We start from the raw sequence: 72,089 nt of genomic DNA, 5'->3' as shown, positions 1-72,089 counted from the left end.
CTTGTACTACCTTTTAGTGCAATAAAGTAGTGTTACTTTGGAGTATATCGTACCCCTATTATATGTTGGGTCTGACACCCCTAAGAAATTGGCATCCTTGCCGGGGACACGGTGTTACTAATTGTTTATGCCTAGATCTTTTCGTACAGATACGCCATTGCCAATTGATTCAGAGATAGAAAGGACTGTAAAGAAGTTAAGGAAGCAAGCCAAGCTTCGTAAGAGGCAGCCGGTTTCCGTTACTTCCTCATCATCTACTCCCCCAGTCATCAACATTTGGGAGGACATACCCCTCTCAAGTGTATCAGCCTCAGAAACAGAAAGCCCATCAATCTCACCACAACCAACCTCACCCATAAATACCACTCCACCCTTTTCACCTATTTATAATAGTCTAAACACTTCACCTGTACAAAAACCACCCGTTTCTCAAGCCATGGCACACAACCTTGGAGGGAATCAAGATCCTCCAAACCCACCACCCTAACAAACTCTCCGTCAATGGTCAAGATAAGAGGTGACTCAACAACCTCTTTGTATCACATACCCAGTTGCCACCAACTTGGAACTCAAATCCGGGCTCATTCACTTACTCCCAACATTTAGGGGCCTAGAAAATGAAGATCCTCACAAGTTTCTTACCGAGTTCCATGTAGTATGTGTGGGTATGAAACCATGCAATGTCACGGAGGATTAGATCAAGCTTAGGGCGTTCCCCTTCGCAGTGCAATCATCACAGTCCTTCGGATGATGACCTCATGATGTATGTTGAAGAAGAGGAATCGAGTGGCTCTCAGCACTCAACCTCTAACCCAAAGGAGAAGAAGAAGAAAAAAAAGATGGTTGTCTCAAGAAAATAATTCCTCAATCTTCAATCCAAGGTTGACCAAATTCTGGCTGCAGTCAAGTCTACCTAACCGCAGTCTAAAGACAATTCGGTGCTACGGTCCTTGATCGAAATGATTGAACGACTGGAAGCAAGGGAACGATTGGCTGCTGAGAGAATTTCTCTCAAGGTTGAAATGGGAATTAGGTCCCTTGATAACAACCGTCAAGCGGATCACAAGGAATTTATGGCTGCTGCAGAGCGCCTCATATCTGAGGTATCCACAATCAAAGACAACCTGCAGGTAGCCATTTCGGATCAATCTACTCTGTCACAAAAACTGATAGCTGAGACTCACACTGCATATGAGTCCACTATCTCAGTCATCCATGCAACCATCAACAAACTCCAACGCTCCTTATCATCAAACTTCCATGGCCCCGAAATCCTCCAACTCAAAAAGGAGATTCATAGGCTGCTTGTTAGGTGTAATTTGTGCACCTTTTTGCACACCTTTTAGTCCCATTTCATGCATCTATATAGCATAATTGTCCTTCATTTGCCTTGAATTTAATCACATTTTATGTTAGTCTCTAGAACAACCTTATTTGCACATTTTCATGTCTTTTTCAGGTAAACGGAGGTTGGAATGCGCTTTGAGAAGTGTCGGGAAGCATTGGTGAAGATTTCGGGATGATCGGGCGAAGAACGAAAAAGTTGGAAAATCAAGTTTGGATTCGAAGTCAGAGGGGAACACGGGGCGTGTTGGTTTTACACTAAAAAGTGGGCACGGGCGTGTTTGACCAAAATGGGAGCTGTTAACCATGCTGAACACGGGGCGTGTCAGTTTAGTGCAAATCAACACGGGGCGTGTTGCTGAACACGACCCGTGTCGGTTTAACCTATTTTAACACGGGCCGTGTTCGACCCAAAAACCAACTTTTGGCAGTTTTTCCTATCTTTCATATTACGGGTTGAGAGTCATTTTTACAAATACACAAGATATCAGAGCACCATTGGAGAGGAGAATTCGAAGGTTTTTGCAAGGGTTTGTCCGTTAATCATTTGGAAACATTAATTCTTGTTTTTGTAAGTTGTAATTACACTTAATTTCATCTTTTAGACTTGTGATCTTGTTCTAGCCATGTGTGGCTAGAACCCCTAACTTCTCCAATTTCATGTTTTGACTTCTTGGTATTGACTTCAATCATATGACATGATGTTTGTTCTTAATTTCTATCTAATGAATTTGATTTTGCTTCAATCGAATGTTTGATTCTAATTATGATTCTTATTGGCCATTTGAATTAGGGTTAGGTCATTCAAGTTATCTCTTTTACAAAATCCGTAATTGTTTTGTTAAATTGAACAAGTAACAAGCATTAAATTGATCTCTATTGAATGAATTTAGTGTAAATCTTATTCATACACTTTTACACTCCCGAGCTTATGAGGAGTATTGGCTGTTGTTGGAAACATTCACATAAAGCTTCATGCAATCTTATAATCTAATTCTAAGAGCTTGTTTAGATTAGGTTAATAAGGTTAGGGTTAATCAAAGAGCTTGTTTTGGTTAATTAATGTGGTGAATGGGAAGTGTTAGAGCTTATTAGCACTTTCAAGTACCAACTTAGATAGAATTGAATGAATATTGTGTCACCTTTGAGTCACATTGCTGAATTGTCATACATGGAGTTGGAGTCCTTACAAAATCTGAACTTAATTCATTCGTCTAGTTGTCTACTCGTGTTTTAAAATTTTTTGTTTAGTCATTGCATTCTAAACCCCCCTTATTACCGTTGGTGACCATATTACCTTGCGCAAAGAGGTATAGACTAATTATCCCGTGTCTCTGTGGATCGACCCTGCTTGCCTTGTACTACCTTTTAGTGCAATAAAGTAGTGTTACTTTGGAGTATATCGTACCCCTATTATATGTTGGGTCTGACACCCCTAACAAATTGGCATCCTTGCCGGGGACACGGTGTTACTAATTGTTTATGCCTAGATCTTTTCGTACAGATACGCCATTGCCAATTGATTCAGAGATAGAAAGGACTGTAAAGAAGTTAAGGAAGCAAGCCAAGCTTCGTAAGAGGCAACCGGTTTCCGTTACTTCCTCATCATCTACTCCCCCAGTCATCAACATTTGGGAGGACATACCCCTCTCAAGTGTATCAGCCTCAGAAACAGAAAGCCCATCAATCTCACCACAACCAACCTCACCCATAAATACCACTCCACCCTTTTCACCTATTTATAATAGTCTAAACACTTCACCTGTACAAAAACCACCCGTTTCTCAAGCCATGGCACACAACCTTGGAGGGAATCAAGATCCTCCAAACCCACCACCCTAACAAACTCTCCGTCAATGGTCAAGATAAGAGGTGACTCAACAACCTCTTTGTATCACATACCCAGTTGCCACCAACTTGGAACTCAAATCCGGGCTCATTCACTTACTCCCAACATTTAGGGGCCTAGAAAATGAAGATCCTCACAAGTTTCTTACCGAGTTCCATGTAGTATGTGTGGGTATGAAACCATGCAATGTCACGGAGGATTAGATCAAGCTTAGGGCGTTCCCCTTCGCAGTGCAATCATCACAGTCCTTCGGATGATGACCTCATGATGTATGTTGAAGAAGAGGAATCGAGTGGCTCTCAGCACTCAACCTCTAACCCAAAGGAGAAGAAGAAGAAAAAAAAGATGGTTGTCTCAAGAAAATAATTCCTCAATCTTCAATCCAAGGTTGACCAAATTCTGGCTGCAGTCAAGTCTACCTAACCGCAGTCTAAAGACAATTCGGTGCTACGGTCCTTGATCGAAATGATTGAACGACTGGAAGCAAGGGAACGATTGGCTGCTGAGAGAATTTCTCTCAAGGTTGAAATGGGAATTAGGTCCCTTGATAACAACCGTCAAGCGGATCACAAGGAATTTATGGCTGCTGCAGAGCGCCTCATATCTGAGGTATCCGCAATCAAAGACAACCTGCAGGTAGCCATTTCGGATCAATCTACTCTGTCACAAAAACTGATAGCTGAGACTCACACTGCATATGAGTCCACTATCTCAGTCATCCATGCAACCATCAACAAACTCCAACGCTCCTTATCATCAAACTTCCATGGCCCCGAAATCCTCCAACTCAAAAAGGAGATTCATAGGCTGCTTGTTAGGTGTAATTTGTGCACCTTTTTGCACACCTTTTAGTCCCATTTCATGCATCTATATAGCATAATTGTCCTTCATTTGCCTTGAATTTAATCACATTTTATGTTAGTCTCTAGAACAACCTTATTTGCACATTTTCATGTCTTTTTCAGGTAAACGGAGGTTGGAATGCGCTTTGAGAAGTGTCGGGAAGCATTGGTGAAGATTTCGGGATGATCGGGCGAAGAACGAAAAAGTTGGAAAATCAAGTTTGGATTCGAAGTCAGAGGGGAACACGGGGCGTGTTGGTTTTACACTAAAAAGTGGGCACGGGCGTGTTTGACCAAAATGGGAGCTGTTAACCATGCTGAACACGGGGCGTGTCAGTTTAGTGCAAATCAACACGGGGCGTGTTGCTGAACACGACCCGTGTCGGTTTAACCTATTTTAACACGGGCCGTGTTCGACCCAAAAACCAACTTTTGGCAGTTTTTCCTATCTTTCATATTACGGGTTGAGAGTCATTTTTACAAATACACAAGATATCAGAGCACCATTGGAGAGGAGAATTCGAAGGTTTTTGCAAGGGTTTGTCCGTTAATCATTTGGAAACATTAATTCTTGTTTTTGTAAGTTGTAATTACACTTAATTTCATCTTTTAGACTTGTGATCTTGTTCTAGCCATGTGTGGCTAGAACCCCTAACTTCTCCAATTTCATGTTTTGACTTCTTGGTATTGACTTCAATCATATGACATGATGTTTGTTCTTAATTTCTATCTAATGAATTTGATTTTGCTTCAATCGAATGTTTGATTCTAATTATGATTCTTATTGGCCATTTGAATTAGGGTTAGGTCATTCAAGTTATCTCTTTTACAAAATCCGTAATTGTTTTGTTAAATTGAACAAGTAACAAGCATTAAATTGATCTCTATTGAATGAATTTAGTGTAAATCTTATTCATACACTTTTACACTCCCGAGCTTATGAGGAGTATTGGCTGTTGTTGGAAACATTCACATAAAGCTTCATGCAATCTTATAATCTAATTCTAAGAGCTTGTTTAGATTAGGTTAATAAGGTTAGGGTTAATCAAAGAGCTTGTTTTGGTTAATTAATGTGGTGAATGGGAAGTGTTAGAGCTTATTAGCACTTTCAAGTACCAACTTAGATAGAATTGAATGAATATTGTGTCACCTTTGAGTCACATTGCTGAATTGTCATACATGGAGTTGGAGTCCTTACAAAATCTGAACTTAATTCATTCGTCTAGTTGTCTACTCGTGTTTTAAAATTTTTTGTTTAGTCATTGCATTCTAAACCCCCCTTATTACCGTTGGTGACCATATTACCTTGCGCAAAGAGGTATAGACTAATTATCCCGTGTCTCTGTGGATCGACCCTGCTTGCCTTGTACTACCTTTTAGTGCAATAAAGTAGTGTTACTTTGGAGTATATCGTACCCCTATTATATGTTGGGTCTGACACCCCTAACAAATTGGCATCCTTGCCGGGGACACGGTGTTACTAATTGTTTATGCCTAGATCTTTTCGTACAGATACGCCATTGCCAATTGATTCAGAGATAGAAAGGACTGTAAAGAAGTTAAGGAAGCAAGCCAAGCTTCGTAAGAGGCAGCCGGTTTCCGTTACTTCCTCATCATCTACTCCCCCAGTCATCAACATTTGGGAGGACATACCCCTCTCAAGTGTATCAGCCTCAGAAACAGAAAGCCCATCAATCTCACCACAACCAACCTCACCCATAAATACCACTCCACCCTTTTCACCTATTTATAATAGTCTAAACACTTCACCTGTACAAAAACCACCCGTTTCTCAAGCCATGGCACACAACCTTGGAGGGAATCAAGATCCTCCAAACCCACCACCCTAACAAACTCTCCGTCAATGGTCAAGATAAGAGGTGACTCAACAACCTCTTTGTATCACATACCCAGTTGCCACCAACTTGGAACTCAAATCCGGGCTCATTCACTTACTCCCAACATTTAGGGGCCTAGAAAATGAAGATCCTCACAAGTTTCTTACCGAGTTCCATGTAGTATGTGTGGGTATGAAACCATGCAATGTCACGGAGGATTAGATCAAGCTTAGGGCGTTCCCCTTCGCAGTGCAATCATCACAGTCCTTCGGATGATGACCTCATGATGTATGTTGAAGAAGAGGAATCGAGTGGCTCTCAGCACTCAACCTCTAACCCAAAGGAGAAGAAGAAGAAAAAAAAGATGGTTGTCTCAAGAAAATAATTCCTCAATCTTCAATCCAAGGTTGACCAAATTCTAGCTGCAGTCAAGTCTACCTAACCGCAGTCTAAAGACAATTCGGTGCTACGGTCCTTGATCGAAATGATTGAACGACTGGAAGCAAGGGAACGATTGGCTGCTGAGAGAATTTCTCTCAAGGTTGAAATGGGAATTAGGTCCCTTGATAACAACCGTCAAGCGGATCACAAGGAATTTATGGCTGCTGCAGAGCGCCTCATATCTGAGGTATCCGCAATCAAAGACAACCTGCAGGTAGCCATTTCGGATCAATCTACTCTGTCACAAAAACTGATAGCTGAGACTCACACTGCATATGAGTCCACTATCTCAGTCATCCATGCAACCATCAACAAACTCCAACGCTCCTTATCATCAAACTTCCATGGCCCCGAAATCCTCCAACTCAAAAAGGAGATTCATAGGCTGCTTGTTAGGTGTAATTTGTGCACCTTTTTGCACACCTTTTAGTCCCATTTCATGCATCTATATAGCATAATTGTCCTTCATTTGCCTTGAATTTAATCACATTTTATGTTAGTCTCTAGAACAACCTTATTTGCACATTTTCATGTCTTTTTCAGGTAAACGGAGGTTGGAATGCGCTTTGAGAAGTGTCGGGAAGCATTGGTGAAGATTTCGGGATGATCGGGCGAAGAACGAAAAAGTTGGAAAATCAAGTTTGGATTCGAAGTCAGAGGGGAACACGGGGCGTGTTGGTTTTACACTAAAAAGTGGGCACGGGCGTGTTTGACCAAAATGGGAGCTGTTAACCATGCTGAACACGGGGCGTGTCAGTTTAGTGCAAATCAACACGGGGCGTGTTGCTGAACACGACCCGTGTCGGTTTAACCTATTTTAACACGGGCCGTGTTCGACCCAAAAACCAACTTTTGGCAGTTTTTCCTATCTTTCATATTACGGGTTGAGAGTCATTTTTACAAATACACAAGATATCAGAGCACCATTGGAGAGGAGAATTCGAAGGTTTTTGCAAGGGTTTGTCCGTTAATCATTTGGAAACATTAATTCTTGTTTTTGTAAGTTGTAATTACACTTAATTTCATCTTTTAGACTTGTGATCTTGTTCTAGCCATGTGTGGCTAGAACCCCTAACTTCTCCAATTTCATGTTTTGACTTCTTGGTATTGACTTCAATCATATGACATGATGTTTGTTCTTAATTTCTATCTAATGAATTTGATTTTGCTTCAATCGAATGTTTGATTCTAATTATGATTCTTATTGGCCATTTGAATTAGGGTTAGGTCATTCAAGTTATCTCTTTTACAAAATCCGTAATTGTTTTGTTAAATTGAACAAGTAACAAGCATTAAATTGATCTCTATTGAATGAATTTAGTGTAAATCTTATTCATACACTTTTACACTCCCGAGCTTATGAGGAGTATTGGCTGTTGTTGGAAACATTCACATAAAGCTTCATGCAATCTTATAATCTAATTCTAAGAGCTTGTTTAGATTAGGTTAATAAGGTTAGGGTTAATCAAAGAGCTTGTTTTGGTTAATTAATGTGGTGAATGGGAAGTGTTAGAGCTTATTAGCACTTTCAAGTACCAACTTAGATAGAATTGAATGAATATTGTGTCACCTTTGAGTCACATTGCTGAATTGTCATACATGGAGTTGGAGTCCTTACAAAATCTGAACTTAATTCATTCGTCTAGTTGTCTACTCGTGTTTTAAAATTTTTTGTTTAGTCATTGCATTCTAAACCCCCCTTATTACCGTTGGTGACCATATTACCTTGCGCAAAGAGGTATAGACTAATTATCCCGTGTCTCTGTGGATCGACCCTGCTTGCCTTGTACTACCTTTTAGTGCAATAAAGTAGTGTTACTTTGGAGTATATCGTACCCCTATTATATGTTGGGTCTGACACCCCTAACAAATTGGCATCCTTGCCGGGGACACGGTGTTACTAATTGTTTATGCCTAGATCTTTTCGTACAGATACGCCATTGCCAATTGATTCAGAGATAGAAAGGACTGTAAAGAAGTTAAGGAAGCAAGCCAAGCTTCGTAAGAGGCAGCCGGTTTCCGTTACTTCCTCATCATCTACTCCCCCAGTCATCAACATTTGGGAGGACATACCCCTCTCAAGTGTATCAGCCTCAGAAACAGAAAGCCTATCAATCTCACCACAACCAACCTCACCCATAAATACCACTCCACCCTTTTCACCTATTTATAATAGTCTAAACACTTCACCTGTACAAAAACCACCCGTTTCTCAAGCCATGGCACACAACCTTGGAGGGAATCAAGATCCTCCAAACCCACCACCCTAACAAACTCTCCGTCAATGGTCAAGATAAGAGGTGACTCAACAACCTCTTTGTATCACATACCCAGTTGCCACCAACTTGGAACTCAAATCCGGGCTCATTCACTTACTCCCAACATTTAGGGGCCTAGAAAATGAAGATCCTCACAAGTTTCTTACCGAGTTCCATGTAGTATGTGTGGGTATGAAACCATGCAATGTCACGGAGGATTAGATCAAGCTTAGGGCGTTCCCCTTCGCAGTGCAATCATCACAGTCCTTCGGATGATGACCTCATGATGTATGTTGAAGAAGAGGAATCGAGTGGCTCTCAGCACTCAACCTCTAACCCAAAGGAGAAGAAGAAGAAAAAAAAGATGGTTGTCTCAAGAAAATAATTCCTCAATCTTCAATCCAAGGTTGACCAAATTCTAGCTGCAGTCAAGTCTACCTAACCGCAGTCTAAAGACAATTCGGTGCTACGGTCCTTGATCGAAATGATTGAACGACTGGAAGCAAGGGAACGATTGGCTGCTGAGAGAATTTCTCTCAAGGTTGAAATGGGAATTAGGTCCCTTGATAACAACCGTCAAGCGGATCACAAGGAATTTATGGCTGCTGCAGAGCGCCTCATATCTGAGGTATCCGCAATCAAAGACAACCTGCAGGTAGCCATTTCGGATCAATCTACTCTGTCACAAAAACTGATAGCTGAGACTCACACTGCATATGAGTCCACTATCTCAGTCATCCATGCAACCATCAACAAACTCCAACGCTCCTTATCATCAAACTTCCATGGCCCCGAAATCCTCCAACTCAAAAAGGAGATTCATAGGCTGCTTGTTAGGTGTAATTTGTGCACCTTTTTGCACACCTTTTAGTCCCATTTCATGCATCTATATAGCATAATTGTCCTTCATTTGCCTTGAATTTAATCACATTTTATGTTAGTCTCTAGAACAACCTTATTTGCACATTTTCATGTCTTTTTCAGGTAAACGGAGGTTGGAATGCGCTTTGAGAAGTGTCGGGAAGCATTGGTGAAGATTTCGGGATGATCGGGCGAAGAACGAAAAAGTTGGAAAATCAAGTTTGGATTCGAAGTCAGAGGGGAACACGGGGCGTGTTGGTTTTACACTAAAAAGTGGGCACGGGCGTGTTTGACCAAAATGGGAGCTGTTAACCATGCTGAACACGGGGCGTGTCAGTTTAGTGCAAATCAACACGGGGCGTGTTGCTGAACACGACCCGTGTCGGTTTAACCTATTTTAACACGGGCCGTGTTCGACCCAAAAACCAACTTTTGGCAGTTTTTCCTATCTTTCATATTACGGGTTGAGAGTCATTTTTACAAATACACAAGATATCAGAGCACCATTGGAGAGGAGAATTCGAAGGTTTTTGCAAGGGTTTGTCCGTTAATCATTTGGAAACATTAATTCTTGTTTTTGTAAGTTGTAATTACACTTAATTTCATCTTTTAGACTTGTGATCTTGTTCTAGCCATGTGTGGCTAGAACCCCTAACTTCTCCAATTTCATGTTTTGACTTCTTGGTATTGACTTCAATCATATGACATGATGTTTGTTCTTAATTTCTATCTAATGAATTTGATTTTGCTTCAATCGAATGTTTGATTCTAATTATGATTCTTATTGGCCATTTGAATTAGGGTTAGGTCATTCAAGTTATCTCTTTTACAAAATCCGTAATTGTTTTGTTAAATTGAACAAGTAACAAGCATTAAATTGATCTCTATTGAATGAATTTAGTGTAAATCTTATTCATACACTTTTACACTCCCGAGCTTATGAGGAGTATTGGCTGTTGTTGGAAACATTCACATAAAGCTTCATGCAATCTTATAATCTAATTCTAAGAGCTTGTTTAGATTAGGTTAATAAGGTTAGGGTTAATCAAAGAGCTTGTTTTGGTTAATTAATGTGGTGAATGGGAAGTGTTAGAGCTTATTAGCACTTTCAAGTACCAACTTAGATAGAATTGAATGAATATTGTGTCACCTTTGAGTCACATTGCTGAATTGTCATACATGGAGTTGGAGTCCTTACAAAATCTGAACTTAATTCATTCGTCTAGTTGTCTACTCGTGTTTTAAAATTTTTTGTTTAGTCATTGCATTCTAAACCCCCCTTATTACCGTTGGTGACCATATTACCTTGCGCAAAGAGGTATAGACTAATTATCCCGTGTCTCTGTGGATCGACCCTGCTTGCCTTGTACTACCTTTTAGTGCAATAAAGTAGTGTTACTTTGGAGTATATCGTACCCCTATTATATGTTGGGTCTGACACCCCTAACAAATTGGCATCCTTGCCGGGGACACGGTGTTACTAATTGTTTATGCCTAGATCTTTTCGTACAGATACGCCATTGCCAATTGATTCAGAGATAGAAAGGACTGTAAAGAAGTTAAGGAAGCAAGCCAAGCTTCGTAAGAGGCAGCCGGTTTCCGTTACTTCCTCATCATCTACTCCCCCAGTCATCAACATTTGGGAGGACATACCCCTCTCAAGTGTATCAGCCTCAGAAACAGAAAGCCCATCAATCTCACCACAACCAACCTCACCCATAAATACCACTCCACCCTTTTCACCTATTTATAATAGTCTAAACACTTCACCTGTACAAAAACCACCCGTTTCTCAAGCCATGGCACACAACCTTGGAGGGAATCAAGATCCTCCAAACCCACCACCCTAACAAACTCTCCGTCAATGGTCAAGATAAGAGGTGACTCAACAACCTCTTTGTATCACATACCCAGTTGCCACCAACTTGGAACTCAAATCCGGGCTCATTCACTTACTCCCAACATTTAGGGGCCTAGAAAATGAAGATCCTCACAAGTTTCTTACCGAGTTCCATGTAGTATGTGTGGGTATGAAACCATGCAATGTCACGGAGGATTAGATCAAGCTTAGGGCGTTCCCCTTCGCAGTGCAATCATCACAGTCCTTCGGATGATGACCTCATGATGTATGTTGAAGAAGAGGAATCGAGTGGCTCTCAGCACTCAACCTCTAACCCAAAGGAGAAGAAGAAGAAAAAAAAGATGGTTGTCTCAAGAAAATAATTCCTCAATCTTCAATCCAAGGTTGACCAAATTCTGGCTGCAGTCAAGTCTACCTAACCGCAGTCTAAAGACAATTCGGTGCTACGGTCCTTGATCGAAATGATTGAACGACTGGAAGCAAGGGAACGATTGGCTGCTGAGAGAATTTCTCTCAAGGTTGAAATGGGAATTAGGTCCCTTGATAACAACCGTCAAGCGGATCACAAGGAATTTATGGCTGCTGCAGAGCGCCTCATATCTGAGGTATCTGCAATCAAAGACAACCTGCAGGTAGCCATTTCGGATCAATCTACTCTGTCACAAAAACTGATAGCTGAGACTCACACTGCATATGAGTCCACTATCTCAGTCATCCATGCAACCATCAACAAACTCCAACGCTCCTTATCATCAAACTTCCATGGCCCCGAAATCCTCCAACTCAAAAAGGAGATTCATAGGCTGCTTGTTAGGTGTAATTTGTGCACCTTTTTGCACACCTTTTAGTCCCATTTCATGCATCTATATAGCATAATTGTCCTTCATTTGCCTTGAATTTAATCACATTTTATGTTAGTCTCTAGAACAACCTTATTTGCACATTTTCATGTCTTTTTCAGGTAAACGGAGGTTGGAATGCGCTTTGAGAAGTGTCGGGAAGCATTGGTGAAGATTTCGGGATGATCGGGCGAAGAACGAAAAAGTTGGAAAATCAAGTTTGGATTCGAAGTCAGAGGGGAACACGGGGCGTGTTGGTTTTACACTAAAAAGTGGGCACGGGCGTGTTTGACCAAAATGGGAGCTGTTAACCATGCTGAACACGGGGCGTGTCAGTTTAGTGCAAATCAACACGGGGCGTGTTGCTGAACACGACCCGTGTCGGTTTAACCTATTTTAACACGGGCCGTGTTCGACCCAAAAACCAACTTTTGGCAGTTTTTCCTATCTTTCATATTACGGGTTGAGAGTCATTTTTACAAATACACAAGATATCAGAGCACCATTGGAGAGGAGAATTCGAAGGTTTTTGCAAGGGTTTGTCCGTTAATCATTTGGAAACATTAATTCTTGTTTTTGTAAGTTGTAATTACACTTAATTTCATCTTTTAGACTTGTGATCTTGTTCTAGCCATGTGTGGCTAGAACCCCTAACTTCTCCAATTTCATGTTTTGACTTCTTGGTATTGACTTCAATCATATGACATGATGTTTGTTCTTAATTTCTATCTAATGAATTTGATTTTGCTTCAATCGAATGTTTGATTCTAATTATGATTCTTATTGGCCATTTGAATTAGGGTTAGGTCATTCAAGTTATCTCTTTTACAAAATCCGTAATTGTTTTGTTAAATTGAACAAGTAACAAGCATTAAATTGATCTCTATTGAATGAATTTAGTGTAAATCTTATTCATACACTTTTACACTCCCGAGCTTATGAGGAGTATTGGCTGTTGTTGGAAACATTCACATAAAGCTTCATGCAATCTTATAATCTAATTCTAAGAGCTTGTTTAGATTAGGTTAATAAGGTTAGGGTTAATCAAAGAGCTTGTTTTGGTTAATTAATGTGGTGAATGGGAAGTGTTAGAGCTTATTAGCACTTTCAAGTACCAACTTAGATAGAATTGAATGAATATTGTGTCACCTTTGAGTCACATTGCTGAATTGTCATACATGGAGTTGGAGTCCTTACAAAATCTGAACTTAATTCATTCGTCTAGTTGTCTACTCGTGTTTTAAAATTTTTTGTTTAGTCATTGCATTCTAAACCCCCCTTATTACCGTTGGTGACCATATTACCTTGCGCAAAGAGGTATAGACTAATTATCCCGTGTCTCTGTGGATCGACCCTGCTTGCCTTGTACTACCTTTTAGTGCAATAAAGTAGTGTTACTTTGGAGTATATCGTACCCCTATTATATGTTGGGTCTGACACCCCTAACAAATTGGCATCCTTGCCGGGGACACGGTGTTACTAATTGTTTATGCCTAGATCTTTTCGTACAGATACGCCATTGCCAATTGATTCAGAGATAGAAAGGACTGTAAAGAAGTTAAGGAAGCAAGCCAAGCTTCGTAAGAGGCAGCCGGTTTCCGTTACTTCCTCATCATCTACTCCCCCAGTCATCAACATTTGGGAGGACATACCCCTCTCAAGTGTATCAGCCTCAGAAACAGAAAGCCCATCAATCTCACCACAACCAACCTCACCCATAAATACCACTCCACCCTTTTCACCTATTTATAATAGTCTAAACACTTCACCTGTACAAAAACCACCCGTTTCTCAAGCCATGGCACACAACCTTGGAGGGAATCAAGATCCTCCAAACCCACCACCCTAACACACTCTCCGTCAATGGTCAAGATAAGAGGTGACTCAACAACCTCTTTGTATCACATACCCAGTTGCCACCAACTTGGAACTCAAATCCGGGCTCATTCACTTACTCCCAACATTTAGGGGCCTAGAAAATGAAGATCCTCACAAGTTTCTTACCGAGTTCCATGTAGTATGTGTGGGTATGAAACCATACAATGTCACGGAGGATTAGATCAAGCTTAGGGCGTTCCCCTTCGCAGTGCAAGACGCCGCCAAAGACTGGCTCTATGACCGCCCACCGGGGACGGTGACTATGTGGGTAGACCTTGCGAGGTTGTTCTTGGACAAGTATTTTCCCGAAATGAAAGCTTCAGCCCTACGGAGGGAAATTATCGGAATTAAGCAACACAAAAGAGAAGCTTTCCACACATACTGGGAAAGATTTAAGAAACTTTGCGCCCGTTGTCCAAAGCATGGGATCACCGAGTATCAGCTCCTACAGTATTTCATTGAAGGTATGACCCCCATGGAAAGAAGACTTCTCAATGCCTCTAGTGGCGGATCTTTGTCCGATAAGACCCCAACTGAGATCCGAAATCTAATCAAGAACATGGCTGAAGATTCCAAACATTCAAGCCATGACGAAGAATGGTATACGGATGCAGAAAAACCACCCGCTTCTCAAGCCATGGCACACAACCTTGGAGGGAATCAAGATCCTCCAAACCCACCACCCTAACAAACTCTCCGTCAATGGTCAAGATAAGAGGTGACTCAACAACCTCTTTGTATCACATACCCAGTTGCCACCAACTTGGAACTCAAATCCGGGCTCATTCACTTACTCCCAACATTTAGGGGCCTAGAAAATGAAGATCCTCACAAGTTTCTTACCGAGTTCCATGTAGTATGTGTGGGTATGAAACCATACAATGTCATGGAGGATTAGATCAAGCTTAGGGCGTTCCCCTTCGCAGTGCAAGACGCCGCCAAAGACTGGCTCTATGACCTCCCACCGGGGACGGTGACTATGTGGGTAGACCTTGTGAGGTTGTTCTTGGACAAGTATTTTCCCGAAATGAAAGCTTCATCCCTACGGAGGGAAATTATCGGAATTAAGCAACACAAAAGAGAAGCTTTCCACACATACTGGGAAAGATTTAAGAAACTTTACGCCCGTTGTCCAAAGCATGGGATCACCGAGTATCAGCTCCTACAATATTTCATTGAAGGTATGACCCCCATGGAAAAAAGACTTCTCAATGCCTCTAGTGGCGGATCTTTGCCCGATAAGACCCCAACTGAGATCCGAAATCTAATCAAGAACATGGCTGAAGATTCCAAACATTCAAGCCATGATGAAGAATGGTATACGGATGCACCCCGGGGTGTAAAAGAAGTTCAAACTCCTCAGATTGAAGCTCAATTGTCTGAGCTCACAAAAGTAGTCATGATGTTGGCCAAAGACAATGGTGTGCAGCCCACACCCCGCCCATGCGGTATTTGTACCCAAGTGGGGCATCCAACCAATATGTGCCCACAACTCCAAGAGGAAGATTATGAAGAAGCGAAAGTCATGGGAGGCTATTCTGGGGCAAATCAGAGAGGTTATGAGCAACCAAGAGGTGATCAGCGATGGAACAATAATCAAGGGTGGGGAGGCAATCAACAAGGGAATTATCAGCAGAATCAATCGCATCAATATCAACCAAGACCACGATTTCCTCAAAATCAACAACGACCACCCTTCCAACCTCAAAATTACCAACCAAGGCACCCACAACAACCCCCTCCACAAGCAAGTTCTTCAAGTATGTCACTAGAAGATATTGTCAAAAGTCTTGCCACAAGCACTCAAAGCTTTCAACAAGAAACCAAGGCAAGCATAAAACACTTGGAGCAACAAGTATCACAACTTGCTCAATCCGTAAGTAAGATGGAGTCGCAAGGCAAGCTACCCTCTCAAACGGAGAAGAACCCAAAACACAATGCGTGTGCAATTACTCTAAGAGGTAAGAAAATCTATGAAAGTCCAAGGATGCCGGATGAAGAAGAAGAAGAGAAAGAGATTGAGGTGGAAGAAGCTGTCAAAGAAGAGGAAAGGAAGAGTACTCCAAAGTACAAGAAGCTAATAGAATACGAAGTGAAAGTCACACCAGCTCCATTTCCTTCAAGGCTAGCAAGCACCAAAAGAGAAAGGGAAGATGACGAAATCATGGCCATGTTTCGAAAGGTTGAAATCAATATCCCTCTTTTAGATGCCATTACACAGATTCCTAGATATGCTAAGTTCCTTAAGGAACTTTACACATCTAAGAAAAAGCTTAAAGGAAATCAAACTGTGAAGGTTGGTGAAAATGTCTCAGCCATGTTACAAAAGCGACTACCAAAAAAATGCAAGGACCCGGGTGTTTTCACAGTTCATTGCAAAATGGGTAACCTTTTTGTACCACGTGCCATGCTTGATCTTGGAGCATCAATTAATGTCTTACCCTATTCAAGTTATAAGACAATAGGAATTGGACCTTTATCAAAAACCGAAGTTATCATTCAACTTGCTGACCGGTCTTTGGTACACCCGAAAGGTGTATTGGAGGACGTGTTAGTCCAAGTTAATGAGCTTGTTTTTCCCGCTGACTTTTATGTTTTAGACATGGGTGATGAAAACACCCCACAATCGAGCTCCATCCTTTTGGGGAGACCTTTTATGAGTACCGCAAAAACAAAAATAGATGTAGCCAATGGTACTTTGTTAATGGAGTTCGATGGTGAGGTGATTAACTTTAATAACTTTGAAGCCATGCGTTATCCTAGCGATTTTCATTCTTTAAACTTCATAGATGTTATTGATTCATGTACTAATGATTGCTTTGAGATGTCAAGCCAAGATGTGCTAACCACCATCTTGAGCAAACACTTTGATGAGACAGGGATTAAGGATTTGGCTGACAAGTACAAATTGGAGGATGAATTGATTGAAGTAATCGATTCCTTGGAGAAAGCACAACCCATGAGGGTTGAAGCACCCCGCATGAAGCTAAAAAGTTCCAATCCAAAACTTCTCCCATCCATAGTACAACCACCGACTCTTGAGTTGAAGGCTCTTCCCGACCATCTCAAGTATGCCTACTTGGAGAGGAAGAGACATTACTGGTGATAATTTCGACCAAGCTGGCACGAGAAGAAGAAAAAGAGTTGGTTGGAATTTTGAAAAAATACAAGGAGGCTATTGGTTGGACCATTATGGATATAAAAGGGTTGAGCCCATCATTATGCATGCACAAAATACTGATGGAAGAGGACTTCAAGCCAACCCGTGAAGCCCAAAGGAGGTTGAATCCACCTATGATGGAGGTGGTTAAAAAGGAGATCATGAAGCTCTTGGATGCAGGTGTAATCTACCCCATTTCTGATAGTAAGTGGGTAAGTCCTGTGCAAGTTGTCCCGAAAAAAGCCGGAGTCACCGTTGTCAAAAACTCGAGGGGGAATTGGTACCCACTCGTGTGCAAAACGGGTGGAGAGTTTGTATCGATTATAGGAAGTTGAATGCTTCCACCCGCAAAGACCACTTCCCTTTGCCATTCATCGATCAGATGTTAGAACGATTGGCCAGGAAATCCCACTATTGCTGCCTTGATGGTTTCTCTGGTTTTCATCAAATTCCGGTTGCTCCGGAAGACAAAGAGAAAACCACATTCACATGTCCCTTTGGCACCTTTGCGTATAAACGCATGCCCTTCGGCTTGTGCAATGCACCCGCAACCTTCCAAAGATGTATGGTGAGCATATTTTCAGAATATGTCGAAAATATCATATAGGTTTTCATGGACAATTTTACTGTTTATGGAAATTCTTTTAATGAATGTTTGCAAAATCTCACCAAAATCTTACAAAGGTGCATTGACACGAACTTACTTCTTAATTATGAAAAATGCCATTTTATGGTTGACAAGGACTTGATACTTGGACATGTGGTGTCCCAAAAAGGTTTAGAAGTTGACAAGGCCAAAACAAATGTTATTAAGAGCTTACCATACCCGACAAATGTTTGGGAAGTACGTTCTTTTCTTGGCCATGCAGGTTTTCATCGGCGGTTTATAAAGGATTTTTCCCAGATCACGGTGCCGATGTGTCAACTTCTATAAAAGGAGGCCGATTTTGAGTTTGGTGATGAATGTAAGAAGGCATTTGATCGTTTGAAAGACTTGTTGACATCCGCCCCCATTATTTAACCGCCAAATTGGGATCTTCCATTCGAGATCATGTGCGATGCTAGCAATACCGTGGTTGGGGCGGTTTTGGGACAAAAGGTTAACCGCGCACATCATGTCATCTACTATGCATCAAAGACCCTTGATAGTGCACAAGGAAACTACACCACAACGGAGAAAGAGTTGCTTGCTAATGTCTTTGCTCTAGAGAAGTTCTGACAATACCTCCTTGGAACTAAAGTGATCATATATTCGGACCATGCAGCCATAAAGCACTTGCTTACAAAGAAAGATTCGAAACCGAGGTTAATACGGTGGATGTTGCTTTTGCAAGAGTTCGATATTGAGATCAAAGACAAGAGTGGATCATCTAAGTCGCATTGTATCGCCCGAAGATGGTATACCAATCTGTGACACATTTCCAGATGAGCATCTATTTGCAGCCAAAGAAGCACCATGGTATGCAGATATCGTCAATTACTTGGTCACAAGTCAATTTCCCCCAGATTCATCCTGTTGGCAAAGAGACAAAATTAAGAAGGAAGCCAAACGATACATATGGAACAAGCCTTACCTTTGGAATTACTGTGCGGACGAAGTAATTCGCAGGTGGGTTGAGTAAAGAGAGGTACAATATATCCTTAATTTTTGCCATTCTTATGCTTGTGGTGGTCACTTTGGACCCCAAATGACAGCTAGGAAAGTTTTAGATAGTGGATTCTTTTGGCCTTCTATTTTCCATGATTCCTATGTGCTTTGTGCACATTGTGAAAAGTGCCAAAAATCCGGATCTTTAAGCTCTAGGAATCAAATGCCCCTTACCCCTATTCTAGTATGTGAGATTTTTGATGTATGGGGTATTGACTTTATGGGACCATTTCCGCCCTCTTTTGGTTGTTCTTATATTTTGTTAGCAGTGGACTATGTGTCCAAATGAGTGGAGGCTAAGACCACCCGTACTAATGATTCCAAAGTTGTGGTCGATTTCCTTAAGGTACAGATTTTCTCACGGTTTGGCACACCAAAGGCGCTCATAAGTGACCGCGGGACCCATTTCTGCAATCGGATGCTAGAAGCTGTTTTGAAGAGATATGGAGTGACACACAAAGTCTCAACAGCTTATCATCCCCAAACCAATGGACAAGCAGAAGTCTCAAACAGGCAAATCAAAAGCATCTTGGAGAAAACGGTCAACCCAAACCACAAAGATTGGAGCTTAAGGCTAGATGATGCCTTATGGGCATACCGTACCGCGTTTAAAACTCCCATTGGTATGTCCCCATATAGGCTTGTGTTTGGTAAAGCATGCCATCTTCCAGTTGAGCTTGAGCATAAAGCTTTTTGGGCGGTAAAGAAATTCAACATGAGTGAAGATGAGGTGGGAAATAAAAGGAAACTTGATATCCAAGAGCTAGAGGAGATTCGGAATGATGCATATGAAAGCAACATGATCTATAAGGAGAAAACAAAAGCATACCATGACAGGGCGATCTCCCGAAAGACTTTTATACAAGGAAAAAAGGTGTTGCTTTACCACTCAATATTCAAGCTAATTTCAGGAAATTTGAGATCGAGATGGGTTGGTCCTTTCGTGGTCACAAGGGTATTTGACCATGGTGCGGTTGAAATCACGAGCAAGCAAATGGGTAAAACATTCAAAGTCAATGGTCACAGGCTGAAGCCATTTTATGAAGGATTTGAGGTGAAGAATGAAGAGGTTGACGAGTTGGAGAACCCCACATACCAAGACTGAAGCACACTTAGGGGAAAAGTCGAGCCAACGACTTAAAACAAGGGCGGCTAACCGGGAGGCAACCCGGGGGTAGTTCTGTCATTTATTTAAAAACAATTTCCATTTCTTTGATTTTTTGGTTTTCAATGTTCCAAATGCATTTAAACATGATTTAAAATCACCAAACAGACCTAGGAATGCAAAAGTATTTCATTTCAAAGAGAGGGAAATTCTCAAGTTCAAAAAGTGGGAATTAGCATCCAGGGACCAACACGGGTCGTGTCCCGTTTAGCCTTAATGGAACATGGTCCGTGTTCATGTAAAAAATGACCCAAATTCTTCCAGAGACCAACACGGGTCGTGTTGGTTTTGGCCTATAATCAACAAGGGTTGTGTCCATGCAAAAAGCACCCCCAATTCCTCCAGATCATAACACGGGTCGTGTTCGTCCTTAACTCAACATAAAACCCCCCCAACACGGGGCATGTCTATTAAGCCTGTGGAGACACGGGTCGTGTCCGCGCAACAGTTCTGGTTCTTTTTTTAAAGAAAAAAAATCGGGACTTGACCTCATTTATCCCCACTTTCACTTCCTAACAGCCCCTCTCTCCCAACAAAAAACCTTAGGTCCGATTTTCATCAAAACCTTTCAATTTCTTCTAGATTTTGGCTTTCATCTACAAAAAGGTTTGATTTTCATCATCTACACTTCATCTTCTCCATCTTAAACACCATTTTTTTGCATTTTAATGGTGGATTTGGGGGTTTTGACAAACCCTAGATCCGAAAATCTCATGTGATTTTGGTGTTTTAGTGTCTTAATCTTAAAAAGGGAAATCTTGGGGAGGTTAAGGAAGATCTTTTCCATCAAGAACAACACAATCCGACACACGGTTCGGTAAATTCCTCCCAACTCTTAACTTTTGGATTTTGTGTTCTTGAGTCAAATTACTTGAAATTTTGGTCTATTTGAACTTGATTCTTAGTAGGAAATCTTTGAAAACCAAATTTCCCGCAAAATTTTGGTGGCCAAATTCGAAGTTGATTGGACCCATCAACAGTTGACTTTTTGACATATTGACCTACTGACTTTTAATTTGTCCCAAAACTTGACTATGGAAGCTGCATCTTCCAAAAGAACAAGACAAACCAAATCATCCGCCTGCCGTCGGAAGTCTAGGACCCCATGACCTCCATGTAGATCCCCATCACCTCCACCTAGGTCCCCAACACCCCCAGCCGACCCGTCTCATTGTGGTGTCATATGTCTTGGCCCAATTCAACAGGGCAAACTTGAGTCATTCCTTAAACGGGGTCATGCCATCCAAAAATTCGTGCATGTTCCATCCCTAAAAGAGTTGCATGTTTACAATCAAGTCAAAACCCTGTTTCGCAACATAGGGTGGCACGGCTTGTTGAGGGTCCATGAATTGAGCTATAAAGTCCCAACAGCTGAGTTTCTATCCTTAGTTTATTTGGACCATGGGATCCTCTCCTTCCGTCTAATGAATCAAGACTATGAGATCTCTTTGGATCAAATCAATGCCATTGTGGGGGCCCCAACGGAAAACACATTTGGCCCCACTGACCCAATTTAAGGATACTTTGACTTGACATGGTGGACCCAACTCAACTAATTACACCCATATGTCTCTAGCGCTGCTAAAGCCTCATCACTTATCCATCCCGTGATGAAGGTAGCCAATAGAATCATTGCTTCGCTCATCGCCCCTAGAGAGGAGTGAAGCACCATCAACGCGCTAGAACTCAAAATCCTCTATGTAATGACCCATCCCGAGAATAACCTCATTCCTCATTATGGTCAGTTTCTGTACCACAAACTCATCCGCCTGAGCACATCCCGATTGGGAAAGATTGTTTGTGGGGGTATTGTCAGCATGCTCGCCAAGAGTGCCCAAATCCGAGCCCCATACCCCGGTCTCCATCAGCCACTGCCGGGTGAGCCTTATCTCGCCACTACTGTCCTTGAGTCCATGCGACTCTTCTGTTCGGCAGGCGATGGCACATACCATTGGACCATGGGTCAAAATCATGATCCAAAGCTCCTCATCACACCAGAAAATAAAGGCATTCTTGATTTCCGAAATCCCATTCACATGACCGATTGGCAAATCATTCCATACATCTTCCCCCACGCATAATCCACCGAGGTAGATGAGAAAAGTGAAGAAAACGAGGAAGATGGTGATGATGATCATGATGAAGAGGAGGAGGAGCCCTACCATGCTTCTCCCACTGTTGGTGCCAGCTCATCCCATTTTGCTGCACCCCCGTCTTATCATCAGCAGTATATGGATGAATTCCAGTAAATCCATACCCGCCTCGACACCTACCAACAAGATATTGCAAGCTTGACCCAAAATTTTTCCACCTTCACCACTCAGTACGCTCGGGATCAAGAGTGTCAATGCAAACATGAGGATGACTTCTGGGCTTGGACCCGAAACCCTAGCTACTATCCTCTTCCTCTACCTCCGTTCTAGGTTGTTCCACCCTCTCCAAGCATCGGGGACGATGCTTATCTTTAAGCTTGGGGAGGGGTAGACTTGTATATTAGGTTCATTCATACTCATGCATGCATTTTCTTATTTTCAAAATTTTTATTTCATTTTCCAAAAATTTTATTTTATTTTCTCTTATTTTCTCCTTTCTATTTATTTTCTTATTTTCATTTTCCTTGCATTCTGCATTTGTTCTAATATATATATATATATATATATATATATATATATATATATATATATATATATATACATACGAGATGATGACACTCTTTACATACAATTGCTCCATGAAGTGGGAAATCGAGAAATCAAATGAAAGAATTCCAAGGCGACCGGATAGTTACCGGAATCGTAGAATCAGCTGTCATAACTAGGAGACCCAAACACCGTAATTCGAGACCCCAGCCTTAGATAATAAAAAAAATGAAATATTGAAACGTTTTTGTGGGTGGTAATAACAGCTTTGGGATGATTTGCTTCTGAATGTTTAAAAAGAATCTTTATCGGCAACTCTGAACCCACAAAACACGTACCTATCTGTTGACACGCGTTACCCTCACGGTAACAGAGAGGTTAAGTATCAGATCCACACAGTCAAGAAAGAAGAAAGGGTACAACTGTCATATCCAGTACCCCAATTAGAAAGCTAAGTGCCAAAATGAAGAAACTTTCAGAAATTCAAAAGTTGATTGAAGAATTCAAAGTTCAAAATGAAGATACAAATCCAAGTTCAATCAAAATCAAAAGCCGCCTCAAAGTCAAGTCTGGCGAATGAAGAACTGTGTGACATGATACTAGTGGCTCTCAAAAAAGTGAAAGCATAGGAGCTGGGCCCCTTCGGGTGGGCTCACTGTTTCAACAAAAGTTGATTCGCTGTGACGGGTTCTTAAGGATTCGTCGATTCTGATTCTTGACTATCTAGTCTTAAGGACATGAGATCCCGAACTGTGTTATTTTTGCTCGCAAAAGCTAATTAAGGTATGAAGTTTAAATAAAAATATGGTTGGATTATTGGATTACACTGTTTCATGGTCTTCCTCACTTTGGGAGTCTGTGATATGTGGAAGGTAGCAGGATGGTCGCCTAGGTATTAATGATCGGAGCCCCATTGATGTAAATTCTGATCGTATATGTCCATCTTTATAAAAATAAATCAAAAAATATTACTTGTGTTCTTAAATTTTTTTTCTTTGGTTCATCTTTGTTCCTTAAGTATCTTTTGTACATATGTTTCTTTTTCATGGTCTTCATTTCATGCATTCATTCTTAGCTTTTAGGATCTTTATATCCCTATCTGTTCTATATTTCTTTTTGCCATCTAGAAATCGTCCTGTTTGTCCGGTTCTTGTTCTTTCTTGAGGACAAGAAAGGTCTAAGCTTGGGGAGATTTGTTAGGTGTAATTTGTGCACCTTTTTGCACACCTTTTAGTCCCATTTCATGCATCTATTTAGCATAATTGTCCTTCATTTGTCTTGAATTTAATAACATTTTATGTTAGTCTCTAGAACAACCTTATTTGCACATTTTCATGTCTTTTTCAGGTAAACCGGAGGTTGGAACGCGCTTTGAGAAGTGTCGGGAAGCATTGGTGAAGATTTCGGGATGATCGGGCGAAGAACGAAAAAATTGGAAAAATCAAGTTTGGATTGGGAGTCAGAGGGGAACACGGGGCGTGTTGAATTTACACTAAAAAGTGGGTACGGGCGTGTTTGACCAAAATGGGAGCTGTTAACCACGCTGAACACGGAGCGTGTCAGTTTAGTGCAAATCTAAACTTAATTCATTCGTCTAGTTGTCTACTCGTGTTTTAAATTTGTTTGTTTAGTCATTGCATTCTAAACCCCCCTTATTACTGTTGGTGACCATAGTACCTTACGCAAAGAGGTATAGACTAATTATCCCGTGTCTTTGTGGATCGACCCTGCTTGCCTTGTACCACCTGTTAGTGCAATAAAGTAGTGTTACTTTGGAGTATATCATACCCATATTATTTGTTGGGTCTGACACCCCTAACACTGCTCTTTAACACCTCCATTCCTGACAATCAGCAACTGGCTGAGGTTCTCAAAGCTCATTTCCAAGAGGTGTGTGCTAAAGTCGATGGCCTCAAACAATGGCTTGAGGAGTCTCCGACTCTAAACTCCTCAAGAGGGGGAAGTGAAGAAGTCTATCGAGAAGAAGATTATGAAGAAGATCATCATTCCAATAGTGCTTCTCAGAAAATCCCTTCACCGCAACCCTTACCGCAACATCAATCTCCTCCACATCAATCTCCTCCACCGCAACAAAAAATATGTAATACCCTGTTTATTTATTAGATGAATAAATAAATTAATGAACAAATGGTAGCCCTAAAATAAATAATTCCATATCAAAGGATGGTCTCGAGGAGCTAATTGTCACAAGTTTAGAAGATGGAGGTTAAATGTGTAAAATCCGGACTTAAATTGTAAGTATTAATGAAGGCGGGGGCTAAATGGTAAATTACGGACTCCATTTGTAAAGAATTTTGAAGGTTGGGGTTAAAAGGGTAACATATGGATTTTATTTGAGAATAAATTGTAAAGGAGGGGCTGAATGGTAACTATGTGACTAAATATGAAAGAAATTATGTGAGCAGGGGTGAGAAGTATAAATTATGGACTTCCTGTGAAAAGAATCATATGGGGAGGGACCATTTATGACATTATGGGGTGAAGTTTGAGTGGGTGTTGGGTATATAGCTCTCGATAAACCCTAACCCTAGCAAGAGGACACAGCTGCCACTTTTCCCCCCACCCTTATTCCACCCTCGCCGACGCTGCAACCGCTCCACCTTCCGATCAGTCCACATCCACCAAGCGACACCCGACTTCCTCCAGTTCCGATCGCTCGAAGCTCCCTTCAACCGTGGTCGTTAGCCGACGGTCGTGCCACTGCAACGCTGTTACCACTCCATCGCCGGTGACGATGAAGACCACCAACAAGCGTCCCTTTCGCCGTCGCTACGGCTGCCGTTTGCAACCACCTCACTCCCTGGACATCTTCTTCTGATGTATCACCTTGTGAAGACGAAGCTGTCGGTTGCCGCCACATGATTCCGACTGTGGCTTCGTTGGTGCGTGTCTCCGTTGGTTTCATGTCGGAGTGTTCGTCCTAGTTGCATTTCGGAGCCATGTGTATGCTCCTTGTTGGCCAAAAGGCGTGGGAACCACCATGGCAGCCCGCCATGGTGGACATTACCGTGCTGCCGCCATTCCTTCCAACTTCCGACGTCGCTGCCATCGTGGAATAGCTCCTACCGCCGTCGTGAGCCACTAGGCGGGTGGCTGGACCCTTGAGCAAACCATGAATCATGTGATGTGTGTGTAGAGCTGAAGCTTTCGGAAATGGAATCACCACCACCATAGGGTGGTGGCTACTGCCATGCGCCACCGCCAACCACCATTAGGTGGCTATGTGTGTGTGATTAGCTTAGTGGGTGTGTATGTGTTAATTGATTATTTTTTTTGTATGACGTAACTAGAAATCAGAATAATGAAATGAAACTCTAACCACCACCGGCCGCCATGTCGGGTGGCGGTGTGCTTGTTTTGTGAGACGACTCGATTGGGGATGCTTGAAACCCTAATGGGCCTTGTTAGCCTAACGGGCCCAATGAAGCCAAATGGGCTTGGTAAAAACCCTAATGAGTCTAATGGACTCTAATTGACCCAATAAAACCCTAATGGGCTTGATGATATTCTAGTGGGCTTGATAGGCCCAATAAAGCCCTAATTGACCTAAAAGCCCAACAAATTAATAATGGGCTAGTATTTAAGTTGGAAAGTCCTAATGCCAATAAAACCTTAATTTAGGAAATTAATCGGGACACACGGGAATTATTTAATAACTGGAGATATTAAATAATAATCATTGGAAAGATTAATCTAAGCAATATTGGACTTAATGGATTAAGTCCATAAAGGATTATGTCCTTAATGGGTTAAGTAGGAAACTTAACCCTAATCATCATTTTATGTGAAACCCTAATTTCACTTGGGTACATTATTGGGCCTAAATGATTGAGATAATAATGGACCATCCAAGAGCAAACAATTGAACTAGAATAATTTAATGGGCCTAGGGTAAGGCCCATGTAAGGGGTTTAGGCCCAATATGGAAAATTGGGCCATAGATGGGCCGTAGTTTGTGCCTTTATGATTATGTGATATTGGGCCATTAGAATGTTGAATGTTGGACTGGACTAAATGGTTGGGCCTTACGGTAAGACCATGTAAGGGTTTGGGCCCAATTTGGAAAATTGGGCCATATGTTGGGCTTTGAGTCCTAGTCGACTTTGGGCCTATGAATTGGGCCGTAGGCTTAAATAAGCCAAGATAGGGGTAATGTAGTAATTACCCAAAGCATGTACTTATGGTTATGTAGTGGAACCCAATTATTAATTGGGTAATGTTTTGATATTGACAGACCGGGAATCTGTCATCCAACAGCTGGGGTTAAGTCTGCGGGACGTCAGCAGTGTGGGGTTGAGTCTTCAGGACTTCAATAGTGCAAGGTGAGTTACCTTCCAGTAGCGGTGGGTCTACGGCCACAATGCCGGCCCACCTGTAGGAGTTGTTGTTAGATGATTGTCTTTGTGATAATTGTCTATGTTTGCTACTACCTGTTATGTTTATGTGCTAGCATGATATGATGTTATGTGATAGTGGTAGTAGGGGGTGAAATAGTCCCCGGTTACCGGTCGATAGGGTCGAAGGGGTAGATTAGTACCCAACTATGCTAGAAAGATTATGATATACGTGATATGATATTATGTGGTAGTAGTAGGGGGTGAAATAGTCCCCAATTACCGGTCGACAGGACCGAAGGGGTAGGCCAGCACCCATATATGCTAGGCAGTATGTGACTTATGTGTTTATGCTATGCTTTTATGTGGTAGTGTTAGGGGGTGAAATAGTCCTCGGTTACTAGTTGAAAGATACCGAAGGGGAGGCCAGCACCCAGATATGCTAGGCAGTATCCGGTCGAGAGGACCGAAGGGGAGCCCAACACCCAGGTATGCTATGGAGTATCCGGTCGAGAGGACTGAAGGGGAGGCTAGCACCCATATATGCTAGGCAGTATCTGGTTGAGAGGACCGAAGGGGTAGGTCGGGCACCCAGATATGCCTGACAGTATATGTATGTTATATGATTGTATGGTATGTGGTATGATGGGGGAACTCACTAAGCTTTGTGCTTACGGTTATAGTTTTTGTTTCAGGTACTCGTTTTCAAAGGAAAGGAGTCGGCTTGATCGCAGCGCATCACACTATGTTTTCCGCACATGAGATCTTTGGGATTACACTCTGATATGGTTTTATGATAATATGTTTTGATTATTGACACTTTGGTTTTGACATGAGATGTTAATATGAATGTTTTTATACTGATGGTTTTATACAATAATGTATTTAAAAATAAAATTTTTGGCCTTGAATTTTGGGATGTTACAAAATCGTTCCTTCCCCTGAACGACCTGAAACTCCCCCACACTTCAAGAATCTTGCTGAGTATATGTCATCTCCAAGCTCAAATGACTCCCCCGTCACTAAACAGAAGAAAGCTGACTGGAAAGCAGCTAAACTTGCAGAGCTTATATGAAGAGAATGCGGTTTTGACACTGTGATGGATGAATCCTTGATAAATTCTTGGATCAATCCCCACCGCAGACTTCAAGATGAAGACTACAAATCATACCTCACGTATGTTGAACCTCCTTCGGATGGCTACTGGGATGCTCCTATCTCCCCAAATGCTAAATACTTCACAGTATTTGAGCAGTTTGACTGCAACCTTCCTGATCACAAGAGACTGACAATGGAGTTCAAGAGACTTAACCGTTTCTATGCAAAGCATGCCTCTCCCATTGAGAAGATATGGTCCAACGACAGACCATCAGCAGTCAAGAGCTTCAAACCCCGCAAATTCATGAAGGTTGACTTTGTGCAATACACACTCACTAGAAGGAATCAGGACTATGTCCACACCCAAGCTAACTTCCCCTGCATGAACCCAGAAGAAGTTTTCCTGATAGTAAAGGTGTTCCAGAACAAGTGTGAAAACCATCCGAAGATGAAGATAGCACTTGAAAGGGCAAGTACTTATCTGAAGGAAACTGTTTGTGACTTCGCAAAGATCGATGCAGATATCCACCCACATTGCCAAAAAGCTTGATCTACCTCCTCTTGATCCCGCACCGATGCCAACTGAAGGTTATGAAGAAAGATCCCTTGGTGCAACAAACTTTCCTGAACTTGGAGTCATCTTCAAAAGGAAGACTGATCAAGTCAAGTACTTCATTTCCATGGCCTCCATGAATCGCCTCACAAAGAAACAACTTGAAATCTTTGGAACCGCAGAGTAAAAATCAAAACATACAACTGCTGAAGTCAAGTTCGAGATTTTAAGGAGGATCACTTGGTTGGAAAATGTCAGAAAGTTTTGGTGGATCCTGATCAAGTTTCTTAAACTTGATAAGTAAAGAAAATTAGAGGTCACTTAGGGGGAAATTGTTGATACATGAAGTGACCCTCTTAATTTTGCCTACCGCAGTCTACAAGCATCCGCAGTCAAGCTTCCTCAGCAGTCACATCTGAAGTCGTCTAAGCTACTGCATTCTTCTTTTTGTACTTAGTCTATTTTTATCTATCTTTCTGTAATACTCTCTATTGTCCAGTACGCCTTACATGGCTACTCTTAGAGAGTGAATCACTTGTATTTCTTGAGTCTCTATAAATAGAGCTCACACTTTATCAATCAATACAGATCTCACTTCACTCATCTCTAAATCTGAATTATCTTCAAGTTATCCTACGCATCCCATATCTTTCTTACTCTCTAAAATCCTCTCGAGCACAACTGATTAATACTTCTCTTTGGAGCAAGTCATTCGTGACTTTATCACTAAGATTGATCTCACTCACTAACTTGGTTTGAATGCATTCCATGTTATGAATCAACTTATGTTTTTGCTTGATATATCACCTGCTGTCATTTATGTTTCTTTACATTTCCGCAACTAACTATCTAACTATCTAATATATTAATTTATTATTGTTGAGCTCTTAGATCCTTTGAGATTAACTAATTCCGCAACTATACTTGTTCTAACGTTTGTTCAAGTGTGTCTCAAGTTTTTCTCTCAACAAATGCCTCATATCAACCTTCGTCAAACCCCCGCGTATTAGTCTCCTCCTACTTCGGTGGCAATTTGTTACCATTATCTTCCCTCACCTTCACATGTATTCAATCTTCTTCTTCACAAGCCATTCAGACGGACATATTTATTATATCTTCTTATTGAGAACCTAATCAGAAGACACATAAAGGGTTTTGTATTTGGGGGAAAGGGTTTCCACTTTAGATGTCATTTTGATTCGAACAGTCGCTTCGATTTTGTAATTTACTATGTATAAACTTTTAGTTCGACAAGTTTTCTTGATTCACCTACGTTACTAACCTTGGATTATTACATTTTTTCCGTTCAATTAATTAGGTTACATTCAATAGCAATATAGCAGCCCCAATGGGCATCGACTGTAGGTAAATGATTTTCATCTGATTTGAGGAAATAAGAAAGTGACGGTGGTGGTTCTTGGTCCTGTGGTGGCAATTTCGTCAGAGGGAGCATTGTCGGTTGTCGACAAGGCCGAACAAATGGGAGGGAGAAGCAGGGATTGTTCGTCGGTCGGCTTCGCAAACCAGTGTGTTCTCCTGGGTTCCACGGTTTGAAGGGAAGAACGCGATGGGGTAGGGCATCAACGAGGGACGATTGGATCCGAAGAGATGGAGAGCAAGAAGAAGCAACTAAGACATCAATTGTGATTGGTTCATTAGGCGTAATAAGAGAGAATATGGTTTCCATTTTTGACCAATTCAATTTTGAGATGAGTCACGTTAGCTTCACATCCGATATTTAAGGGATAAGAATCACATTCGATATTTAAGAGATAAGAATAAACAAACTTGAATTTCAAAATGAGATACACATAATCAATCTTATCTTAAATTTAAAAATTTAAAATATGATCTTTGAATTTTTAGTCAAATGCTAAATTTTAAGTCGTACAAGCCCTTAGGTACTGTTTACAATCGTTTTAAGCATTGAGTAACCTTAGATATTGGTTTGGTCAATATTAGAAAAAGTCAAAATAATAATCACAGTTTATTGACTAAGTCTCATGTACCCTTACCTTTCCTGTATTTTTGGTTATCTAATCCACTAAAAATTACCAAAGCTTCCTATCCTATAATTCTTGAAACCGTAAATCCGTGATCATCCAAAACCCTAATATCTAAAATTCATTCTTTTGCTCGGTTACTACAGAAGAAAAATAATCATTGTTCTTTGTGAATTTGATTGGTTGTATGTGTGTGTCTTTTGCATACATAAGCCGCAACAGGTATGTGTTATTTGTGAATTCACATAATTTGTATGTGTGTTTCTATTTTTTGGCCAATACATAAACTCACCCTCAATATCTCTCGGATCCTGTAGGAAAAAAAAACATAGCAGGTATGTTTAATGGTGTTTGTGACTGTATGTGACTATGTGATCCTGTGTTTACATACACAATATAACTCTCTCTCTCTCTCTCTCTAATACAATAGAATACAAATACATAAAAATACAAACTCCCCTCTTTCTCTTTATCTCTCTCTTTTCTTTAATGTTGTCCATGTGTTTTGTGTGTTAACAAGATCTAATCTCGGTTCCTGCAGAAAAAACAAAGATAGCAGGTATGTTAAATGGTGTTTGTGACAGTGTGTGCCTGTGTTTACATACTAACACAACATAATTCTCTCTCTCTCTCTCTCTCTCTCTCTCTATATATATATATATATATATATATATATATATATATAATAAAATACAAAACAAATACATATATATATATATATATATATATATATAAACTCCCTCTCTCTCCCTCTCTTATCTTTAATGGTGTCTCTGTGTGTTTTTTGTGTTAATAGGACCGAAATATTCATCATTTTAGCCTTCTTTTTTTCCCTGCACTCTCTCCTTCTCGGTTCCTGCATGATATGGGCTTATTTAGTCATAGAAATCATTCACTGTCTTATTAATTATTGTTGATTTTATATCATTTTATGGGCAAAAGGTACTTAATTAGCTTAATATTTAAATTTCAGCAATAAAAGACATGCTCGGGTAAAAAAGGAAGAGGATTGAGTGATTGGAAGCTTGGAGATTGAAGACTGAAGAAAGAAGGATGTTGCTGGACAGCTTGACCCCTCGTTAGTGTTTTGGTCATATCTCATGAACCGTAACTCCGATTGACGAGATTCAAAATGTTTTGAAAACTAGACACAATTTCGGACGACTTTCTTGTTTTGAGAAAATGTTGATCCCAGAAAAACTCGACGAGTTGGGCCTAAACTCGACAAGTTTTGTCAGAATGTTCCAGATTCGAAGATGCCTTGCCGTACACGCTGTATACGCGGATTATCGAAAAACTCGACGAGTTTTTGGTGAAAACTCGTTGAGTTGACGCTGTTTTCAGAATTTATATATAGAAAGGCTTCTCATTCGAACCCTAACTTTTTGTGGAGGCTAGCTGCGACTTTTAAAGACTAGAAGGGTTCTTGGAGCTGCTATTTTCGAGATTGCAACATAAGAGACAATTTAGAAGAGAATCAAAGGCAAATAATCATTCTTCTTTTCTTAATCTTTGTTTTGAACCAGGTTTGAATCATTAGATTTTGATTTTAGGTTATTACTTGCTGTAGATATGAGCTAAAAGCTTTTACTTCTGTTTGGATGAGATAATCTTATGAACATGGTTTGATTGAGTGGTTGAATTGATATTAATTTGGTTATTCATCTTGTTAAGCTTATTAAAGATCCTTATGTATTGATGATAAATATTTTTTAGTTAACAAATAAGTGATTGAGTTGCATGAATATCTTCTTGATTACTTGATTCATATAGTTTTATGAATATAAGATTGTATGCCTAGGAATAGTGAATATGAAACTAGGGTTAACTATAAAATATGTAAATCAATGTGTGAGCATGTATGATGAACATCTATACATGAGTTGATTGAATTGAACAAATTTGATTAACTATTATTATAAGTCTTGCTTGATACGAACTGAACACTAGGAAACTTGTTAATTTAATCACTTGATCACTGTTTGAATTAACTTGTCTACTAAAGGATTGGTAATAGTGAACATGAACCCAATCACATTAGGAATCGGTAACCATTGACATATTGATCCATTGCACTTGCCACGAAATCAACCATAAGAATAAGTGAATCGAATCTGAACAGAAGTCTCTTTTATCATTGAATCTAGTTGTCTTTTCTTGTTCTTCTTAGTTGTTAATTGTCTTTGTTTAAGTGTTAATTGATTGTTTAAGTTTCTAGTCTTGCAAAACTAGAGAAACCCCTGACTTTTATTAATTGTTTTAATTAGATAATATTAGCATTTATTTTAATTGTTTACCGTTCCCTGTGTTCGATACCCTACTTACCTGAACTAAACTGCTAATCGATAGGTACACTGCCTTTCGTGTGTTTGTCTTTGTGTTTAAGTTAGTAGGATTAAAACTAGTTCGTTTCACACACACCAAGTTTTTGGCGCCGTTGCCAGGGAACGGTTCTAATAGTTAATTTTATTTGCTAGTGTTATCGATCCTTTGTGTGATATTAATCTCATATAAAGTTACACATTTTCTGTTTTAATTTTTTATTATCGTATTATGTATTTTCCAAATGTCGATGCTTTTGATGCTTTTCTTGAGGAAGTAGTACAGGAAATTGAGCAAGAAGATGAGGAATATGACTCAGATGATGATTTGAAGGAATTTGGAAGATGGTTAGATAGCATCTTGCCTAATGAAAAAGAGCAATCTGAGTTACAAGAGCTAGAGTTAAAAGATGAAGAATTTAATCCAGAAAGAGATTTGGAGGAGCTGGAAAGGTTGCTAGCAGAGAGGTCAGACGAAGAACGAGAACAAGCTGAATTGCAGGAACCAAGCTGTGGTTTGACCATTACCACGACATGGCCCCCTATATTTCCAGTTTGTGTTTCGAAGGATGGGGTGACGATTCCAACTTTGGAGAAAGTTCTGAAACGCGATCCATTTCTGATTAGTATCCAACCAGTCCCAACCTTTATCAAGATTCTTGGGTTTTATATATTCAAGCTCGTTTGGCCAAATATAGAAGCAAAGAGCCAAATTTTACAAATTGGTCCACCAAAGAAGATATTCAATGCAACAGATGGATTGGCATTGAGTTTATTGGAAGTTTATTAAGTTGAGAGTCCAGCTAAAGACTCGCACAAAAAGAAGCGCTTGCAGGAGAGGTCAGACGAAGAATTTAAGATGAAGAATTTAATCCAGAAAGAGATTTGGAGGAGCTGGAAAGGTTGCTAGCAGAGAGGTCAGACGAAGAACGAGAACAAGCTGAATTGCAGGAACCAAGCTGTGGTTTGACCATTACCACGACATGGCCCCCTATATTTCCAGTTTGTGTTTCGAAGGATGGGGTGACGATTCCAACTTTGGAGAAAGTTCTGAAACGCGATCCATTTCTGATTAGTATCCAACCGGTCCCAACCTTTATCAAGATTCTTGGGTTTTATATATTCAAGCTCGTTTGGCCAAATATAGAAGCAAAGAGCCAAATTTTACAAATTGGTCCACCAAAGAAGATATTCAATGCAACAGATGGATTGGCATTGAGTTTATTGGAAGTTTATTAAGTTGAGAGTCCAACTAAAGACTCGCACAAAAAGAAGCGCTTGCAGGAGGCAACCCGTCATTAGAGTTTGCTTTTCTTTTTCTTTTTGAACTTCTAGTTTATTAGGGTAGTGTAGGATTTTAATTTAATGATTGTTTTCCTTTTTATTATTTGGTTTTTGATTTTGATCTTTGCAGAAGTTAGGGCGAGAATCGATCAAATTGTTAAAGCGTGAGGAATAAATGTGAAATCGAGTCTAAAACGAGAAGAGTGAGAGAATTGAGTCTAATTACGAGTCCAGTGAATAAATGGCTGCAAGGATGAGATTTTACTGAAGAAAAATGAGGGGGAATATTGCTGTAATCATTCCCTTAAAATCCAGAAACGAAACTGAAGTTGGAGTATATTTTGTTCACTCAGTGCATAAAACTCGTCGAGTTCCCTATATAAACTCGACGAGTTCTTTTGGAGAAACCCAACTGTGCCGGTTTCAGCGACCCAACTCGACGAGTGGCTCTTTTTCTTACCTTTGAGTTGGTGATTTGACTACAATTTAAGGAGGCAATTGGCTGTGCTATCAATGATTATTTTTCGAGCAAAGTCTAAGATCTTTTTCCTCTATATTTTGGAGCATAACCACACGAGATTTGGCACCCAAGGCGTGGATGAGCTGTTCCCATGTCTAAAGTCAGTTGAATATGGAGCTTAACAAGAAGAATATCAACCTCGCAACTACTATCCCAGGGGAGTTTGTTCTAATTCTCTCTACTTTTATGTTCTTTTTCATGCATAACATGCAATGGGAACATTGCATAAATTAAGTGTGGGGTAGGGGGTTGATTACATTAGTTATATTAGAATCCTAGGTTTAATTTTTGAAAAATTGCATAAAAATTGCTAGGGCTAATTTAGAAAATTTTGGTAAAGCAATTAGGATCCCACGTTAATATTATGTTTGATGATTGCAAGAGGACCCAAATGTTTAGTTGAGCGAACATACGTTATAGTGCATTTGTGGCCCCCTTTATTCTAGTGAAATCATGGGACAAAAACACAACCTCGCTTAGTTTGAGGATCGCAACATGTTTAGCATCGTGTACCAGAAATGTATCCAGGAGAGCTTAAGTAGTCATTGCACACTAGACTAATGCCTTTAACCAATAAAGGATGAAGTTAAATTCCCTTGCTTAAGCATATGTTTTTCTAGGTTTTTAGTTTTGAGTGGAAAAAGTGAGTTGAAAAAAAAAAGAAAAAGAGAGAGAGAGAGAGAGAGAGAGAGAGAGAGAGAGAGAGAGAGAGAGAGAGAAAGAAAAAAAAAGAAAAAAAATTGAAATAAAAAGAGTGATGAAATGTTTGAATAAAGAATCTATAAAGCTATGAAGACAAAGAAGAATACATTGAAGAAAAGCTACAAAGTATAAAAGATTCAATCAAATGTAGTATTTATTTTTATTGTAATTTTCTTTTCTAGGTTATTTTATCATATGTATGCTTGGGGATTTAACCAAAAATGACTTGAGGTTAAGAAAGTTTTCTGGGGATGGATTCGGAGGGATGCATAAAATGAGCAATGTTCAAAAGAAGTGGGCGAGTGTTTATGAGGATTGTAAGTATTTAGAATTGAGGGGGTCCTTAGGAAAAATTTTAGACACAAATGCATGCGTTGCGGTCTTGGCATAATAGCTGGGTTCGATTGGGATTGTCTTATGCTATATTAGCGTGCTAAAATTCGGTTTTGCTTGGGGGCAAGCAAAAGTCAAGTGTGGGGTATTTTGATATGGGCTTATTTAGTCATAGAAATCATTCATTATCTTATTAATTATTGTTGATTTTATATCATTTTATGGACAAAAGGTACTTAATTAGCTTAATATTTCAATTTCAGCAATAAAAGACATGCTCGGGTGAAAAAGGAAGAGGATTGAGTGATTGGAAGCTTGGAGATTGAAGACTGAAGAAAGAAGGATGTTGTTGGACAGCTTGACCCTTCGTCATTGTTTTGGCCATATCTCATGAACCCTAACTCCGATTGACGAGATTCAAAATGTTCTGAAAACTAGACACAATTTCGGACGAATTTCGTGTTTTGAGAAAATGTTGATCCCGGAAAAACTCGACGAGTTGGGACTAAACTCGACGAGTTTGTCAGAATGTTCCAGATTCGAAGATGCCTTGCCGTACACGCTGTATACGCGGATTATCGAAAAAACAGGACGAGTTTTTGGTGAAAACTCGTTGAGTTGACGCTGTTTTCAGAATTTATATATAGAAAGGCTTCTCATTCGAACCCTAACTTTTTGTGGAGGCTAGCTGCGACTTTTGAAGACTAGAAGGGTTCTTGGAGCTGCTATTTTCGAGATTGCAACATAAGAGACAATTTAGAAGAGAATCAAAGGCAAATAATCATTCTTCTTTTCTTAATCTTTGTTTTGAACCATGTTTGAATCATTAGATTTTGATTTTAGGTTATTACTTGCTGTAGATATGAGCTAAAAGCTTTTACTTCTGTTTGGATGAGATAATCTTATGAACATGGTTTGATTGAGTTTCGTTTTTCATCAACAACGACACGACATCACAAACTGACCATCGATTCCAACTTTTCAATCAAAATCGATTATCAATTCCATCTTGACTTCGCATCGACAATTTGTTCATCAATCGAGTCTAATCATCATCTATTCTAATCAAAATCATATTCTCAAATCTGATTCTTTGACTTCCAAATACTTGATTCAATCAACTGTTAACTTCAAGCTTCATCTGCTTTCAAAAAAATCAGTCGAAATTGAGGCTAGACATCTTGAATCAAATTTCGATTTCAAGCGATTCTTCAATAATAGAACTCTATTTTGACTCCAATCGATCAATTTTGTGATTCGATTTCGGACTCCAATCAATAGTATTAGGACTCGATTTTCAAACAATTCTAATGAATATATGACATAGATGAAATTGACATTGATTCTAGACCAAATCGAAAACTAATCTGTCTTTAGCCTTCGCAAGTCAAAATTTCTCAAAACTCTTTCAATTTGATCAACAAACATCAGATGATCAACATCCGTTTTTCAATCGACTCATTCCAAGTACAAACAAAATCGAAATCAATTATTGACCCCAAGTCAAGAGGATGCGAACAAAACAGAATCAAACACATTTAACCCTCAAAACGTTCACCCATGCGAACAAAAACCAGATGAAATTGAAAGCACACCATGGAGGTCTGAGCATAGTAACAAAGGCTCGATTAAAAAAAATCAATTTTTCATTTGATTCTCATCTATTCATCGATGTAACTATGCGAAAGAAACAATTGAGCACAGATGTTGAATTGGACTAAGCTGACGAACAGGGTTCATATTCTATTTGGGCTCAATAATCCGATCAATGAACAGTAACTAAAACCAGTTTGGGCTCGAATTTTTGGACAGAAGAACAGTAGAAGATCGAGATTTTGTTTGTTTGTTTGGGCTAATCCATGAACAGTAACAAGAATGAAAATTGGGCTTACGAATCGAATCATATGAACATTGATTACAAATCAGTTTGAAAAGAAAAAAAATTTGGAAATATGATTTTGATTTTTCGAATTTTGATCTTAAACAAGAATAATTGGATCAATAATGAGGTTAAAACGGATTAGATCCAATGAGGCAAATCGATCAAAAATGAAAAACGCAAAGTACGAATAGAAATCATGGACATTTTGGAATCCATTTGAGAATTTGAGTTACCTTTTTGACGAATCGAGTTCCGTTTTCAACGAACGAATCAAATTTGGAAGATCTTGGTTCTTTTGTTGGAATGAGAAAATCTCCAAATTGAACATTGTACCACCCACCATGCGAGATGTACAACTCTTTCTTCGTGTTCTTCGTCAATCCAAGAACATCTTGAAAAGAACCACCAACACTTTTGGGTTTTGACTTCAAATTCAATGCAACCTTTGGAGATTGTTGCTTTGGAACCCAAATTTGCTTCACGGATTTTGGCTTCACAACATTTGATGATTTTTGTGAGTAAACCCGCTTGTTCTTCCGATTCATCTTCTTCTTCTTTTTCTTTCTCATCTTTTTGCATATTGAAGACTTGACTTCATGAACAAACCCACTTTTAACAACATGAACATTTTGAGTTTGAATCAAATCTTTTGGAGTTTGATATTTGTGAATTTCTTGAATCACCGGCTTCCGATAAGGAATCATTCCTTCAAACGAATCACAAGAACACAAAATATCATCGGTTTGAACTCCAATTGAGCAAAAAACTTTTTCATCATGAGAATCAATTTGAACTCCTTTTTCTTGAACATCAAGAACATCACATTGAACTCCATTGTTTTGAACTTCTTTTCCTTGAACATCATGAACACGATGAACATCATCAAGAACATGTTCTTGAGCTTCACGACAATTTGCATAATATTCAAGTCTATTTCTTCCCGGTTTACAATTAGCAAGAAGAATTCCTTTTATGACTTCACCATTCCTCTTATTTCTTCGTCTTTCTTGATATGTTGTAATCAATCGATCAAACAAATCTTTGTTTTGATAAATTGGATAACCAATGAAATCTCCCTTTCCATCCCTTTCTCCATTTGACATAACTGCATCTTCACTTTGCAATCCAACAGTCAATTGATAAAGAATGCATTCAAAAGAAGTGTATACGTATAGAAAACTTTCATTCCGAACCAACCATTGCTCCATAATTGCTTCTTTTCTTTTGAATCAAATGTTATGAACTTGAGTTTTATAGAGAGAGAAAGTGTAAATCAAGGAGATCTCTAGAGAGAGAAAGTGAATATGAACCAAATTCTAGTGAGAGAAAGTGGTACAAATAAGTATTCTAGAGAGAGAAAGTCGAATTATGGATCAAATCAAGGAAAAATTCGACTTCAAGAACACAAAAACACTCTAATCATGAAGATCCATAAGAACATGAAGAATTACCAAATCAAGATAGCCATCAAGGATTAATTCTTGATGAAATCAAGAACACCTGCTCTGATACCAATTGTAGTGGTGTTGATTCTGATGGCATGTGCGGAATTAGGAAAGATCTAGTGATTCATCATACAAATTTAGAACACATGGAGTAAATAATTCTTTGTAAGCTCTTATTAGATCTAGAAAGATTATACAAATGGGTTTGTATACAATTTCTCTCTCTAGTCTAGCACTCCAATATGGACTCTTACATTCTTTTTCATAATGGGAGTCACTCACTTCCTATTTATAGGAAAGACTCAACTCATTTACACATACAAAGAGGAAAGCCTAAACACATTACATCCAAGCATGAATTTGCACCCTAACATTCTCCCCCTCAAAGTTAGGATTGGATGTCCGACTTTAATCTCCAACGAGCTAGCGCGATCAAGACCAAACTCCCCCTTGAAGTAACATCGGTCTTCCAATCCGCAAATGAATATTCGAAAAACCCGAGAAGCTTCGAATACCCATCAAATTTTAGTTAAATTAACAAAGATTACATGTTTGTACAGATCATTAATTTTTTTATTCACGACATCAACATTGTGTGGACTCCAATACAAAAAGAGGGTGGAATACTATAAGTATGCGGAAGTACTATTGCTATAAGTTTGAAATCCGGTCAAATTATAATGTAATTTTGTTGGGAGGGAGATTACTACAACAGTTTGTAGTAGATATCTACATCAAGATTGAGACTTTACGTTTGGAGTTTTGTAGAAAAAACCGGTCCAAAATAAGATTTTTCAACGAGGCTATTTATATACCTCGCATGAAGTTGACCCCATCCGATAAAAAAATTCCATTCTGTTTTCAACGTAGGCAATTCCTAATAGCAGTTTGTTTCGCTATGACCATTAATAAAAGTCAATGACAGTCATTATCAAATGTTGGACTATACTTGCATAGACCTGTTGATGCAGCGCAAAAAAACAACACAAAGATAACCAAGAATGAACCTGTTGATTCTAAAAGAATAGCCAGGACAATCTCTTCAAAACCACGTTGATTCTACGAATACCGTGGGATTGGCTTCAAAATCTGGGTTAACACACAGAATTTGGGAGAAAATCGAAAGTTCATAAAATTGATGATTGACCATCCAAATTACATCAAAAACAGTTAAATAAGAAGCAGAAATTAAAATGAAACCCTAAAAGTCCATGGGCCAAATACAAACCCAAAAACAAAACCCAAAAATTAAGGAAAAATAACAAAAATTGCTCATAACTCCATTTAGAAAGCGATTTATGGACTCAAAAATGGGTAAGTCCCCTACGGGAACTTATCTAGACGTGCTCCTTGCTCCAAGCTTCGATTTGACTGGTCGTAGGCCCAAAACGGAGATTCGTAGCCAAAGTTATGGCCATTTTCGTGAAGCCCCTTTAGTCACACGATCGTGGGCCTCTAGGAACGCAAGGGCCCGATCCTCCACACTAGGGCCTGCATCACCTGTCTTCACCCATGATCAGTTATATGTAGTTGTTTCTCGTCTAACAAACAAAAAAGGTTTGAAGGTACTCATATGTGACGAGGAATGTCGTTCAATTAATAAAACAAAAAACGTTGTCTACAAAGAGGTCCTGTAACGTTTATAGATATTAATCGATTTCAATGTTTCTTCTTCACATTTCAATAATAACAATAGCCATCAACTTTCTTTTATAATTATTATTTTCATGCAATATATACAAATTTTTTTATCACTACAAGAAAAAGACCCTTTTACGACGCGCAAACCACGACACTCGTTGATTTATGTTACGCAAAAGCGTGTGATATTACAAAAGTGTCATCTCTTAAAAAAATTAGAGGAATTAGGTGACGCATTATTGTGTGCCCTTAAATTAGTGTCTAAAAAAAACACGGAGGGCACCTACAATAAAATGCGTGTCGTATATGGATGTCGCTTTATAAATTTTAATGGAACGCGCTTTTCCAATCTTTAATAGCTAAGCGGGAAACGAATTCCCTAAAATTAGAAAACCCCGCCTTGTTCTCATCTTCCTTCGTTTCTACTTTTCTCTTTTCCATGGTTTGGCTTAATGAAGCTCTGTGAATTCCATGAGTCATTGCTATGAAGTATGGAATGCAAAGCTTGATTCTTGTTTGTTTCTGATTTCCATAGATAAATCAAAACAACACACAGACGAAGTACCCTAACGTGCGTCTTCCTTCTTAGTAGGTAGCGGGAGGTATTTTATTTTCTTCTAAAATCCCGATTCTCTCATTTTTCTATCGACTTAGTACGTGCTAGGATGGTTGATTATACCCACCCTTTGCTACATCAGATGAACTGACTGCACCTGCCCTATTTCTTCAGCCGTTCAACAAATAAGAGGAAACGCAATTTCTCATTCATTTATCTACTTCATCTTCTCAATCAAGCAAAAAGGCTTATGATTTTTTCATGCATCTGTGATTTCACCTGGTATTTTTGATTTCTCCTTTATGCCTTCGTTTTTTTTCCTACACCCACTTCCATTACTCTTCTACAAGCGGATCCTAAACGTGATTCAAAATCCATATGCAATCTGATTTCCTTAAGTCTAAACCCTAATATGAATCAAGCCTTTTGTCACTCTTAATTTCAACACGCGTTCTTCATATCTAATTTCAACAAATAAGAGGAAACGCAATTTCTCATTCATCTATCTACTTCATCTTCTCAATCAAGCAAAAAGGCTTATGATTTTTTCCTGCATCTGCGATTTCACATGGTATTTTTGATTTCTCCTTTATGCCTTCGTTTTTTTCCTACACCCACTTCCATTACTCTTCTGCAAGCGGAACCTAAACATGATTCAAAATCCATATGCAATCTGATTTCCTTAAGTCTAAATCCTAATATGAATCAAGCCTTTTGTCACACTTAATTTCAACACTCGTTCTTCATACCCAATTTCATTTCTATTTCAAGATTACATTCTTCATACCCAATTTTTATTTCTTATTTCTAGTGCAGTTGGAATGGTCTAGGAAACATGGCTTCCATTGAAGTTATACGCCTCTTTGTGAAAATATTGGAGGTATATTTTACATGATATATATCTTAAAGTGTAATATATATATATATATATATATATATATATATATATATATATATATATATATATATATATATATATATATATATATATATATATATATATGTATGTATATGCTCTAGAATCTCGATTAATTGTGTTTTTATGTTTATCTTTTTTATAGGAAGAAGATCCAAGATGGTATTCAAGGGCAGTAAACTATATCTCAGTGCCTGTTATAGATGTAGAGATGAATGTGAGTCTACATTCTACAAAACCTTTTGCTATTTATACTATAACAACAATCCTTTTGTAAATAAACAGGATATGTTATGATGAAGAAATGAATTGCATTTAACATTTTAACCTATCTAGTTTTCTTTTTATGATGTAGCATGATCCAAAGGCAGATTTATCCATCAAGAATGAAATGAGTTTACCTGAAACAAAAAGCATTCCTACTGGAAATGGAAACTCTGTAGAAACTCATGATAAGGATATAATGGTGGAAGGATTTGGATCTGTTAGTGTTTATGATCAATGGGTTGCCCCTAATGTATCTGGGACCCGCCCAAAGCCCAGATATGAGGTATTAGTTATATAATCCTACTTCCATTTATTCATATTACCACATTCTTTTTCTTTTATTTTACCTTTTTCTCAACTTAAAAGTTAAAAACTTTGAAATTAACAGCATGCAGCAGTTGTTATTGATGATAAAATGTATGTATTTGGTGGAAACCATAATGGGCGTTACTTAAATGATCTTCAAACACTTAATTTACGAAATTGATGAAAGGTTGAAGTCAAACCGAATTCTGAGGCTCCAGTCACAGTAACTCCTTGTGCACGACATTCTTTGGTCAGTATCAAGGTCTTTTTTTTTTTTATAAAAAATTATTGAGTGATGATTTTATAAATTTGTAAATAATTAAGATTGTTGATTGTGTAGATACCATGGGAAGGGAATAAGCTTATATCAATTGTAGGACATTCGAAGGATCCTTCTGAAGTTGTCAACGGTTTATTTGAATTTTTATTATCTTTTTTTAGTCAAACAGAACTTAATTGCAATATATAGCTATTTGTTCTCATATGTATAAATATATCTTTTTAATTTTATTGAAACAGTGAAGGCATTTGATCTACAAACAAATACTTGGTCAACTATGAAGACCTATGGAAAACCACATGTATGTGTTTTAATCTTTTTCCATTAGTTTTTATTTCCATTAGGCATTAGTATCAAACAATATTCCAAAATATAGTTATTAATTGTTTTCTAAAACTATCAAAATTATACACATGAATTGTAGTCCCTGGTTGTGCTGAAACCCATAAAGATATTATCCCTGAAACCAATTATTTGTGCTGTGTGCATCTGTATCATATTAACGTCTTTCAATTTGATCAGAGGAATATTTGCAGGGAACATATTTGATATGGGTTTTGCGCAGGTATGCCATCCCTCCTGTACATAAGTTCATTAGAATACACATTACTAAACAAATACATCAGGCATACAAAAGAGAGAACTACCCTTGTCATTTATTTATACAATTCCACCTGTAACTAGCCCCCATCTAATTGATTTTAACTAACTTCCTGCACCTAGTTAAAGAAGTGCAAACGTACAACTACAATTGTCGTGCAAAGACATTTTATGAGGATAACCATTTCAGTGAAGTTAAGAAGTGCAAAAAAAATTGTTACGGGCACCAAAAGAGTTGGGTTTGGGATAAGAGAGATCAGTTAAAGCTGTTGAAAGGATTCATCTTGCATTTCCTGCAGTAGTTTTTTGAAAATATGAAAAAGATTTCGATTATTTTTTAAGTTAAATACGTAAATTAGTTAATATCTAATAAAAAAAATTGAATTTTCACTTTACAGATACCTATATATGCTCGAGCTCTAGATATTCCACATCTTTTGGATTTGAAGGCAGCAGGGGCAACAGATACCATTCTTGAAAATGCTGAGGTAAGTAAATTACCATTTTAGCCCTGGAGTATAGTTGATTTTTGCAATTTTGATTCTACTAATGTAATTAGTTTCTCTTGCGAATTTGGTCCTTATTTAAGGTTTTTGTAATGTTTTTTTGGTCCCTAAATATTTCTGGTTATTGCAACTTTTGGTCCAAAAAATATAGTCATATTACTTGGAACATGGACCAAATAAGCTTAACCACCAGTTACTCAAAGGACAGGAATCATTAGCTAAATACCCATTCTTTTTTTATTAAAAGACCGAAATACCCCCATTTAGTCACAGAGAGTGGATGAGTAACTCTTGAATTCCATTTTATGCACAACCACTGCCTTCCTATTTTGCTTCATTTACTGTAAATCGTCTTCATTTGTTATTCTTTTCGTTCGCTAGTTTAATCATATGGTTTACAGCTCCTACTTTGAAATTAATTGATTTGCCTGGAGTCGATAAGGGAAATCTTGATGATTCTTTGGTGAGTGGCTGCAAAATTTGATGTTTTTATTTCACATTGTTTATTTATTTATTTATTTATTTATTTATTTATTTATTTATTTTGCATAGTGAATATGCTCAACACAATGATGCAGTTCTCCTGGTCATAATACTTGCTGCCCAGGTGCCAAAAATTGCCTTTGCAAAATCCCTCAGAATTGCAAAAGAATATGATGGAGAATGTGGGGCTACTTTTACTATTCATATTCTTATCCACTTTTTTAGTTTTACTCTCAGCTTCTTATAAATTATTAAATTATAATATTTTTACTGTAGCAACAAGAACCATTGGTGTGAACATGGCTGACTTGATGATAGAATTGGGCTATAATTCCACATCAGATGTATCGCTTTGCAAGGATTTGTTATCTTCATTCTCACCCCTCAATGAAATCACTGTTGCTATGATACTAGGGACAATAGTCCGCTCTGATTCCAGTCTTCAGGATCAAGAAAATGCATTTTCAACATTTTGTTCTGCTCTTGGTAGAGGGAGTCTTCCTGATATGTCGTCGTTGAGTTCTTGGAACACTGAAGTCCTTATAGAATCAATCAAGCAGCTTGTTAGTCCCATTTACTTCTTTATCTTGCTTGATCTTCTTCATAATGTAAATTTGATATTTCATTAATACTACTATTATAATATATAGGCTCCTGGAATCAATTGGACCACTATAATTAAAAACCTTGATCATGAGGGTTTCTATATCCCTGGTGAGGCAACAATTTCACTATTGATTTCCTGCTATAGACTCGCATCCCAGGTTTTTAACATACTTTTTTACTTCTTAATTTCTTTATTTGAAGCTTATGTTGTACTTATTCATTTGATGGAAATGTAGGATCCGTTTCCATTATCTGTTGTTTGTGGCAATGTCTGGAAAAACACCGAGGGGTAGTTGTCTTTTTTGAAGTATGTTGTTTCTGTCCCACCTGAAGTATTCACATTTGCACACTGCGAAAAACAAGTGGTATGATTTATGAAGATTCGTATGATGTTTATATGGACAATCGAGTTGTTTCATTTTTTGATAGATCCAAGTTTTCATTTACACTTGTGCTTGCAGGCATATGTTGATGCAGTCAATACTCCCAAGTTTCAATTTGGGTATGCAAATCATGCATGGTTATGCCTTGATCTTTTGGAGGTTTTATGCCAGCTGGCTGAAAGAGGCCTTGCAAAGTCTGTTCGATTGTTGCTTGAATACCCTCTTAAGCATTGCCCTGAAGTGTTACTATATGGATGGCCCATGTTAATGTAATTTTCTTCTCACATTCTTAAGCACTCTGTTTTTATTCTTTTTTATTAAACTTGTTTTGGTTGATGGTATGCCTATGAAAATATGCAGATGCCATATAATGTCCTGCAACATGAAGTTTCTTTGGTTGTTCTTCTTGTGATACTTAAAGACCAGATATTTAATCTCTTCTTTTTCTTCCAATATGTTTGAAATTAATAAATTATTATTTACTTTTGATATTTGTTTGTAGGAAGAAGAGGGGTAGTGATGGCAATACCTATGCCTGGGCATCCAATTGCTAGACAAGAAGAGGAAAAAGTGTTTGATGACTGCAAATGTCTTTCTGATTTAATTGAGTCTCCTGATGCTGTTTTGTTGTTGACTGATACATGTGAGATTAGGTGGCTTCCAACTCTTTTATGTGCCAATGCTAATAAGGTTAGTCTTGTATTTTTCTGCTTTGCTGTTGTACTTACTTTATTATTCTAATACTGATGCTGATGCATTTGGATTCGACGGTTTCTTAGTAATATAGAAAAATTACCATTATGCCCTTGATAATTTTAGTTTAATGTTTCAGGTTACAATTACGGGTGCATTGGGGTTTGATAGTTTCTTGGTAATGCGCCATGGTGCGGGCCCACTACTACTCAGAAATACATCATCAAAAGCTGAGACAGTTGTTGGTTCTTCTTTATCTACTGGTGTTGAAGAAATGTCACTGGGACAGAAAGATAGCAAGCCGAGACTCGGTTGTTACCTGTTGTGAAGCTCTCGATATCTTCCGGTGTTATGGTCTGGTAATTAATCAGGAACAAGCTTGTCTTTTCTACCGCTTATGAAAAAATATGTGTTTTTGTTGTCAATAAAACTAAGTGACTCTTTTACTTTTGTATTTTTTAGCTTGGAATTATGGTACAATGATGTGCTGGTCTTGCTAGTAGGGTACATGGCAAATGCAGAAGTCGCGATATCCGCCTTCTCGATATGGTATCAAAATTGTTTTTTTATTTATAATTATATTTTGCTTTGATATGTGTTTCAATTTTATATTTTCTTAGAAATTTGCTAATGTGTTCAAAATTTTCACAGTGGATCAAATTAGAAATCAGAATGAGGTAAATTCTGAAGTTGATGACATCAAGAACAATTCAACAAGTGTTGATTTAACTGTAATCCGAAATTTCCTAAGTCGTGATTACATGACCCTTAAGGTTTCTGATTTGTTGCTCTTCTGTTGTATTTTATACTTTCTACCATGTCCATTTAAAAACCAACTCATCCAACATTTATTTTTATATAACATATAAAATCAAGTAATATGGGTGTTGGTTTGTGTTGTGCAGTTATGGGACATCAACATGGAATTTGTTCCAGTTTCAACATTTCAGGTCCATGAATATTTAAGACCTAAGGTATACTTACTGTTCCTATATATATATATATATATATATATATATATATATATATATATATATATATATATATATATATATATTTTATTAGCATGGAATCGAGATAAGTGATGTATGTAGCATGTATGTCCAACTATGTGATTTATATGAAAACAATTCTATTTTCGATAAATTTGAATGCTATATGATAATACTAGTTATAATAATAATAATGTATCTTCTGAGTATGACTAGAGAGTGGATTAATGTGTTTTTGGTGTAGGTGGTGGAGCTTGATTTTTTATATCCAAGTGAGGGGATCCACATAAGATGGGATGATGGTTACTGTATTACATCAAAAGCTGCAACCTGGGATCTATATGTTGTCACAGGCTGCAAGAGATGCTGGAGCGCTTAGAGAAGTTAAGGATAAACTGGAGAAGTGAGTTGAATACCTGACATGGAGATTAGACTTTGAAAATCATTTGAGGGTATATTTTTTATATTTCTTGTATCTAATTAGTTTGTAAATTTTTGTTACAACTTCTATTGATTTATTTATCTTTCCATGGAATGATTATTTGTATGACATTAAATTTTATGTAATGGATTGTATTTTTAGTATATGATATTTTATTTTATATTATGAGATTAAATACAAATTTAATTCGAAAATTAGTAAATCTATAAATAATTTTTTTTAAACATTTACAATTATGATACGCGAAAATGTGTGTCATCTTCATTTATGACATGGCCTTTCTTGACAGGGGCTTTCATGATACGCGATGCGAGTCGTAAATGTGCGTCGTAAGAGCACGACATGCAAATGCGTGTCATCTTCCTTTATGACAGGACCTTCATTGATACGCAATGCGTGTCGTAAAGGCGCGTCGTAAATGCGTGTCGTAATTGTGTGTCGTAAATGCGCGTCGTAAATAGACGACGCGCAAAAGCGCGTCGTCTCTCTTTATGACATGGCCTTCCTTGACACGCATTTGCGCGTCGTCTGAGCGTTTTACGACACGCAATGAGCGTCGTAAAAGGCTGTTTTTCTAGTAGTGTATATTTTTTAATACGTTCCCTGCGTTTAACGCAGGTTATAACCTTTTATTGGGTTATACTATAAATTAACTATCGTAGATATCTCTAAATATTATTAAAAGAGAAACCTTATGACATCATCTAAAACAATCTGAGCCGTTGATTGTGTTTTCTTTATAGGTTTTACACCCTTAGATCAATTTGCTTACGTCACCTTGATCAAACAAGAAGTCAACCCGTTATATTAGGAAATTAAATGTAGGAATTGAATGAAAATAATACTTGAATTCTTTCCAAACTTACAACTACAAAATTGGTTCCTTATTAATGTAACCTTAAATTTAGGCTCTATTTCCATTCAAAATTTCTTTCCAAATATATTATATGTTGAAATCTCGGAAACTATTAATTTCAAATTTCAAAAGTTTCGGATATTATTATGAACCTATACACTTTGAAGCATAATATCTTCTATTTTAAGTTTAAATGAGATTTCAATTGATTACTCATTCGTATGTTTCTTTGTTGAATACTTATAATGTGGATGTATAATGTTGTTTTTGATTTTTTTTTATGTTGTGTTTGGTTCTTGGTTCCATCTTTTTAATCAGTAACTATGATCCTATTTTCAAAAACAGTAAACTCAATGTTAAAATTGGATGTTATATATAATGAAATTATGATGTTACATGTGTGTGTACCTTTGTAAATCAATAAACAAGACAAGAGATGACATGACATAATATAATAACAGACGGGTTGTACAAAAGACATGAAAGCAAATATACCTTCTCAACAATTGATGTGAGCTTTAAAGTTAAATATAAGCATATTGTGAATGATGAAAATAGGCTACCGTATTCTTTGTTCAAAAAGAATCGGTACCATACATGGGCAGGTAAGAATGCACGATATAATAGAAGTGTGTACTCAACTAGAGTCAGCATTTGAACCTGAAACACCAAAAACACCCCTCAGAATCTTCTGAAAAAAAATCAGGTATACTCAAGGACCAAAAATGTAATTTACTCTAAACTTAAGTAAAAAAAAGAAAAAAAAAAGAAATATATAAATGTTGTTGTTATGATATATGGTTTTTAGTTTTGGTTCTAAGGCAAAATGGTCATTTAAAAAAAAACTAACAGTTAGGCTGTTAACTTAGGCAATCATAAAAGTTTTATGAAACAGTGAAACAAGGTTCAAAAACTACAACCTGATTCTTTTAGGGACCAAAACCGACAACTAAACAAAGGGACCAAATATGTAAATTACTAAAAATAAATGAAAAAACTTTTGTTTATACTGATCCCCCCCACCCACACATACACACACAATTTTGAGGTCATGGTGGTGGATAGAGCTTCATCACTTCTGCCTCTAATTTGCTCTTTGCTTAATAGTAACGAATGTTCTTTGCTACTACTGGATCATTTCATGCACATTCAGGATCCAGTGATATAATCCCTATTGTATTTCAAATTCAATAACAAAATTGTAATTAATTAATTACTCATTAAAGTTAATAAATTATAAATTTATCTCACTTCCTGCTCATCCAAGTTTTCTCATTGCTATAGTATCAAGAAGCTGATCATATCGCGTATTTTTCTAAATAAGAAACTATAATATCAATAAAAAAAGCTATTTAATTTTGTAATAAAGTTGAATTAAAAAATAAGTAAATAAATAAATAAGAAGAAGACGAACCTTGTATTACCATCATATTTTATGTTTGACCTCATCATCATATTTAAATCCTCCTATAATTTGAGGCATTGTGATTAACCAAAATGCAACAATGCTTGGATCTTTCATGCTATCAATAATATGTTTAAACACAAAAACAGATGTTTTGAAGTATTGAAGTGAGACAATTGTTAGAAGAGGAAAATGGGTAGAATTGTAATTGACATTTACCTCATAAGGGTTTTTTGGTTTTTTTCATTATGTTGTAAGCTTTGCATGAAGGCTCGGTGATCTGCAAAGTAAATAAAACTAAGGGGGTGTTTCTCTTTTCCTTTATTAAACTCTGTAGTGAATGAATATATGAATAAAATGTTCTATACTTAAAGATTGTAGATAAAGATGGAAAATAAAACGCAATGGATTATGAGAAATCACAAAAAATAAGAACCAAACATAGGAACCAACATCGAACAAAAACCCTACTTTCTTTACTTCAAAAAAATCAATGTACCTACACATACTAAAAACCGTAGAACGAATTTCACAAAAAAATGTTATTTCATAAAAAAAGGATTCTAAAAAAAAAGATGGTGGTAAACCGAAGAAGGCATATCAAAATCAACAAAAAAAATGAAGATATAAACATAAATGATGGACTTGATAAATGATTTATGTCATAGTTATCCCTAAAATAAAAAAGAAGTCATCAATGAATCTTAACATTGTCGATAATAGTGACAACAACTCAAATTAAGGAAAAAAAGACCTGATATTAGAGATGAAGTGGAAGGAGATGATTAGCTTCGTTGGAGATTTATTGGTTATAGTTTCTTTGGGGGGGGGGGGGGGGGGGGGGGTTATGTGGTTCATTTTGAAGGAACATAAATAAGTTGCTATTTTTGAAATAAACAGTTATATTTCGCAATATAGCTATAAAATAACAATATATTTTGAAAGTACATTGTCAAATGTTGGATTATACTTGTTTAGACCCATTTTCACGCATGGTTGGCCGTATATAGTTGTTTTCTGTGTCACAAGTAAAAAATGTTTGAAGATACTTATATGCGACAAGCAATGTCATTGAACTAATAAAACAAAAAATATTGTCTATAAAGAGGTCCTTCAACGTTATATATACTTACCTATTTTAGTGTAATTTCTACATGTTTCAATAATATCAATAACCCTGTTTTTTTATAATTATTTTGTAATATCTATATAAATTTTTGTATTTTATTTATGTGTTCCCCACGTTTAACGCGGGTCATAATCTAGTTCTAAGTATAAGATGCCACTAACCCGGTAAAAAAAATCAAAAGTTGTATGCTTCGTTAGCATAATTTCACGTACAAATCCACCTCCACTTATAACAATTTATGCAATAATCGTTAATACGTTATTACTGATTAATAAAATACCAAAGAAACATATCACTCTCAATCTCTCATATTAACATTAAAAGATTTAAAGTAAATCCTGAAAATATTTATAATCACACAAATTTGGTCAAAGAATAATAATATTCAAAGAAATGGTACCCATAATTTCCACATCTTTATCTCACAATCCAAACTCCCACCAAAAACTAGATAAGATGTACCACCAGAGCTTCCAGAAGTACAAACCTCCTCTGCAGCAGCCAAACATTTGATTGGACTTTTATGCCCTTCCAAAACACCCAAACAGCAATAACTTTTACCATCAATACCCCTCCTCCATACTCTAATCGTTTTGTCCGCTGACCCACTAAACACCACATCCGCCACCACCGTAATACATAAAATCGCCTTAGTATGCCCCCTAAGTGCACCAGCTACCACCATCTGCCACCCATCGCCACCGCAGCCACCGGCTTTCTCCCATACAATTATCGACCGATCACACGCACCGGAATATAAAACAGATCCATCAGTGCTTAAAGCCAAAGCATTCACTGCCGATTTGTGTTTTTCCAAAGTATCCACCAGTTTATGTTTTCTCTCACCGCCGTGTCTCTTCCACACCTTAATTTTCCGATCTGCTGAGCCGGTGTAAACGTACCCATCATGAGACACCACGACGGCATTAATGGCGTCATCGTGAGCATTCCATACAGATTCCAAGCATTTGAAGTCGATCGTCCGCCACACCTTGAACGTCCGGTCCCATGAACCGGAGTATATTAATGAACCGTCATTCGATAAAGCCAGAGACGAGATAGCATCCACGTGATGCACCCACGTGCACCGCTGGTGCCGCCGTATTTTAACGTAGTTTTTCGCGAACACAAGCTTCAAGAGACGATCGTTGAGTGTCGGTAACGTCGCAATACATTTGATCGTTTCTTGTTTTTCGTCTAATTTCCATACGCGGATTTTATGATCTTGATGGCCGGTAAATAATCTGTCACCGTGAACCACCATGGATTTCACAGAAGATTCGCCGGAAGCGATTGGTGGAAGTGGTGGAGACTGGGATAATGATGATATCGATGAAGGGTCTCGAGGCCATATGCGGATTTGGCCATCAGATGAGGCGGAGAGGAGGTGTTTTCCGGTGAGGGCGAGGGAGAATATAGAGGAGGTGTGGGCTTTGAAAGTGGTGATGTAGTGGTAGTTGGCGGTGGTTGATGGTGGTTGGGAATGCGAAGTTAACGAAGCAACTGAAGGCAGACTCGGTAGTGAAGAAAGAGACTTTGAATCAGATTGATTTCTTTGAGAATCTGATAATTCAGGTTCTTGATCATGTTGTGGTGAAAGGGTAGACAATGTGCATGGACATGGATGAAATCTCATTGTCGTCGATGAATAATCCGGTGACCGGAAGTGAATAATGGGTGACGGTGGAGAGAATAGTGGGGAGGAAGGAGAAGGGAAATGGAATATAAGAGGTCGGGGTGACGGCCTATTTTAGCATAAAGAAGCGTGTGGTAGTGCAATTGGAGAGGTGGGCCCATGTGGACCCCAATGAGGAATGGTACAGTGAGTTGTACTTTGCGGTAGCAACTAAAACTTTTACATTTCATTTTCCATTTTAATTTTTGGAAAAAGAGAGTTATTCAATTATATAATTATATAATGAGAAAAACATTTTATCTGTTTATTATATTTATTACATATTCTATGAAAACAAAATAATAAAAAATCTCGCTTTCTTTTATCAATTCATCTATTGTTTTAGGAGGGGATATTTCCATTTATCTTTTTTTTTATTTATCCACTTAAAAAAATTTATTTTATTTTTATATCATTTGTTATGATGCTTCTTCAAGTAAAATTAAGATAAAAAAGAGTCAAATTATTTTATTTGAATAAATAAAAAACATAAATAAAAAAATCATGTCCCATTGTTTTAACCCAATGGTTTGAAAAAACATAAATAAGGAAATAATTTTATTCGGTTTTTCAAACTCAAAATTTAGAATTAGATAACATAATTTATTTGCTTTTTTTGGTTTTTCTCATTTTCTTAGAAGAAAAACATTGCGAACACAATGTTATATATATATATATATATATATATATATATATATATATATATATATATATATATATATATATATATATATATATATATATATATATATATATGTTCAGGTTCATTTGAGACCATTCTAATTTTGTGAGACCGTAAGACCAAATCTAAAAATAATTTTAAAATGCAAAATAAATGTAAAAATCCAAAAACTCTTTTTTTAAATATTATTTTCGGAACTTCAATTAACTAAAAAAAATCCGTTTTTTTTTTAAAAATACGTGAAATATTCTAATAGAATATTATACTGACATATTCTAAAAAATAATTTTAAAATGCAGAATAAATGGAAAAATCTAAAAATTCTTTTTTTAAATATTATTTTCGAAACTTGAATTAACTAAAAAAAATATAAAAAATAAAAATAAAATAAAAATAAATTCTATTTTTTTTGAAAAATACGTGAAATATTCTAATAGAATATTAAACTGACATATTCTAAAAAATAATTTTAAAATGCAGAATAAATGGAAAAATCTAAAAATTCTTGTTTTAAATATTATTTTCGGAATTTGAATTAACTAAAAAAATAATAAAAAAAATCCATTTTTTTTGAAAAATACGTGAAATATTCTAATAGAATATTATACTGTACATATTCTAAAAAATAATTTTAAAATGCAAAATAAATGGAAAAATCCAAAAATTCTTTTTTTAAATATTATTTTCGGAACTTGAATTAACTAAAAAAAATAAAAAAAATAAAAAAATGCGTCTCACGGTCTCACAAAATATAGATGGTCTCAAATGAACATAACCGTATATATATATATATATATATATATATATATATATATATATATATATATATATATATATATATATATATATATATATATATGGGTAAGTAGAACATGAAATAAAATAACATGATTTATGTTATTGCAATTATTTTATAAAATGAAATTGTAAATTTGGTTTCGTTATTCCACTTATGTAGTTTTGTCTATTTAACATGTACTAATATGGTATGAAGTGTTCGGAAAAATTATATTTTAGTTGGAAGCTCACTGGTAGCCAATAGTTGTTAACTAAGGCCAGATGGTATGACCACATTTAACCTTTCATTTTTCATATATTACCTCAAAACCATCTTATTTTTCAAAACTCGGGAAATGTTCCATTCAGAGAGAGAGAGAGAGAGAGAGAGAGAGAGAGAGAGAGAGAGAGAGAGAGAGAGAGAGACTTCACCCTTACCACACCAAGGTATGGTGTTCCCATCTGCGATGAAAGTGTCATCTCACCCCACCCCCACCAGTGGTAGGGATATACCCTAAGGATGAAAGTATGTTCAAACCTAGCCCGGATGGAACCGGATTTGGAAAATCCGGAAATCGCTTAATATGATTTGGTAGGACCGAAAACCGAACAGGTATATAGGAACCAATTCAATTCGGTTCCAATTACGGTACTAGGTAAAGTGGGTCTAAACCAAAAAACATGGAAACATTAAAGTGGGTGGAGTGGAACCGGGGTAAAGTGATTCTAAAACCAGAAAATCCAAAAACCCAGGAAAACCGATTTTTTTTTTTTAATTATTTACTGGGTTGAACTTTGAAAATTTTCAAATTTGATATCCAAAATTTAGGAGACTGTAATTCACTGAATATAAAACCAAAAATAGCAAAACTATAATCTAACTTTGATAGTTGAAAAGTTGGAGTTTTTCAACTTTGATATCCCGACTTCGGGAGGCAAGTCATTGAATATGAAATCAAAATTGACAAAAATATAGTCTAAAATCATGTACACATTCTAAAATACATGTTGGAAATAACCGAATCTAATTTCAAACGAATTAGATATGAATGTTTTTAAATTTTCTTAAACTACAAAAAAAAAACCTCAAAGTTTCTGGCTTTTGATACTCCGACTTTGGGGGTTGTAAGTCAATGAATATGAAAACAAAAATAAAAAATTATAGTATAAAACAATGTACAAACTCTAAACTACATGTTGGAAAAGAAAATCATATGTCAATCCGACTTTTAATGAATGAGATATGTATGTTTTAAAATTTTCAAAAAAATCAGTTCTAGCCCATAGCACAAGTTCCAGTTCTTTACACCAATCCTAGTTCTTAAGCTTGGTTTATCTGAACTCGGCGAACCCAAAACCGGATTACCCGAAACTCGGATAAAACTATTCTTTAAATCGAAAACCTGAAACGGTTCTACATATTTCAATTCTAACGGTTCCGGATCCAATTCAATTTTACGATTTTAAATCTCATCCCTAGTATACCCCATGACCTTAAAACAGGAAGTTGTGCCATTTATTTGTAGAGAAATGTTGGCAAAAATAGGTTTTAGCTTTTAAAGATTTATAATCATATACAAAACAAAAGTTAAAAACTCTTAAAACTTATTTGAAATGGTTTTTGATGGCAATATTTTGCTTAAAATAAAAACTATAAATATTATTGTCCAAGGAAATTTTTTTCTTCGACTTTTTTCTTTAAAACCAAATATCAAAAGCTCCATAATATGTAAAGTTATCGATAGCAGCCTATTTTGAAAAAAAAAATCATAAAAGATATTATATATTACGTTTTTACTGAATTGAGACTCAATTTTAGTTTATATATATATATATATATATATATATATATATATATATATATATATATATATATATATATATATATATATATATATATATATATATATTTCGATTTGACATTTTTATTAGATTTTTGTCATATATAAGGGCTTTTTTCTGAAAAAAAAAAATAAAAGTTTCTTTAGAAATAAGTATTAAATGTGTGATCTTTTCAGAAGAAAAAGAAAAGTTCAATTTTAATGCGTAAAAATCCAACAATTAACTAGCCAGGTTGGTGAGGATTAAGTTTTGTGAATCCAAATTAACATTAATATATTTCTGAACGAGATAAAAAAAATCATAAAATAGACAAATTCCATAAAAGAAATTGATAACACAGAAAACTAAAAATCAAAAATTCATTTAAGAATACTACTCAGATTATTATATAAACTCTAGTCAAAAATTTAGAAAACAAAAAAAAACTAAAAAGCATATGCCTTTGGTTGGCTTGCAAGTTGTTGAACACTTTTGTGCTGCCTCCCATCCCGTGGAAGACTAGTGACTCCTATGGAAAGCAACCTTTTTTGTTCACCTCAATTCAATAGTTTTGTTTTTTTCTTTTTCTTAAATTGCTATCACACATTCCCTAAACAATATATATATATATATATATATATATATATATATATATATATATATATATATATATATATATATATATATATATATATATATATATATATATATATATAAAACATTTTTTTTGAGTCTCATGTATTTGAAACCTTATTTTTTAACTTCCCCAAACCACATTCATTTGAAACTTTTTTTTAACTAATGCATCTCAAAAGTTTTCTTAATTATGATTTAACACTCAAAATTCTAATAACTTATATTATGTTTAATTATCATTTAGTGAAAAGTTAACTATAAAAAAGTCAATCTTTTGGAAAGACATGCATACAAATCATATACAAATTTCAGAAAGAAAACAAACTTAAAGGTTTTGTGTTGGGTTGAGGTCTTATGACCACTTTTGGAGATATGTTATTATATTAGAGTTTTTAGTTTGTAATTTGTTATACTAATTCTTTTTATATTTTCTTCGTTTTTAGATTATTGTAATACAATCATTATATATTGTGGTTTAATCGTTAATGTATTGATCATATGTTATATAGGATGATGTCGAAAATATTTATTTAAAATTTTTAAATATGTTTTTTTTTTTTGTTTTGTAATTGTATAATTAAGAAAACTTTTGAGTTGCATTAGTTAAAAAAGAGGGTTTCAAATGAATGATATTCAAGAAAAAATGTTATATATATATATATATATATATATATATATATATATATATATATATATATATATAGATAATAGAGGTCAAAACACTTCAACCAAAATTCATTTGAAATCTAATATTTCAAATGCTTTTTAATAATGATTTTAAAAATGTCAACATGTGTTACTTAATTGATTGATTAATAAAAATATTAATGTTTTGAAACTCTTAACTCTTAAACTTATATTATTTAATTGGTTATTTAACTAAAATATTTTTCCTACATAAAAATAACTTTTTTATGTTTGGTTACTCATATTTGTTTATGTAATTAGAAAACAAGGTGTACATAGAATGTCTACTTCAATTTCGCATAGGAATTGATACAATTAGAGATGTATGTTGTCTTTACCCGATGGTAGAAGATCCACATACCCTTTTTTAATTATTTATATTAATGCTTAGGAATATCTATTTTATATTTCTATTCACCTTAATTTTTTATGTACAAATTAAGGAAGATGATTCTCGGCGCACCAACATAAAGTCAAACGTACGCCTTGCAAAATATATAATTAAAATTAAATATCATATTACTAATTGACTTATTTTAAAACTCTTGATGACATTTATGTATAATGATACATTTTGTATGACTTCATTCTTAATATCAATGTTTAGTATTTGAAAGTTCATATATGAAACCTTGGATGTTTTGGTGTAATATAAATAGTGTAATACAGAGTTTATTAGTTCAATATTGTTTATTAATAGCTCATTCAAAACAACTTATTTCTTATTTTATCCAAAAAATATTATCAGACATAAGAAAAGTAGATTATATTAATATTATGCAAAAACTTATAATATATTGGATATTATAAAAGTAAAAGTAAAGTTTATAAGGTAATAGTATCAAAATATAAGTTGATGGATTTTTATGTTATTTGATAAAAGATTGGTTCGTTGGTTACTAATGGTTTCCTATTGAACCTCACCTTATATATATATATATATATATATATATATATATATATATATATATATATATATATATATATATATATATATATATATATAAAAGGTGAAGTTCAATAGGAAACCATTAGTAACCAACGAACTACCGAACCAATCTTTTTTTTTCTCAACTTTTAGAGTTTATTTTTTTATCAATAAAAAAAATAAAAATACATAAATTCGTAATTTTTTTTATCATTTTTCCAATGATATCAAATTCAATAAATATTTACTTTTTTCCGTCAAATTCACAGTGTGAATCTGTGCAGCTTCACAATTTGAATCCAGGATTTTAAAATGTTGAGGTCACAAAAAATATCAAATAAATAATTTTTTTCGGGTAGAGTTATGATAGTTTCATTTTATTTATTTCTTTTTATAGTTTATGTTAGCATATTGCATTCATAATTTAGTTACTCGTCATGTATATTTTCCTTCTTTGTTCTTTTATGATTATTTCAGGTACTTTCTAGTTTTTGAGCATAATTGCAGATTTTGAGAAGACTAACGGAGCGGGGATGTTCTGGACTTGTGGGAAGCGATTGGACTTGGAGGAAAACACGGGATTTTGGGTTTGATGACTTGCGGAGTTGTTGCAAATTTTGGACTTATTGTTAAATGGAAGTTTGAAGCAATTGTAGGCTTGTGATTAAAAGGATGGAGAATTATTTGATCATCCAAAGTTAAATGATCGAGCGAGTGCACGAGCCAACAAATGATTTAGAGAGGGTAAATTGGGCCAAACTTGAAGAATCATGGGCTATAATCAATGGGATAAATTAAGAACTAGGCCAGTAGGCTACAACAATGAAGGCCCAAGACACAAAAAACTAATCAACAGCCTACCCATGCACCACTGCATGGGCCGCACAAGACCTACATGGATATTTCTGGAATATCACATTCTTGGCTATTTGAAGGTAGTTTGGTGAGCACTTTCCCACAACTTTTGGATCCAAGTTTGGAGCAAAATCTCTAAAGATTTGAGAGCTTTTAAAGACCCAAAAACCTTGAAGAACTTCTCATCTCATCCTTGAATCTTGATACATGTTTGGAACTTCTAACTTTTATTTTAGTTTCTTGAGTTTAGCCATGCTAGGCTAAACTTCTCTTGGTTGATTTTGGTGAAATTCATGGATTACTAGTTGTTTAAAGACTATTATGAGCTTTTGGTGATTTTTATGAAAGTGTTTTGCATTTGAACGTCTTTTTACTTGTATATCTTTATTCATGAGTTTAGATGTGTATGTAGCGATTAGTTTGCTAATTTCTTTATTAAGTCATGGGTTCTCAAATTAGCAAGCAACAAATGGTTCTTGCATTAGTTTTTACTTCACACAATCATAAAAACATTTTCTCCAACATGATAGTGAAAGTATTTGACTCCTATTGGATTTGATGACTTTTTAATTCTCAATGCTAGTTAACTTTCACTAATTACATGCTTAATGAAAATTATGAATTTAACTAAGGAAATATAATATGATAACCTCTGGTTATTTTACTAACTAAGAAAATTCTAGGTAATCTCAAGATTCTTGGATTACTGTCTAATGATAATTAACTAAGTGTCCGTGTGATGAAAGCCAAAGTCAACCATTTCTCTCTTATTGATTTCTATCAACTTCCCTTTTTGTTAAATTGTAATTTTCAACTCTTAGTATAATCTTAGTGATAACTTATTTTATTTCCTTATTTTATTAGTTTATTTTTAAATTTTTAGATTTTTTTTATTATTATTGCATTGTATATTCTTTATTTTCTTTATTATGGATCATACCTGGTGCTTGTTATGTTGCATGAGATATTTTGTAGGTTTTTCGGTGCTTTTTGCGGTTGCGGGTTGATTGGAGACGGGCTTAGTGGGCTCCCGAGGCATTATTGGGCTTGGCGGAATCAAAGAAGAAGAATTGGGCTTTGAAAGTTATTGGCTTGGATTATTTGGGCTTGTGAAGATGGATCATAAATTTCTAATTTTGGGCTTGGAGCATCCATTTGGTGGCTAAATGATGATTGGTGGATTCAAATTACATAGATAATGGGGGGACCAAAGGAATCTTTGGTAGTGGAAGGATGGAGTGGTGGAATGAAGGACCAATAGCATTACAACAACATTTGCGCGGGTGGAATTTTCGTCGCGCGGGTACCCACGCAACTGCCCAGATTGGGCATTTTGGTCATTTGGCTTGCCATAACCTTGGGGGATCAGATCTAGAGGCTCATGGACGATTTTCCACCATTGGAGACCTGCAAGAGGTGATTTTGGGAGCTAGAAACCATTTCCTTTCATCTTTCCAAATCTTAGGTAGTTTCTTTATGCAATTAGATTATTGTTCTTGTTACTTTGTTGCCATGAGTGGCTAATACTCTTATTTGGTTGACTTTGGCTGAAAACCAATGAATGTTTGTGGGTTTTGAAGGATTTATGTTGATTATCAATTTATTCCATGTTTATGATTCTAGTTTACAATTCTTATGCTTATTTGATGCTTTGATCATGAGCTTAGTATTTGATTGAGCAATGGTTGATTTGTTTCATTGATTTTGCATTGGATCATTGAATTTATCTAGAACAAAGGCTTTATGATGGTAGAAATCATCTCTAGCTTATGAATCATAACTCCTTTACGGATGTGTAAGCATTTGACATCCTCTAGGAATTGGGGATTCCTTCATTCTTAAGGCTAATTGATTTCATGGGATTAATTGCTTCAATTGACCCTTGATCTTAATTAAGAAGGTGTGTTGTGGGCTTCCCCAACCTCCATACTACCTATGAGGAATCTTGACATATCATGCTTCATGATTGCTATAACAAATTTGGGATGAAGGATAAGCTTTGTATTAGATCCTAGTGATAAACACACAAATGTTCATTGTGTTGAATTGCCTTAGTTAACCAGTTATTCCCAACCTTTGAGCATCTCATCTACTTGCTTAATTGCAAAGTTTTTTTAGTTATTCAAGTATTTTAGTTTTCAAGTAATCCAACACCCCCCCCCCCCCTCCCTCTTTTTAGTTTAATTGTAGTTGTTAGATTAATTTCACTAGTTCTATTGAATTGCATTGGTGATTGAATACAACCATTTCTCCGAGGATCGATACCCCTTTTTACCATTATATTACGTTTATTTAGCAATCAAAAGGGTGTAATTTGCTTGGTGGGCTTGACATCCCATCACTTAGTTTTCTTAAAACAACCAAAAGATTAAAACCAAAGTATTTGTACACAAGATTTTCAAAGAGTTACAAATTGAACCAATCTCCATGGATAAGATCCCTTTACCATTATACATTACTTTGTGTGCAATATTTAGGGTAATTATTTTTTTGGCCTCGACAATTACCAGGTTAAAACGATTATAAATTATTTGGTTGTCAGTCAATGTCCCGCACCCACTACATCTTATCATATAGTTCTAAATATCATCAATTAGATACCTTGTAATCCACATATGTGATAATTGACAATGTGAAAGCTTTATTCGTCTCTAGTTCACTTGTATTAACATTTTAACACCAAAACATATAGAAAATATAAATAACAGTTTAACACCAAACTATCATCTAGTATAAGTATGCTTAATGTTGTAGCAACATAGGAGATTATTATTGTAACACCCTGAGTTCAGAAGTACAAGCTCAAGGTTCTAAGTGTAAAAAAGGAAGGTCGACTCGACGAGTCGATCGCGATTCAGGACGCGTGTTAAGTGACCAACTCGGCGAGTCGGCAGCTGAACTCGGCGAGTTGGTACTGAAGGGAGAAAAACCCTAATTCGGGGTTTGTTCCATATATAAAGCACATTATAGCCGCCATCAGCCTCTCTACCTTCCCTTTTAGTTCCAAAAAACCCTAATTTTGTGTGAGGCTTCATTGTTGGAAAGATTGGGGCTTAGAAGAGGAAATTGTGAAAGGAGCTTGAGAATTGGGAGCTAGCATCAAGAGGCATGTAAAGATCTGAGATCTACATCAGATTTATGTACATCTCTGAGGTAAGGAGCTCTTGCCTTAAGATTTTTCCTTTGTGGTTGTCGTGGGGATTCTTTAGCTTGGTTTGGATTCATTTCGGGTTTAGAGGTTAGATCTGAAGTTGCAACTTCAGATCTAGGTTGTATTGGAGTCATAAGGGCAGAAAGCATCAGTCTTTGGGCTTGTTTGAGAGTGCCTTTGTCCCAAAACCTTCTTGTAGCTTGTTTGGAGCTTGTTGAGCCTTGCATGCACGTAAAGTTGGAAACTTTACGTGTGAATCTGCCCCTAGGAGTCCAGATCTATGTATTGGAAGCAATGGAATGGTCTGTGATCGTCTGAATGAAGATGTCACGTGTGGACTCGGCGAGTCTGGGAGATGACTCGGCGAGTCGGGCTTGATATCAGTCTTGAGTCGCATAGTAACTCAGCGAGTCACATGGGTGGACTCGGTGAGTTGTATGAAGATGGGCAGGAACTCGACGAGTTGGAAGAACAACTTGGCGAGTCTGTTGAATATTGCCTTGGACTCGGCGAGTCTGTTCTTGGACTCGACGAGTCTGGTCGAGGAGACCTAACCTTTTCTGGTTGAACGGTGAATCGGCAGGTCGAGGGATGACTCGGTGAGTTGAGTCGCATCATGGGAGTTTTCAGAGCATAGGGACTCGACGAGTCAGCGGGTTGACTCGGTGAGTAGAGTCAGCCAGGAAGGTTGACTTTGACTGAGGACTTTGACTTTGACCAAGGGTTGACCAGTTGACTTCCAAGGTTATTTTGGTAATTATTGGTGTTAATTGGTTTTGGTTATTTGGTAATGATCAGTGGTGGAGTTCGTGCTGGTAGTCGGTGCAGCGTGGCCTTATTTCTTCAAGTCGGCAGTTGCAGGTGAGTTATCCTCACTATATTGACAGGGTCTAAGGCACCAAGGCCACCCTTCATCAGATGGAAATCCGGGTAGTTGTTTGTTATGCTATTGCTTGGCTATGTATGCATCCGGGTAGTTAGGATGATATATATTAGAGACCTGGTTAAGGTCGGTATCCTGGTTAGGATGTTGCTATGTTATGTGATCTGCTAGATCAGTTGATTAGTTGTGAATTGCTATATGATTATATGTTTATGTGCACATGGTTGTTGGACTGGAGTTGGGTTGAGGCGGGTCCTGCTTCGTGCTGTAGGCCAACATACCTAGGGCGGACCGGTTAGACCGAAGGCCTGCCGAGCGGTCCGGATAGGCTGAAGGCCCCAAGAGGGCGGACCAGACGTGCCGAGGCTCGGATAGTGGACCAGACAGACTGAAGGCCCGGTGCGGGCAGACCAGTCACACTGTAGACTTGATATGCATGGTTGTTTAGTTTATGTTATGATATGATATGTGTATGGTATTGTGGTTGGTATTTTGGGGGTAACTCACTAAGCTTTCAGGCTTACAGTTTCAGTGTATTGTTTCAGGTACTTCAGGAGACCGTGGAAAGGCGAAGGCGTGACCGCATCGCTCCTCATCCTTATGATATGATTTTTGGGACACTCTGATGGAAAATGATTTGAAAACATTTTGTAAACAATGCAACGTGGCTTTTAATTATGATTGAAAAAGTTTAAATTTGGTATGAGTTTTATGGATGTTACAAGTTGGTATCAGAGCCTTGGTTTGAGTGAATTGGAGGAAAACTCGTGTGAATCCAGTCTCAAAACAAGGAGATTTTTGGAAATAAGTTTTAAAATGGTTTTCAAAATAAAGGATGGAGGATGCAGAGGGTACGATCAGCCGGAGCCTGTAAGTAAAACCCAAAATACCATGCATTTATTTGATATTATGATATGTTAGAACAGCATGCTAGTGCTAGGCTAGGGATCTTCAGGCATCACATGATAGTTTTGCCTGATTGCATGATGCCTATTAGCCTAGGGTTTCTTGTATGTGGAATTGACATCATAACTGTAGATGTTTAGTGTATGCATCACGACTATGCACAATAAAGACCTTATAGCCTGAGAATGTTGATTCGGCCTTCGGGTAGGATCGGATATTCGAAAGTCTATTGTGTCCAACGTTATGTGCAGCTAGCATGCATTAGCGCTACAGGGGATGATGGAAGTTTCATGGATGTGAGAGTCATGATAAATGGTGAGTCTAGATGCGAGTTATTTGGTATTTCCCTAGAATGAGGGTTGAACGCATTTCCTATGTTGATGATATTATTAGGGCGTTGTGGTGATACTTGAGACAAATATAGGTAGGTGTGGAAGGTAGTATGGGCCCGTACTACTGAAAGCACTGGACCCATATGCGTATCAAGGAAGTCACAACCCCTAGGGTTTTGTTGGGAGCTAGTTCTCGGGGTTATCATGAAGAATGCCTAATGTCCTGTGGTGTAGGGTGATTACGAGACGTCTCGGGGCAGGATCCAGTTCGGGATAAAGATTAGGAGAGGGTGATCAGGGTGGATCGGTACCACCTGGGGCCATTGGTCAGATAAGTACGGACGAGTTGGATGCCAGGATTCGTGAGATCCTGCATGATGAGATTGCTGCTATGTTCAGGTCTGAGTCGCCGGAGATGTTGGGTCAATCAAGACCGCCATGGTTAAGTACCTTGATGAGCGCTATGCAGCTCTTTCGGAGGCGGCTGCCGTGGCAGCTACAACGGCTATAACAGCGGCAAGGGGGAGGGACAGGTCGAGGTTTCCAGTATCGGGACTTCGATAATACGAAGCCCCCTATTTTCGATGGAGTTCAGGATCCGATCGTTGCTATGCGGTGGTTGTCAGACGTGGAGGGTTGTTTCTTCACGTGTTCATGCCCGCTGATCAGAGGGTGAGGTGTGCTCTGAACCTTTTGAGGCTCGGGGCGAGGGATTGGTGGAGGTTGACTATGGGATCTTATTCGGATGCGCATCGGGCCGTGGTTACTTGGGATCCGTTTCAGGAAATGTTCAGCACTCGATATGTTCCTAGGGTTGAGAGAGAAAGGTTGACTCAAGAGTTCTTGGAACTGAAGTAGGATTCAGAGTCGGTGACAGAGATCACCAGGATGTTCACTAAGAGGGCGATGTTTTGCCCTGAGTTTACTTTGGAGCAGGCTTAGATGTCCCGATATCCTAGCATGCTCAAGAGGGATATCAGGCAGTTTGTGTCTACGCAGAGGTGCGAGACCTTGCTGGAGTTGCAGGAGGCCGCTCGGCGGCATGAGTTGGAGATTGAATTACAGTTGCGAGAGCAGAGGCAGGGCCCGGTGCAGTTGCAGCCAGCGCCGAAATGGTCCAAGACCGTTGATTCCAGGTTGGGAAGTCAGAGCAGTCGCACTTGTGAGAAGTGCGGGAAGGGTCATACCAGAGTTTGTAGGTCTGGTAGTGTGTGGCGCAAGTGTGGGAAAGAGGGGCATTATATGAGGGATTGTCGTCAGTTAGCCCTGATTCAGGATTTAAGGATCTGTTATCACTGTCATCAGAATGGACACTTGAGGGTCAACTGTCCACAACTCGTTGCAAGACCGGTGCAGGCTCCGGCACCGGCCACTTTGAGGACTACGGGAGGAGTTCAGGGTGGAGCGGAACATCCAAGGGCTCAGGTACACTGGAAAGGAGTGAAGACTATGTTCAGCTGGGGTTTTGCAACTGGAAGCGAAATGGCTTATTGATGAATTGGATTGACGTTTGGTAGGAAAAGGACTGTTCCCTCTAAGTTTGTAGAGCTCGAAGGAGCGAACAGACTTGTGACCCGAGGGGGGGGGGGGCAGGTTGTTCTCCAGCATTGGGGTCAGTTGGTTGCAGAGGTTTGCAACATTATTCGAGCGCCGGTAAGCGCAGGTGGGTCGACTTGGCATAAGTAAATGTGGAGTCTGATATGCCTTGGATCTTTTGCATCGGACGGTAAGGATTGATTGTACAATATATTGCACATTGGGATTGTAGATTATGTATTGGGAGTAGTTGTATCCCAGTTTAGGGCAGAGGTTGTTTCAGCTGCTGCAGTTTAGCTATAGACGTTTGAGCTGAGAATTGGGTCAGGGTGCGAACCCTGAAGAGACTGATTCTAATGCCTGGGAGCGGGAAGTTTATTGGAACAACTTTGTAAAAAGGGGTATTATGGGGGCAGTCCGCAGGTATGGTTTCTCAGAATGGTCATTCAGCATTGTCGGGACTCAGTGGTATTAGCAACCGTTCGTGATAAATGGACGGAAGCGCCAATGGAAAGGGGTTCGTTGGCAAGGTATTAGTTGGAGCATTTATCTCTTGGCCTTCAGGGCATGAGTGTGGGGTCGCTCAAGCATTAGTGGGTGACAGTTTCTCCAGATTTCAGCAAGTTCTCATCTAGTTCTTGGAGGTGTGTGATCATTCGGGATGGGCTAGTAATGGAACACTAGTGGGAAAGAGTTAGTCGGCCTCGGATCGGTCGTCGGGAAGTGAGAAGGACTGAGAATCCTCCAGTTTCCATGTATTATGAAGGCTTAGTAGAATCTAAGTGGGGGAGTGTTACCCCACGATGCGGATGTGGGAAGGGGTTTGAAACGGGGATAAGTTTCGTAACCCGATAGGGAGAATGGAGGCCCTAGTGGCTGCTTGGTTCAGGGTTGTGTGATTCGAGGGTTCGGTAAAACTCCCCATTATGTGTATCACGTCTTCTTGGTAATTGACAATAGAATTTGGTGATTCGGGTTGGAAGTCTGGTTATGATTGAGTTAAGTTCGAGTATTCGCTTGAGGGTATGCTCAACTCTGAGGGTTTTGGATTGATAGATTGAAGGTTTTGTTAGCTGCTAGGGCTCGGCAGCATTGCAGCATGGGTATGCGGGTTATTTAGCATATGTGATAGACGCATAAGGCAGGGAGCAGACCATGGGTTCAGATGAGGTAGTTGATCGATGTGAGGCCTGGGTTTAGGCCGGGAAAAAATTCAAGGGACGGATTCGGAGTTCGGAACCCCTAGAGGGCTACAACAGACTGCATGGGAGAGATTCTTGGGAAGAATGGTTCAGGGTGGCGTACGACAGTTTTGAGCGGTTCGGATATACTGAAGGCCGGAAGGCGTACCAGTCAGGCCGAAGGCTCGGGGAACGGTCCAGACAGGCAGAAGACTCTGTATGTGGTCCAGATAGGCTGAAGGCCTGGAAAGGCGGTCCAGTCATGCTGAAGACTATGTGTGTGTTATTGGAGCGGTATGAGGAGTATAAGTGAATAGGTTTCCATGAGATGGTAATCGATATGGTCTGGCCCCAAGTATTGATCATGAGGATGGAGTCGGCTGGAGGTCGTGCGTGGGCCTAGTTAGTATGTGATCAGATTATGATCAGGTTATGAGTATAGTGTAGAGTGGAGTTTAGTATAGTGACACTTGCAAGTGTGGCAAGGATTGTTGAGTAGATTCCCTGGAAGGGGAAGGTATATAGCTCCAGAAGGAGTGTGGGTCCTCTGGAAGGAAAACAGTAGTGGGAATGGGTGATCGAAAGTACTTTAGTTATTGATAGTAAGCACTGGGGTTGTACCAAATATATGGGAGCACTTACGGGTTGGATGCCCGTTGAGGTTGTAGCAATGTTGGATAATGCGCAGACATGTTTTCAGTCTCCTTGGGAGATAAGGAGGATAGTGGTTCCAGATTGGAGGGTTGGACAAGGGAAGGTGAGACAGCAGGTTAACAGACTCGGAAGTAGTCTGGACCGGTGCTGAGGCTGTACGAGGATATTACAATCGGCAGGTCAAGGACTTAAAGGTCGTGATAGGGAGGTGTGAGTGGGTTGCACTCTGATGAGTAGAACCGAGGAGTTCAGAAGAGATGCAAGGATGAAGCATTGGATTTTCAGTATGGTTGTGATCAGGAGGTTATGTATGTAGCGGTAAATCCTCCTGGGGATGTCTGGAGGTATTGTCAGTATGTCGGGTTTTCTAGCCCGAGGATGTTAGAGTAGGTTCAACATGCGTGTGTGATTGCAGGGGAGAGCTCATGGGAGTTGCTCAGGAGCTGAATGATGTGCCATCCTGTCAGCTCGGAAAGAAACGAGTTGGTTTCGGAAAGGAAAGCGGGATAAGTCCTAGAAGTGAATTCGATAAAGGATATGCCAATCGAGGAAAGGGGTAGCAGCTTGGTATCGGGTCAGTACCCGGTGGTTCAAGGTGATATCTAGCTTGGTAAGGGTCAAGTGATTGTTGTGATTTGGAGTGATGAAAGTATCATCGGGTGATCATTGGTTAATAAGGGTTGTTATCAGAGAAAGAATCTGGTGGCCGGCTTGAATCAGTTGTCGTAACTCGGGAGGGAAGAGTGGACTTTATAGAGGATGGTTAGCAGTGTTCGGAGGAACATGGGTCGATTGATACCCGGAGATACATTGTGGGAATATCATCTGGGATGTGTTGCGGCAGGCTTCGAGGACGAAGCCTAATTTAAGTGGGGGAGAATTATAACACCCCGAGTTCAGAAGTACAAGCTTAGGGTTCTAAGTGTAAAAAAAAGGAAGTTCGACTTGGCGAGTCGATGGAAAGACTCGACGAGTCGGGTCGCGATTCAGGACGCGTGTTAAGTAACCAACTCGGCGAGTCGGGTCGCGATTCAGGACGCGTGTTAAGTAACCAACTCGGCGAGTCGACAACTGTAACGACGTGATTTTCAAAACAAAATTTTCATTTTTCAACAACCAAAATTTTCATATAATAAACATTCTCAAAAGTGTTCCACAATCGTTATCAATTCAAAACATATCCCAAGATCAAAATCAAGTCTTCTCTCTATGTGTACGGGTCACGCCGGCGCCTTCCCATGGTCCTCGCTAGTACCTAAAACACAACACAACAACTGTAAGCATAAATGCTTAGTGAGTTCCCCGAAATACCATATACAACACATACGCCTTTCCAGGCCATAACTCTATGGAACCTTCCGGACCAAGTGTCTCAGGGGACTTCCGTCCCGAATCTCGGTAGACCTTTTGGTCCTACCCGTATCGACCTTCCGGTCCGTAACCTCCTGATCTTCCGGTCCATGTTCTCTTGACCTTCCAGTCCATATCATCTTGACCTTCTGGTCCTCATTATACATAGCATACATAACACATACATATCACATATCAACATATAACACATATATCATATCATACAAGACCTTCCGATCACACATAAGTACCCTTCCAGGTACAGTATAGTGAGAAGACTCACCTCGGATAACTCGGGTAGTATCTCGCTCGCGTATACACTGATCTAGCCTCAACCTAAAACATAACAATCATCTCAATTAATTTCAGCTCTCCAGTCTAGACTAGACTCCCATATGTCCTCTAAGAAGGCTAAAAGACCATTTTACCCTTCAAACAATCCACTAGTCCAAATGTCAACCAAACCATAAAAGTCAACAAAGTCAACGATCAAACTTTGACCAGACTCGGCGAGTGCACCAATGTGACTCGGCGAGTCCATGCGTGTCCTTCAAAATCCTGGCACTCACTTGACTTACTGAGTCAATCCCCCACTCTTCAACTCGACACTGATCATGAATTGTGGGACAACCCGTCCTAACTCGTCGAGTCCATCTCTTGACTCGACGAGTTCAGTCGTGAACTCAAGTCCCATAAATCCCCTCTGACTCATTGATTCATTCCCTCAACTCAACGAGTCATCAACTTTGTGATCCTCGGGGAAACCCGCTCCTACTCGTCGAGTCTATTCCTGGACTCGGCGAGTTCATTCCATTCAAAAACTCATGAGACTTCATGAGGTCAGATATGTTCCTCTAATCCTTAGATCTAACTTCCCCTAGTTCAATAATCACGTAAAGTCTCTATCTTGATGCACATGCAACATCTAAATGACCATATATGATGATTTAGCCCCAAATACTTCAACCCAAGGTCCTAATCTTCATTGCTCTTCATAAAGCTTGATGAGTAAGGCTCCCTGGACCTCTATGGATCCATATCTAAAGCCTCCTCGCCATAAGGGACTATTTGGACATGAACTCATCCCAACAAAAGGGCATAAGAAACCCTAAATCCATATCTACCTCATAAATCAGAAGATGGATCGAAATGGTACCTCAAATGAGATGATCTTAGCCTCAAATCCACAGAATAGCAACTTTCTTTGCTTCCTCTTGGCTAGAACCTCCTTCTTCTTGCTAAACAACACCACAAAGGTCAAGAATGGCTTCCTTTCTCTATCAAAACTTTCACACACTCTAGGGTTTATCTCTATGAACTGGTAGCCGAAAATGGAGGCCATAAGGGCCTTTAAATAGGTCCCAAACCCGAGAAATTAGGGTTTCTTTCGTTAGCTCTGACTTGGCAAGTCGCTCCCCTGATTCGTCGAGTCCCCTCATTAACCATGTCATCCAGCCGCGTCCAGACTCGACGAGTCTAAGCACCAACTCGTCGAGTTATCTCACATAATGAAAGGAATATAACATAAATCAATGTACCTAGAAAACCGGATGTTACAGTAGCTGAACTAGGCGAGTTGGTAATGAAGGGAGAAAAACCCTAATCCAGGGTTTGTGCCATATATAAAGCACATTATAGCCACCCTCAGCCTCTCTACCTTCCCTTTTAGTTCCAGAAAACCCTGATTTTGTGTGAGGCTTCATTGTTGGAAAGATTGGGGCTTAGAAGAGGAAATTATGAAAGGAGCTTGAGAATTGGGAGCTATCATCAAGAGGCATGTAAAGATCTGAGATCTACATCAAATTTGTGAACATCTTTGAGGTAAGGAGCTCTTGCCTTAAGATTTTTCCTTTGTGGTTCATCGTTTGTGGTTGTCTTGGGGATTCTTTAGCTTAGTTTGGATTTATTTTGGGTTTAGAGGTTAGATATGAAGTTGCAACTTTAGATCTAGGTTGTATTGGAGTCATAAGGGTAGAAAGCATCAGTCCTTGGGCTTGTTTGAGAGTGCCTTTGTCCAAAAACCTTCTTGTAGCTTGGTTGGACCTTGTTGAGCCTTGCATGCACGTAAAGTTGGAAACTTTACGTGTGAATTTGGCCCTAGGAGTCCAGATCTATGTATTGGAAGCAATGGAATGGCATGTGATCGTATGAATGAAGATGTCATGTGTGGACTCGGCGAGTATGGGAGATGACTCGGCGAGTCGGGCTTGATATCAGTCTTGAGTCGCATAGTAACTCGGCGAGTCACATGGGTGGACTCGGCGAGTTGTATGAAGATAGGCAGGAACTCGACGAGTTGGAAGAACAACTCGACGAGTATGTTGAATATTGCCTTGGACTCGGTGAGTCTGTTCTTGGTCTCGACGAGTCTGGTCGAGGAGTCCTAACCTTTTCCGGTTGAACGGTGACTCGGCGGGTCGAGGGATGACTCGGTGAGTTGAGTCACGTCATGGGAGCTTTCAGAGCATAGGGACTCGACGAGTCAGCGGGTTGACTCGAGGAGTAGAGTCAGTCAGTAAGGTTGGCTTTAACTGAGGACTTTGACTTTGACCAAGGGTTGACCAGTTGACTTCCAAGGGTATTTTGGTAATTATTGGTGTTAATTGGTTTTGGTTATTTGGTAATGATCAGTGGTGGAGTTCGTGCTGGTAGTCGGAGCAGCGTGGCCTTATTTCTTCAAATCGGCAGTTACAGGTGAGTTATCCTCACTATATTGACAGGGTCTAAGGTACCAAGGCCTGCCCTTCATCGGATGGAAATCCGGGTAGTTGTTTGTTATGTTATTTCTTGGCTATGTATGCATCCGGCTAGTTAGGATGATATATATTAGAGACCTGGTTAAGGTCGGTATCCTG

General features: G+C 38.1%; 4 protein-coding genes across 4 annotated transcripts; 3 read left to right on the top strand and 1 right to left on the bottom strand.

Annotated features, from left to right (window-relative positions):
• The first annotated feature begins 14,990 nt into the window (after positions 1-14,990).
• Positions 14,991-17,117, top strand: LOC111880026 (uncharacterized). Its single transcript, XM_023876442.2, has one exon. The coding sequence runs from the start codon at positions 14,991-14,993 to the stop codon at positions 17,115-17,117; it is 2,127 nt and encodes a 708-aa protein (XP_023732210.2).
• Positions 17,118-18,222: 1,105 nt separating this feature from the next.
• LOC128133362 (uncharacterized) lies at positions 18,223-19,924 on the top strand. The gene is made up of 3 exons (XM_052770757.1): positions 18,223-18,366; positions 18,506-18,769; positions 19,172-19,924. Exons 1-3 carry the CDS (start codon positions 18,223-18,225, stop codon positions 19,922-19,924), a joined length of 1,161 nt encoding a protein of 386 aa, XP_052626717.1.
• An 8,727-nt stretch (positions 19,925-28,651) lies between these two features.
• Positions 28,652-42,986, top strand: LOC111880027 (acyl-CoA-binding domain-containing protein 6-like). The gene is made up of 5 exons (XM_023876444.3): positions 28,652-28,812; positions 42,133-42,196; positions 42,378-42,449; positions 42,588-42,782; positions 42,888-42,986. Exons 1-5 carry the CDS (start codon positions 28,652-28,654, stop codon positions 42,984-42,986), a joined length of 591 nt encoding a protein of 196 aa, XP_023732212.3.
• An 8,438-nt stretch (positions 42,987-51,424) lies between these two features.
• Positions 51,425-52,897, bottom strand: LOC111880031 (protein JINGUBANG). The gene has a single exon (XM_023876446.2). It carries the CDS (start codon positions 52,814-52,816, stop codon positions 51,566-51,568), a length of 1,251 nt encoding a protein of 416 aa, XP_023732214.1. The 5' UTR covers positions 52,817-52,897; the 3' UTR covers positions 51,425-51,565.
• Positions 52,898-72,089: the final 19,192 nt, after the last annotated feature.

Source organism: Lactuca sativa, chromosome 4 (genome assembly GCF_002870075.4).
Source record: "Lactuca sativa cultivar Salinas chromosome 4, Lsat_Salinas_v11, whole genome shotgun sequence".
Classification (NCBI taxonomy): Eukaryota; Viridiplantae; Streptophyta; class Magnoliopsida; order Asterales; family Asteraceae; genus Lactuca; species Lactuca sativa.
Note: the sequence above shows the minus strand (reverse complement) of the source record. Positions and strands in the feature narration are given on the sequence as shown.

Excerpts from the sequence above, each read along its gene's own strand:
- LOC111880026 (XM_023876442.2), top strand. The coding sequence starts at position 14,991 with ATGTGGGTAGACCTTGTGAGGTTGTTCTTGGACAAGTATTTTCCCGAA.
- LOC128133362 (XM_052770757.1), top strand. The coding sequence starts at position 18,223 with ATGTGCGATGCTAGCAATACCGTGGTTGGGGCGGTTTTGGGACAAAAG. Across the intron at positions 18,367-18,505 it reads AGAAAGAGTTGCTTGCTAAT|AGTTCGATATTGAGATCAAA; the intron begins GTCTTTGCTCTA and ends TGCTTTTGCAAG. Across the intron at positions 18,770-19,171 it reads GGAATTACTGTGCGGACGAA|ATTTTCTCACGGTTTGGCAC; the intron begins GTAATTCGCAGG and ends CTTAAGGTACAG.
- LOC111880027 (XM_023876444.3), top strand. The coding sequence starts at position 28,652 with ATGCCAACTGAAGGTTATGAAGAAAGATCCCTTGGTGCAACAAACTTT. Across the intron at positions 42,450-42,587 it reads TTATAGATGTAGAGATGAAT|CATGATCCAAAGGCAGATTT; the intron begins GTGAGTCTACAT and ends TTTATGATGTAG. Across the intron at positions 42,783-42,887 it reads GCCCAAAGCCCAGATATGAG|CATGCAGCAGTTGTTATTGA; the intron begins GTATTAGTTATA and ends TGAAATTAACAG.
- LOC111880031 (XM_023876446.2), bottom strand. The coding sequence starts at position 52,816 with ATGAGATTTCATCCATGTCCATGCACATTGTCTACCCTTTCACCACAA.